We start from the raw sequence: 72089 nt of genomic DNA on the forward strand, positions 1-72089 counted from the left end.
CTCTTCATTTTCTGTGAGGCACTTAATGGTGACTGTTCCAAGAATTTCTGGAAAACATTATTTGCTCTGTAGATTTTGAATCTTCTCTCATGCTTGTTAAATTAGCAACATGCAGTCATTCACATCTGTGTTTTGTTTTTGTCACCACCTACTACACAGTATCTGAAATCTTAAATAAATCATGTCATGGGAGGAGATGGACAAGAAAGAAACTGGCTACCTTTCAGAGCCAGTAGGTGGCCACAACATGTGTTCAAAATTCAGCATTCTATAGATTTCATTTCCTGGTGAACAAAACACAGACTGCTTTGTCTTTAAGGATTCCATTTAACAATCTGCTGGTTGGTACCAATTACACTATATGCATGTAGGGTATTCCTCCTGTGACTATATGCATGTAGGCTATTCCTCCTATGGCTGTATGCATGTGGGCTATTTTTCCTGTGTCTACATGCACGTCGGGTATTCCTCCTGTGACTATATGTATGTAGGCTATACTTCCTGTGACTATATGTGTGTAGGCTATTCTTCCTGTGACTATATGCATGGAGGTTATTCCTCCTGTGACCGTATGCTTATATGCTATTCTTTCTGTGACTATATGCATGTATGCTAATCCTCCTGTGGCTATATGCATGTAGGGTATTCCTCCTGTGACTATATGTATGTAGGCTATACTTCCTGTGACTATATGTATGTAGGCTATACTTCCTATGACTATATGTGTGTAGGCTATTCTTCCTGTGACTATATGCATGTAGGCTATACTTCCTGTGACTATTAATAACTCAGTTAATTTACTGGAGCAAGATATAAATGTTGCAAGGAAGTAACATGTTTGTTTGATACACTATGCCCCCTACTGCAGAATAAAGTTCAAACAGGTTGCGGAAAAAAGTCAGTGGAATTACTTGGTTTTCTGAGTTCAAGCTCACTGCTTATCATGCCCGTGTTCTTACATGCTGTTACAAATGGTCATTGTTTTGTACCTGCACTTGCTGATTATTGAGTAGAATCATGATTTCAAAGAAATTGCTGTTCTGCTTAACATAACATCTTTAAAGCCCATAAATCTTTCTAATTTTCCCACATCTATTTACATGCAGTTACTCAACCATAATGGCTGAAATGTACTGTACTGGTTTAAGAAGGCAGCTCGTCATCACGATCTCAGGGACAGTTACAGGTGGAGTGTATGAGCCAGTGATGTCCACATCCCATGAATTTATTTTTTAAATTGTGATATACCACAATTTTGTCCAGCTTGTAGATAAAAGAATATGTTTGCAGATTTCTTTATTGATATGTAGTGATATTTCTTTTGTCACACAAGAAATAAAGGCAATTTGTGTCTTCAGCCACTGGGATCTTAGTTCAACATTATGATGGAGGAAGTCATCAAACAATTGTCTATACTTACCATGGTTGACAGACTATGCTTACTCACTGTCACTCTGGTGGCACAGTAGTAATATTGGTAATTACCACACTGGTAATCTAGAGCCCAGGTTAAAACTCTGGAGATAAGGGTTCAAATCTCCAAACAACAAGTGGTGAAATTATAGTCTAATTTGGGTACAGGAGTCGGGACATTAGGTTATATTGGCAAGGCCACATTTGGAGTAGCGCATACAATTCTGGTTGCCATGCTGGGAAGGATATTATTAAATTCGAAAGAGTCCAAAAAATGGTTGACAAGGATGTTACCAAGTCTGGAAGGTTTACATTATCAAGATAGGCTGGGACTTTTCTCCCTTGTGCTTAGGAGACTGGTGTGTGTGTGTGAGTGTGTGTGTGTGTATGTGTGTGTGTGTGTGTGTGTGGGGGGGGGGGCAGAGGGTGGGTGGGGGATGGGTTTGGTGGTGGTGACCCTATAGAGATTTATAAAATCGGGAGGGGCATAAATAACGTGAATAGCCAAGGCATTTTCCACAGGGTAGGGGACTCTAAATCTTTTTCCTCTCACCTTAAACCTATGCCCTGAAGTTTTAAAGGGAACCTGAGGGTCAACAGTTTCACACAGGGTGTGCTGTGTATATGGAATGAGCTGCCAGAGGAAGTGGTAGAGGGGGGTTCAGTCACATTTTCCTCTACGTATTATTTCTTTTGTCGTGTCATGTCTCACAGCAGATATATATTTAAGGGACATGTTTATGATGACATCACTATTATGGCATGTGACCTAACGGTATAAAGCTCTTAGTCTTTATCTTACTGTCCTCTTGCAGCATGATACACTGAAGAAAGCATGCAACATGACATCTGAATTGCTTAGCTTGAGCCTAGACACACAAGTACCTATATATATATATATATATATATATGTAACCACCAAGTGCTGTAATAAAAGTACAATGATTTCTTCAGTACGCTGTGACCCATTTCTTATATTTCTATTATGGGAACTAACATTAGTTTCACAGCATGATAGTTGCAGATCATTAGTATCTTGTCTTGGTGGCAGTACAGTAGCAAGCACCATAACTACTATTAACAGGGCAGCACAGTGGCTCAGTGGTTAGCACTGATGTCTTACAGTGCCAGAGATCTGGGTTCTACTCCACCCTCGGGCACCTGCCTGTGTCTTCATGGGTTTCCTCTCAGTGTCCAAGATATGCAGGTTAGATTAATTGGCCATGCTAAATTGCCCATAGTGTCCAGAGATGTGTAGGCTATGTCAATTAGTGGAGGGATATGGTAAGGGGTTAGGTCTTTGGTGGGCCTGTATCTACACTGGAGGGATTCTATGAAAATAATCCCCACTGAAAATCATGAACCCCTGGATTGTAAAGCATTTGGACAACCAACCACAATAAGTTTACATGAGAACAAATCTCTAATTTAATTAACCAGGAGAGAAATGTACCTTCTTTTGAAATAAAAGTTACAGACCAATCAAGTTGGAAACTCTACCTCTATAACAAAAATAAGCAGCCTGCTTTCTGATGCAAAATTTAAACTGTGCAATAAAAATATTTCTTAAAGATTCAAAAACAAAATTCACAGATAAACAGCTTCCTCCAGGCTTAAAACTAACATGAACAATGAAAGGATACTATCAGTTTAACTACACAGCCCTCCTGTTTGAAAAGTGGTGTTCTATGCACTAAAATGTGATTTTCTCATCTAGAGATGTTCACCTGTGTGCACAGGTTGATTCCAGAATTTTATTTTCTTCAATTCAGCACCTCAGCTGGTGTGACTTCATCACTCCTTATTTGATGTGAAATTTCTCTACTTCTTAATGGTGCAAACCCACACTCATCTAAGCATCCTAAAGTTTTCACAGCCATGAAAAATAAATTAGAAGCAATAAAAGCACCATAGTACATTTCAATAAATTAAAACCACAGACTTGAAATAAGAAATGTAAGGCAAACATTTGAATGAGGATTAGGCAGCAAGTGAAATTTTCATCAAACTACAGCTATTTAAGCAACCTGTGCAACTTTACTTCACAGATCATGTCTTAGATGATCCTGAGAGGAGATCCCTAAAGTTTTATTTGCAATCAGCAAGAAAGACTTCACAGTGGCTCAGTGGTTAGCCCTGCTGCCTCACAGCACCAGGGACCAAGGTTCGATTCCAGCCTGGGGCGACTGTCTGTGTGGAGTTTGCACGTTCTCCCTGTGTTTGCGTGGGTTTTGTCTGGGTGCTCTAGTTTCCTCTCACAGTCCAAAAATGTGCAGGTTATATGAATTGGCCATGTTAAATTGTCCATGGCATTAGGTGCATTAGTCAGAGGGAAATGGGTCTGGGTGGGTTGCTCTTCGGAGGGTTGGTGTGGACTTGTTGGGCCAAAGGGCCTGTTTCCACACTGTAGGGAATCTAATAAAAAAAACACAATGGATGCTCTAAATCAGAAACAAAAGCAGAAATTGCTGGAAAAGCTCAGCAGGTCAAGCAGCATCTGTGGAGAGAAATCAGAGTTAATGTTTTGGATCCAGTGACCGTTCCACAGCAGTGATGGTAGCTAGGAAAATGTCCAATTAAATGCAGAAAATAGGATATGGGGAGGGGCTAAGGACTAAATGATAGGTGAGGATAGAGTGCAAATAGAGAGCAAAAAGGAGTGGATAACAATGTGGGTTGGAGGGTGAATGGCTATTAATGGATACTGTTAGTGGCTCACAATAGGTTGTGTGTAATGACAGAGTATATGATAACAAAGGTGTGTGGGGGTTGGGGTATGAACATGGGAGAGCTCAAGCCCTAAAGTATTGAACTTGATATTGAGTCCAGAAGGCTGCAGGGTCCCCAAGTGGAAAATGAGGCACTGTTCTTCCAGTTCGCACTGAGCTTTGCTGGAGCACTGCAGCAAGCCTGAGACAGAGATGTTGGCCATGGAACAGGGCTGTGTGTTGAAGTGGCAGGCAACTGGAAGCTCAGGGTCTTTTCTACAGACAAAACATAGGTGTTCTGCAAAGCAGTCAATGAGTTTATGCTTTGCTTCTCCAATGTAGAGGAAACCATATTTTGAGCAGCAAATGCAGGATGTGTGATGTGCAGGTAAAGCACTGCGTCACCTGGAAGATGTGTTTGGGTCCTCTGAAATGGCCACCTTTTTTCTCAACTGAGGATTCCCTGGCACCATAGTTGACTGGGCCCTCAGCTGGTTCCAATCCATTTATTGGTAGATGTTAATAGCCCAGCAGAGGCAGAATTACCATTGTACACAGATCATAAAAGAGTAATCATTCATTAGATTTAAGCTAAACCAGAATCATGAGAATAAAAGAGCCACAGGACTTTCCTCATCAAAGACAGGGGAGAATGTAACAGACACACCACCAGCAAACAGATAGAAAACTACCACCAGCACATGCCGGTGAGAAGATGTGAGTCATAATTCCATTAAAGAGCACATGGATATCATCTAAGGTCTTTAAAATATCCAACTAGTCCAGGTCAAAGGAAATTGTTACTGGCATTACATTGCATAGGAACAAAAGCCAGCTCAGACCAATGTATGATACACCGATCATGCACATGGAGAGTCACAATAAAACACTAACAACAGTGATTGCATGATGATGCCGGGAGATAGCAACCAGGAGCAAGACCACCAAATGCAGGCAAAAATAACATGTATCTTTCCAGATTGGTACACAATCTCCAGAATATGGATAATATATCAAACTTCCAAATCATTAGAACATAGAACAATACAGCACAGAACAGGCCCTTCGGCCCACGATGTTGTGCCGAACATTTGTCCTAGCTTAAGCACCTATTCATGTACCTATCCAATTGCCGCTTAGAGGTTACCAATGATTCTGACTGTGCCACTCCCACAGGCAGCGCATTCCATGTCCCCACCACTCTCTGGGTAAAGAACCTACCCCTGACATCCCCCCTATACTTTCCATCCTTCACCTTAAATTTATGTCCCCTTGTAACACTCTGTTGTATCCGGGGAAAAAGTCTCTGACTGTCTACTCTATCTATTCCCCTGATCATCTTATAAACCTCTATCAAGTCACCCCTCATCCTTCGCCGTTCCAATGAGAAAAGGCCTAGCACTCTCAACCTATCCTCGTACGACCTATTCTCCATTCCAGGCAAGACCCTGGTAAATCTTCTCTGCACCCTCTCCAAAGCTTACATCTTTCCTAAAATGAGGCGACCAGAACTGCACACAGTACTCCAAATGTGGCCTTACCAAGGTCCTATACAGCTGCAACATCACCTCACGACTCTTGAATTCAATCCCTCTGCTAATGAACGCTAATACACCATAGACCTTCTTACAAGCTCTATCCACCTGAGTGGCAACTTTCAAAGATCAATGAACATAGACCCCAAGATCCCTCTGCTCCTTCACCTTACTAAGAACCCTACCGTTAACCCTGTATTCCGCATTCTTATTTGTCCTTCCAAAATGGACAACCTCACACTTGACAGGGTTGAACTCCATCTGCCACTCCTCAGCCCAGCTCTGCATCATATCTAAGTCCCTTTGCAGCCGACAACAGCCTCCTCACTATCCACAACTCCACCAATCTTCGTATCGTCTGCAAATTTACTGACTCACCCTTCAACTCCGTCTTCCAAGTCATTAATAAAAATTACAAACAGCAGAGGACCCAGAACTGATCCCTGCGGAACTCCACTTGTAAATGGGCTCCAGGCTGAATATTTACCATCTACCACCACTCTCTGACTTCGACCAGTTAGCCAGTTCTCTATCCAACTGGCCAAACTTCCCACTATCCCATGCCTCCTGACTTTCCACATAAGCCTACCATGGGGAACCTTATCAAATGCCTTACTAAAATCCATGTACACTACATCCACTGCTGTACCCTCATCCACGTGCTTGGTCACCTCCTCAAAGAATTCAATAAGACTTGTAAGGCAAGACCTACCCCTCACAAATCTGTGCTGGCTGTCCCTAATCAAGCAGTGTCTTTCCAGATACTCTTAAATCCTATCCCTCAGTACCCTTTCCATTACTTTGCCTACCACCAAAGTAAGACTAACTGGCCTGTAATTCCCGGGGTTATCCCTGCTCCCTTTTTTGAACAGGGGCACAACATCCACCACTCTCCAGTCCCCTGGCACCACCCCCATTGATAGTGAAGACGAAAAGATCATTGCCAATTTCAATTGTTTTGAAGTTTGAATTATTAATCTTCTTAAGTCTGTTTATGCAAGCCTGTATAGCTGTTGAACTTCCAACTCATGTCTATGTTTAATGATGTATATTTGATTCTTTTTTTTTGGAAAAAGCAGATATGTGATATACCTTTATGAGACTTGTGTTATGAAAGTGTAAGGGGTACTGTACCTTTAAGAGAGTTGAAAACTAGCAAGGACTTAAAGAAGCACACGGAGTACTGGAAAATTTAAAATGCAACATTTGGTCAAACAGCTAGATTAGCTGGATTGCCTAGAAATAAAAAAAAACCACCAAAAACATCAAATTTGGCCAATCAGTTTAAATTATGCCCCAAAATACCAAACTCCAATTAAGTTTGAATTTGGTATTTTGACAACATTAACACCAATGAAATGATCTGATGCTTTTGGGTATAAAGCCAAAAAAATTGAACAGTTGGAGGAGAACTTCCAAAACACCAGTAGATGTAGGCAGCTAGTAAGAACACTCTGAGAGGTACCTGTCTAGAGAAGGACTTTGCACAGAAAAAAAATGACGTCTACCTGGAGAGTAAATCTACAGAGGAAGATACAAAGAGAAGATATGACAGCTGGCTGCTCGTGAAATTTGAAGGTTTTGGTAATTCTTAATCAGGGGTTTTATCCAACTTGTATTTTAGAAGGGGAAGGTAAAAGGGAGGTTAGAGAAAGGAGTTGTAAATAATTGTTAATTAATTATTCTCTGTTAGACTTTAAAAATAAAGCTTCTACTGTGACTTTTGGGAATAGTTCCTTACCTCTTGAATTACACAGATTACTGCAAGGGATAAATCTTTTCTGTGTTGCAGGTTTAAAGTTGTGGAGGCCAGGGTGGGGGGTGGTGGTTTGTGTATACCCATGTCGTAACAGTTGGGGGGGGCTCATCATGAGAGTTGAACACTTTGGGTCTCAGATTCATGATTTGAACTAGCTTAGTCAGACTTGAATAGATTTGGGGTATGATAAAGCCCAGTAGATTTAAACACTTGCAGGTTAGTGTCCTAGATCTTTAAGTAAAACATAGGTGAGGCAATTTGTTTACTTTTGGTGTTTTGTAGTTGATTAAATTAAAAGTGAGAGAAATGGCTCTTAAAATTGCTAAAGTGGTTTTGGCATTTAACGATGATTCTCAAATTTGCCAAGAAAGTTTAGAAGGAAAGGAAAAGGCTATATTTTTAGAATTAGCAAATAAGATTTAGGTTTAACCAAGGACAAAAGTAGCTCAGTGGTTAGCACTGCTGCCTCACAGCGCCAGGGACCGGACTTCAATTCCTGCCTCGAGTGACTGTCTGTGTGGAGTTTGCGCATTCTCCTTGTGTGTGTGTGTGTGGGTTTCCTCCGGGTGCTCCGGTTTCCTCCCACAATCCAAAGATGTGCAGGTCAGGTGAATTGGCCATGATCAATTGTCCATAGTGTTAAGTTCATTAGTCAGGGGTAAATATAGGTAGGGGAATGGGTCTGGGTAGATTACTCTTCGGAAGGTCAGTGTGGGCCTGAAGCTGAAATTGTAAGGGAGTTACCCAAACACTTAGGTGTTTCAGAGAAACAGACAAGTGTGGTACAGGTAGAAAAACTTAAATTACAATGGAGTTAAAAGATAAACAAAGAGAGAGAAGGTTCTTAACTGACCAAAAAGAGAGAAAAGTTGAATTTGAGAAGTTGCGATTTAGTCAGCAAAGTCAAGTTAACAAGATAGAGATTCAAAGGAAAGGTTGTTACATACAAATATGTCAAAACTCTGCCACATGTTGATGAGAAAGATGTTGAAGCCTTCTTCATTTCATTTGAAAAATTTGCTAGGCAGATGGAGTGGCCCAAGGATTTATGGGTAATGCTAGTTCAGACTAAACTAGCAGGCAGAGCTCGTGAGATATTTGCCGCGCTGTCAGATGAGGGGTCAAGAGATTATGAAGAGGTTAAACTGGCTATTTTAAGTGCTTATGAATCTGAGAATGCAACTTTAAAAAAAAGCTTTGTGATTTACATATGAAAGAAGTGAAACCATCATGGTATTCGAACAGATGAAAGACTCAACAGACAATCAAGGTATTTTTCAATGTATAATTTCAGTTATATAACACTGTAAACTTTTGCTATAAATTCTGTGCCTTTCAAATTGTCCTCCACAACCACCTGTTTAAAAAGCGGCACTCCGAAAGCTAGTTTGCTTCCAATTAAACCTGTTGGACTCTAACCTGGCGTTGTGTGATTTTTAACTTTGTACACCCCAGTCCAACACCAGCATCTCCAAATCATATAGACAGCAGTTCAGAAATATAAAGAAGGAACCAGGTCCCGACTTATGTTGAGTTTGAAAGGATTAAAGGTAGTCATTTTGATAGATGGGTGCGTGTTTTAAAAATAGATAAGATTTTGAGGCTCTACAAGAGAATTATTCTGCTGGAGGAGTTTAAAAACTCACTTCCAGAGAAGGTAAAAATTCACATGGAGGAGCATAAAGTGAGAAGGGCAACAGAACTAGCAGATGAATATATACAGTCATGGAGATGTACTGCATGGAAACAGACCCTTCAGTCTAACCCGTCCATTCCGACCAGATATCCCAACCCAATCTAGTCCCATCTGCCAGAACCCGGCCCATATCCCTCCAAACCCTTCCTATTCATATACCCATCCAAATGCCTCTTAAATGTTGCAATTGTACCAGCCTCCACCACTTCCTCTGGTAGCTCATTTCATACACGTACCACCCTCTGTGTGAAAAAGCTGTCCTGTAGGTCTCTTTTATATTTTTCCCCTCTCATACTAAACCTATACCCTCTAGTTCTGGACTCCCTGACCCCAGGGAAAAGACTTTGCCTATTTACCCTGTACATGTCCCTCATAATTTTGTTAGCCTCTATAAGGTCACCTCTCAGCCTCCGACGCTCCAGAGAAAACAGTCCCAGCCTGTTCAGCCTCTCCTTATAGCTGAAATCCTCCAACCCTGGCAACATCCTTGTGAATCTTTTCTGAACAGTGCACAAGATAAGCTTCCAGCCAGAATTTTGTCCTGTGAGGAATAGAAGTTGGGAGAAGGGGAGATCCTACACTACCAAAACCAAAAGTAGAGAACATTGCCAAGAATTTACCACAAGATAAAAAAGTAGCCCAAGAGGGTGGGAAGGAGTTGAAAGGTCTCAGATGTTTCCTCTGTGATAAAGTGGGACACATAAGGTCACTAAAGAAAAGATGTGGTAAAACAAGCTAAGCCATGGCATTAGTAAAGGTAGTAAAGGTAACCCCAAGAAGAGCTGAGGAGCTGCAGGAGATGGCACAGCCTAGGCAGGGGCAAGGGTTGGAATTAGTACCTGATCTCTACAAAGTATTCACCTCTGTCGGTAAAGTTTAGTCAGAAAGAACAAGGAGGAGAAGGACAAGAAGTTACAATCTTGAGAGATACAGGATCTAACCTGTCGCTGATAGTTAAGGGGTAAACGAATATGCATTATTTCTGATCTGTTACCCTAGAGTGTGGTAATTTATGGGATACGGGCAGAAATTTAGTATTCCCTTATCTAAGGTCAGGTTGGAGTGCCAACTCAAGACTGGGGAAGTTAAAGTGGGAGTGATTGACAGAGTATCAGTTCCAGGAATTCAGTTTGTTCTTGGGAATGATTGACAGGATCCAAGGTGGGAGTGGTGCCCCTTGTTGTGGAGAAGCCCAAAGAAAACCAAGAAACTGAGAAGTTAAAACAGAAATATCCTGGTATTTTCCCAGACTGTGTAGTCATCAGACCCCACAATCATAAGTCACAGCACAAAGTGAAAAATAAAGATGAAGGAGTTGAGGTTCAGTTAACGAATACCTGGTTTGATGTAATACTGCAGGAGAAATCTGAACAGGCAAAGGGTCAGACAGAAGTGTTTAGTCCTGAAAAGCGAAGAGACTTGCAAAAGCAAGACAAGATGATAAAAGATATATATGCGGATATGTACTCTGGAAAGGAGGCAGAGAATATTCTGGAGTGTTATTATCTGAAAGATAGAATCCTCAGATGGAAATGAAGACCATGGCAGGTTAGTGCAGCGTAGAAATGGGCCGAAGTGCACCAGATTGTTTTGCCTGTTGCGTACACACAGGAGGTGTTATGGGTAGCACATGAACCACCTGCAGGAGGTCACCTAGGGGTACAAAACACTCAGGCAAAGGTACAAAAACATTTTTATTGCCCTGGAATGCACAACTATATGGTTAAGTTTTGCCATACGTGTCATACATGCCAAATGTTGGGTCAGCCACAGGCGATAATAAAAGCAACGCCTTTGTTGCCAATTCCCATATTTGAAGAACCTTTCACGCGAGTTATAATTGGTTGTGTAGGTCCTCTCCCGAGAAGTAAAAGTGGGAACCCATACTTGTTAACCATAATGGATGTGTCTACCAGATTTCTGGAGGCAATTCCATTACAGAGTATCAAGGCAAAAAGGGTAGTAGAGGAGTTAGTAGCTTTCTTCATATGGTATCGGCTACCCCGAGAGATTCAGTAGGACAAAGGGTCAAATTTTACTGCTAGGATGTTTAAAGAGGTTATGGATAGCTTAGGTATACAACACTTCAAATCAAGTGCGTATCACTCTGAATCCCAGGCAACTTTAAAAAGGTGGCATCAGACTTTGAAGACCATGTTGAGAGCATACTCTCAGGGTTGCCCAAATGATTGGGATAAAGGTATCCCATTCATATTGTTTGCCATTATAGATGCCCCAAATGGATCGACTCAGTTCATTCCTTTTGAGTTAATATTCGGTCATGAAGTGAGAGGTCCTTTGAAATTAATTAAAGAAAAATTGACAGGACTAAAGTAAGAGTAACACTTATATTATGTATCAGAGGTGAGGGAGAGAATAAATTGAGTAAGTGAGTTAGCTGAGCAGCACCTAAAGAGGGCACAGTATAGAATGAAGCAGGTGGCAGATAAAAGTTCAGACATTTTCCCGTGGGGATGACATGTTAGTACTGTTACCAGTGGGAGGTCCCTTCAAAGCCATGTTTAATGGTCCCTATCAAATTGAGAAAAAGGTGAGTCAGGTGAACTATTTAGGAAATATGCCATATGAACATGTTGAAACCATATTATACTAGACAGAAAACACTGGAGAAACAGGTGCTAGTTACTGCCCCACAGAGTGGGGAATCAAATCCAGATGATATGGATTTTGATGTGCCTCAAAATAGATTTTAAAATGAAGAGGTCTTTGAGGAGTGGGATAGGTTAATAAACTATCTGTCTTATGAGCATAGAAAGCAGTTAAAAGGTTTGTTACTGCAGTATAAGGACATATGTAAGAATCGGATGGGGAGGACGAATGCAATTGTACTTGAAGTAGAGGTAAAGAATACTGCTCCAATAAAACAACACCCCTATTGGTTTAATCCATTCAAAGCTGGACAGGTCCAGATGGAGGTGGACACCATGCTCGACGAGGATCTCATCGAACCAAGCCAAGAGCGAATGGAGTTCACAGATTGACTTAGTTCCCAAACCGGACGTGACTCAACGATTTTGTGTGGATTATTGGAAGGCCAAAATTGGACTGATATCCAATACTGAGATTGGAGGACTGTATCAAGAAAGTTGGACAAGCCAGTTACATCACCAAGTTGGACTTGCTGCATGGTTACTGGAAGGTACCTTTATTAGAGACAGTGAAAGAGATTTCTGTGTTTGTAACCCCAAATGGGCTCTATCAGTTTTAAGTGATGCCCTTTGGAATGAATAACACACCCACCACATTTGAAAGACTCATGAACAGAGATGTGCTGGGTTAACAAATTGTGCAGTCTATTTGGACGACGTCATGATCTTCAGTAAGTCCTGGAAAGATCACATGGTACAGTTGGCAGAGCTCCGTGAATGACTATGAGAAGCAAAACTGGTAATAAACTTAAACAAAGCTGAGTTTGCTAAAGCAAAAGTGATGTTCTTGGGACATAACATTGGTCATGGAAGGTTGATGGAATGCAAAGACAAAGGCCATTGATGAATTTCCATGACCAAGCTCGAAGAGGTACTTCGATTCTTAGGACTCAGCGGATTCTATTGGAAGTTTGTTCCAAGCTTCAGCAATGTAGTGGCACCATTAACTGATTTGTTGAAGAAGAACATAGTTTCACTGGACAGAGCAATGCCAGGAGGCATTTCACCATTTGAAATTGATGTTAACCATCAAACCAGTTTTAACTACACCAAACTTTTCAAAACCTTTTAAAGTTGCCATTGATGCTAGTGACATTGGAGTTGGAGCTGTACTCCTACAGGAAAATGAGGATGGGATTGAACTGCCAGTTGGTTACTTTTCAAAGAAGCTCAACTTCCACCAGAGGAAATACTCCACAATTGAAAAAGAACTATTGTATACAACATTTTAATGTGTATGTCATAAACCATGTGTCAGAGACAATTGTGTACATGGATCACAATCCTCTTACATTGTTAGAACACTTTAAAGACAAGAATATGAGGCTACCCCACTGGAGCCTTATGTTACAGACTTCTAATTTAAAGATCATACATGTTGTAGGTCATAAGAGTGTAATCGCAGGTGAGTTATCGCAGATTTAACTGATGAGGTTTAGATGAGATTTGTATTTATTTAATGTTTATATATAGACGTACAGGTTTATAGTAAGAAGTTAAGGTGAACTTAGATTAAAGTTATCCGAATGTAATGGTTATGTGTTCAAATAATAGAAAATAAACTGAAGCCACCTTTTCGTTATGATGATTAATTTCTTCTTAAGGGGGAGAGGGGTTATGAAGGTGTAAGGTGTACTGTAGCTATAAGAGAGTTGAAAGCTAGCAAGGACTTAGAGAAGCACACAGAGTACTGGAAATTTTAAAATGTAACATTTGGTCAAACAGCTAGATTAGCTGGGTTGCCTGGAGACAAAAAAACAAATTTGAATTCAGCCAATCAGTTTAAATTATGTCCCAAAATACCAAACTCCAATCAAGCTTAAATTTGGTATTTTGACAACATCAACACCAATGAAACAGTCTGATGCTTTGGGGTATAAAACCAAAAACAATTGAATAGCTGGGGAAGAACTGCCAAAAGACCAACAGATATCGGCTGATAGAACATAGAACATAGAAGAATACAGCGCAGTACAGGCCCTTTGGCCCTCGATGTTGCGCTGATCCAAGCCCACCTAACCTACACTAGCCCACTATCCTCCATATGCCTATCCTATGCCCGCTTAAATGCCCATAAAGAGGGAAAGTCCACCACTGCTACTGGCAGTGCATTCCATGAACTCACGACTCGCTGAGTAAAGAACCTACCCCTAACATCTGTCCTATACCTACCCCCCCCCTTAATTTAAAGCTATGCCCCCTCGTAATAGCTGACTCCATACGTGGAAAAAGGTTCTCACGGTCAACCCTATCTAAACCCCTAATCATCTTGTACACCTCTATCAAGTCACCCCTAAACCTTCTTTTCTCCAATGAAAACAACCCCAAGTGCCTCAGCCTTTCCTCATACGATCTTCCTACCATACCAGGCAACATCCTGGTAAACCTCCTCTGCACCCATTCCAGTGCCTCCACATCCTTCCTATAGTATGGCGACCAAAACTGCACACAATACTCCAGGTGCGGCCGCACCAGAGTCTTATACAACTGCAACATGATCTCAGGACTCCGGAACTCAATTCCTCTACCAATAAAAGCCAGTACGCCATATACCTTCTCCACTGCACTATTTACCTGGGTGGCAACTTTCAAAGATCTGTGTACATGGACACCAAGATCCCTCTGCTCATCCACACTACCAAGTATCCGACCATTAGCCCAGTACCCCATCTTTTTGTTACTCTTACCAAAGTGAATCACCTCACACTTAGCTACATTGAACTCCATTTGCCACCTTTCTGCCCAGTTCTGCAGCTTATCTACATCCCGCTGTAACCTGCCACATCCTTCCTCACTGTCAACAACTCCTCCGACTTTCATATCATCCACAAACTTGCTCACCCAACCTTCTAGCCCCTCCTCCAGGTCATTTATAAAAATGACAAACACCAATGGTCCCAAAACAGATCCTTGCGGAACACTGCTAGTAACGGCACTCCAAGATGAACCTTTACCATCAACTACTACCCTCTGTCTTCTTCCAGCCAGCCAATTCCTAATCCAAACCTCCAACTCACCCTCAATGCCATACCTCTGTTATTTTTTGAAGTAGCCTACCATGGGGAACCTTATCAAATGCCTTACTAAAATCCATATACACCACATCTACCGCTTTCCCCTCATCCACCTCCTTAGTCACCTTCTCAAAGAATTCAATAAGGTTTGTGAGGCACGACCTGCCCTTCACAAAACCATGCTGACTATCCTTGATCACATTATTCCTATCCAGATGTTCATAAATCCCATCCCTTACAATTCTCTCTAAGACTTTGCCCACAACAGAAGTGAGACTCACCGGCCTATAGTTACTAGGGTTATCCCTACTCCCCTTCTTGAACAAGGGAACCACATTTACTAGCCTCCAGTCTTCTGGCACTACTCCTGTAGACAACGAGGACATAAAAATCAAGGCCAATGGCTCTGCAATCTCCTCTCTTGCTTCCCAGAGAATCCTAGGATAAATGCCATCAGGCCCAGGGGACTTATCTATTTTCACCCTTTCCAGAATTTCCAACACCTCTTCCCTACATACCTCAAAGCCATTCATTCTACTTAATTGTGACTCAGTATTTACATCGGCAACAATGTCCTGTTCCTGAGTGAATACTGACGAAAAGTATTCATTCAGTGTCTCCCCAATCTCTTCAGCCTCCACATGCAACTTCCCACTACTATCCTTGACTGGACCTTTTCCTACCCTAGTCATTCTTTTATTCCTGACATACCTATAGAAAGCCTTAGGGTTTTCCCTAATCCTACCAACTAAGGACCTTTCATGTCCCCTCCTTGCTGCTCTTAGCTCTCTCTTCAGGTCCTTCCTGCCTACCTTATAACTCTCAATTGCCCCAATTGAACCTTCACACCTCATCTTTACATAGGCCGCGCTCTTCCATTTAACAAGGGATTCCAATTCCTTATTAAACCACGGCTCCCTCACACGACCCTTTCCTCCCTGCTTGACAGGTACATACTTATCAAGGACACTCAATAGTTGCTCCTTGAACAAGCTCCACATATCAATTACGCCCTTGCCTTGAAGCCTACTTTTCCAAGCCACGCATCCTAAGTCATGCCTCACCACATCATAATTTCCCTGCCCCCAGCTATAACTCTTGCCCTGCAGTGCACACTTATCCCTCTCTATCACTAGAGTAAAAGTCACCGAATTGTGGTCACTGTCCCCAAAGTGTTCACCTACCTCTAATTCTAACACCTGGCCTGGTTCGTTACTCAGAACCAAATCCAGTATGGCCTCACCTCTTGTTGGCCTATCTACATATTGTGTCACGAAACCCTCCTGCACACATTGGACAAACACCGACCCATCTAACGAACTAGAGCTATAGCTTTCCCAATCAATATCAAGAAAGTTAAAGTCCCCCATAACAACCACCCTATTACTTTCACTCTTCTCCTGAATCATCCTCGCAATCCTTTCTTCTACGTTTCTAGGACTATTAGGAGGGCTGTAAAAAACTCCTAACAGGGTGACCTCACCTTTCCTATTCCTAACCTCAGCCCAAACTACCTCAGATGGCGAGTCTTCATCCATCGTCCTTTCCACCACTGTAATACGATCTTTGACAAGCAATGCCACACCTCCCCCTCTTTTACCCCCACCTCTGACCCTACTAAAACATTTAAACCTTGGAACCTGCAACAGCCAATCCTGTCCCTGTTCCACCCATGTGTCCGTAATAGTCACAACATCGAAGTCCCAGGTACCAACCCACGCTGCAAGTTCACCTACCTTATTTCGTATACTTCTTGCATTGAAGTATACACACTTCAAGCCACTTTCCTGTTTACAGGCACCCTCCTTTGAGATTGATGCCATGTTCCTAACCTCCCTAAAGCTACAGTCTAGGTTCCCATGCCACTGCAGAATTAGTTTAAACCCCCTCCAAGAGCACTGGCAAACCTCCCGCCAAGGATACTGGTGCCCCTCAGGTTCAGGTGTAGACCATCCTGTTTATAGAGGTCCCACCTTCCCCAGAAAGAACCCCAGTTATCCTAATACCGGAATCCCTCCCTCCTGCACCATCCCTGTAGCCACGCATTTAACTGTTCTCTCTCTCTATTCCTTGACTCTCTATCATGTGGCACGGCTAACAAACCAGAGACAACAACTCTGTTCGTTCTAACTCTGAGCTTCCAATCTAGCTCCCTGAAAGCCTGTCTAACATCCTAATCCCTCCTCCTACCTATGTCATTGGTGCCAATGTGGACCACGACTTCGGGCTGCTCCCCCTCCCCCTTAAGGACCCGGAAAACACGATCAGAGACATCACGTACCCTTGCACCTGGGAGGTAACATACCAAACATGAGTCTCTCTCGCACCCACAAAACCGCCTATCTGTGCCCCGAACTATCGAGTCCCCAATAACTATTGCTCTGCTCTTCTCCACCCTTCCCTTCTGAGCAACGGGGCCAGGCTCCATGCCAGAGGCCTGAACCCCATTGCTTACCCCTGGTAAGTCATCCCCCCCACAAGTATCCAAAACGGTATACTTGTTCTTGAGGGGAACGGCCGCAGGGGGTCCCTGCACTGGCTGCTTCCTCCCAGTCCCCCTCACTGTCACCCATCTGTCTGCAATCTTTGGAGTTACTACTTCCCTAAAGCTCCGATCTATGACCCCCTCTGCCACCCGAATGATCCTAAGTTCATCCAACTCCAGCTCCAGTTCCCTAACATGGTCTTGGAGGAGCTGGAGATGGGTGCACTTCCTGCAAGTGTAATCAGCAAGGACGTCCATAGCATCCCTCACCTCAAACATGTTGCAAGAGGAACATTGCACTGCCTTCACTGCCATCCCTCTAAAAGTAACCTTTTTAAAAAAAAAACTGGGTCTAAAGAATAGAACAAGCAAAATGCAGCACTTACCTACTTACCACAATGGGTCTTATTATTAGGTTAGAGGAGGAGGGTGGGTGGGAGGCACTACCTCTGTAGTGCCTCGGGTTCTTCTCCTGCGTGCTTTTATAGGGAAAAAACCTACCCGGCTGCCCCTCTGGTCTTTGTCACTTCCCCCTGCTGCTCCCGCTCTTTCTGTGAAGAGAAAAAAAAACACCGCTGCCCGCTACCGGTAAGTAATTTTAAAACAAACTGTCTCACCTTAGCTGTAGCCTTCCGGGTTCCTTTACACTCTGCTGCTGCTCGCACTCAAAATGATAGTAACAATTCTCTGAGAGATATTGGTATAGAGAAGGAGTTTGCACAGAAAAAACATCATCAACATCGACCTGGAGAGCACATCTACAGAGGAAGATACAAAGAGAAATTCGACAGTTGGCTGGTTTTGAAATTTGAATTTTTTGGTAAATCTTAATCAGGGGTTTTATTGGACTAGTATTGTAGAGGGGAAGGTAAAATGTAGGTTAGAGAAATGAGTTGTAAATAGTTGTTGATTAATTATTCTCTGTTAGACTTTAAAAAATAAAGTTGCTCCTTTTTACTTTAAATAATGACTTTAGGGAATAGTTCTTTACCTCGAATTTTCACAGAGTCCTGCATGGGATAAATCTTTTGTGTGTTGCTGGTTTAAATTAGTGGGGGTGTTTACCCATGTCATAACACATGCTGAAAATGTCATCAACACATGTGACCTAGTGGTATAAATCTCTCAGCCTCTATCTTACTGATCTTGGTCATCTTGCAACAAGACATGTTTTGGAAGGTCTGCTACAGTAGATCTGAATTGTTTAGCTTGAGCGCAGACATGCAAGTGTCGGTGATTGTGGTATACATTTGTAATTACCTGGAGGTGTAATAAAAGTTAATTGAAGTCTTCAATACTATGTGACTCACTTTTCATATTTGTATTATAGGACAACTAACATAAATTATGTAGGATGATAGTTAGAGATCATCAGTACATCTGAAAGCATCATGTCATTTTTCATTTTTATCTCTTTCCCTCTCCATCTCTCCTAATTCATGTTTTCCATATTTTTCTTCTTCTATCTGCATTAACTGATTCACTCTTCCAATTTTTTGTCATTCTATTTTCTCTCCCCTCCTTAAGTTTCATTAGATAATGAGATAAAATATTAATCCTCAATTCAGTAAATTCATAAATGCCCTCTACCATTACTGTTAATATCAAATTGCATCTCTATCAATTTGTGTCACAATATTACTTGGACCTGTGAAATGAGAGAAAAAAAAATTAAGCTCACAACTCCATCCATGTGAAGTCCCGCAGTACATTCAGGACCTTTGTAATAATTGGTATTTATTATTTTCATACTTCAGCAAGATGTAAAATTGATTATAGTTTTAAGTACAATGCAAAGTTGCAGTCATGGAAGTGCTTTCTAATAGCAATAGCTTTTATTCATCCAACAGGCCTTTTTATTAGACAAAGATGGACAAGATGAGGAAAAGAGCCAGTTACTTTTTGGCACTGTCAGTTAAACCTTGTCATGTTTTAATGCAGCGTGTTTTGAAATTCCCTCACCACCTTCCAGTCTATCATCATGATGTGCAGCACTGGTGTTGTCCTCCATGAATAACAGCAGAGTTTCAAATCACATGTCCTAGCTATCACCAAGAACACTCGGTCTCGGCTTTGTCTAGACCTCATCTATTTTACACTTACACTTAAATTCCCTCTATCCTTGACTTCCCTGACACTGTTCTTGCTAGTTTGTCTCTGTAGTTAGTATTACTGACCCTAATATTGCCAAAATTCTTCCATTATATCCTCTTCCACATTGTGTCCTATTTGTATTCATTAGCCAACCACTTCAAAATCATCATCCTCATATGTAAGATCTCACTTGGCGTAACCCTCAATTTAATTCTGATGCCTCTTGCATTAACCTTCTACCCTATCTTTAATGTTGCATTCATATACTTTTCTCAGTATTCAGCATCCTACCAATTACGTTAGTGTCTATTCTCTAGAATTCCAATTACTTCCTAAACTTCTTCATTTTGATCCATCTTATTCTCTGTTGTTAAATCTTTCAAACGCTTTCTATTCAACAATGCCTTTGATTGTTTCTCCTTATTTTCCACTCGTGTATAATATCCACTTTAACTGCTCTTACTTTCAGGCACTTTTCTAAATATATTGACTGCTTTAGTCCCAGCTGTTTTGCAGTGTGATCAGAAAAAGTCTGTTTTACAGTCGAGTTCTTGATGAGTGTTGAAATACAAAATAGGACAGGAAGGTTCTGATGAGGGTAACATAAATAATGTCAACAGAGAAACATCTTATTATTTCACAAACAATATTGTTACGACTAAGGAAAGGAAACCACTGTACTCTTCTCACTACCTATTTACAAATCTTAATGAACCAAATATTAAACATTTAGTAATGTGAAAGGAAAATGGCTTATTCATTAGTTTGCATCAATGGAATATGTTTATCACAGTAAAAGAAATTAACAAGATACCAAATGAATCTATAATATGTATCATATAGAAAATACATGACAATCTAGAAGATTATTAAACAGAAAACAACAGTCCCTACAAAACTGACAGCTCAGCAAAAATTTTAACTATCGGACTTCTGGCTTTGGTAGGTGAGGAATGCACTGAAGGTGTAGGGGCATATTGGTTTGTCTGAACTTAACCAATCATTTTACACAACAGTCAAGCACTTTTATTGCATTTTTTAAACAAAAATAATGGAATGAAACAATTGTGAATTTAGAACCAACTGAAGACAGATGTGACTGCTTGAGATCATAATATTTACTTTCTCAGACAATCAAAGTGTAATCCTGTCCTCAAAAAGGTTGCTTTTAAGACTTGCATTTTGTTATATTTTAGAACCTGCTATGATTCTGTCTTTCAGTCTAAAAATAATTTCTCTTGAAAGGATCAGAGATCTCTGGCTTGATTTTCAATAACCTCCATTGGGATTTTGGCAGAATGTCGTTGAGAATTGGGCGGCATGGTGGCTCAGTAGTTAGCACTGCTGCCTCACAGCACCAGAGTCCCAGCCTCAGGCGACTGTCTGTGTGGAGTTTGCACATTCTCCCTGTGTCTGCATGGGTTTTCTCCCACAATCCAAAGATGTGCAGGTCAGGAGAATTGGCCATGCTAAATTGCCCATAGTGTCAGGTGCATTAGTCAGAGGGAAATGGGTCTGTGTGGTATACTCTTTGGAGGGTTGGTGTGGACTTGCTGGGCTGAAGGGCCTGTTTCCACACGTAGGGAATCTTATCTAAGCAATTGGTGTTAATATTTCAAAATAGTGGATTGTACATTGTCTTTATGGGTTTTTATGGATTATCCATTGAATTTCTGATAGGAGACTTGGCAAAAGACACAGAAATTCTCTCTATGTCAAGTATTAAAATCATTCCAAGGACTTCAGTCATAGTTTCAGCTCTAGTCCTTCAGATATTATGGAGGCAATGGACAGCACTTTTTTGCCAAAGTTCTCAATTCCTCTCAATCTCTTTTCTCCTAGCCCAGGCAATATGATGCTCTTGAAGGTCCTCCCTAACCCAGGTCTTTTTGGCTGGCCAGCCTTCTATTCCCATTTGGTGGTGACCATCCTACTGTGAATTGTCCAGGAGACAAAATACATGCCCTGCTAGACTGAGTTGTATCCCTATCATGCTGTCCTGCAGTTGCCTCTGACCAATCATCTTGATTGATGATGTTGTCAAGCCAAGTAATGTCACTCCAGTGTGCCATACTTCCAATAAATATTACTAGAAGACTTCATAAAAGTAATAAATTTGATAGAAAATATTCTAGGATCTGTTCCATGATGAGCTCAAGTGTAAAAATACACATCTTACAGCATTATCTACCAGCTGGAATCACGTTAACTTTTCACAAATACTACCTATGTTTCTGATTTCAATCTGTTGAGGAACACCATGTAGAAGACATTATGATGGACTAACAGCAGTGTTATGTCCCTGGCTGAAGTTTCCTTTCTTTTGCAAGTCATCTGGGTAGTCCAGGTCGAGTTGAATAAATCTGTACCTCTGTTAAGTGTTTACTTCTCTGCTGATATTGCACTGATCCCATACGCCTTGTCATTTTATAGGCTCCTGCAACCTTTAACCAGTTCGTTTCTCCCAGGTTACCCATCAGTTGCTGAGTTTAAATATGGTCATTGAATTTGAATGGAAGGCATGCCTGGGCTAATTGAGAATTTCCTGAAGATCTTCTGTTATTTGTTCCTTGTTCCTCAATAGCATGCTACCGTCTTTGCCCGTGATTGTTTATACAAGGAGAAGGGTTGGCAAAAGCACAGAAAGACCAAGAAATAACTATTTGGGCAAATCCTGGAAAACTGTGTCACAGAAAACAGCAAATCTGAGTATGTACGTACGATAGAATTGGTTGAAAGCTGAAAGGATGCCTGATCTCTGACAAACCAATTTTCAACATCAACACCACAAGCAGAATCAGCACTTGGAGCATCCGCAAATTATTTCAGTATGGAAAGCTGTACCAGGTGTTGCAAGAGATGCAAACCTGTTGACTTGGCATCTTAGGTGTCAATGTGATATGATGCACTGGCCAAGAACAACTCAGCAGTCAGTGCTTGAGTGCATCCTGTACACTGAACAAGAACACTGAAATCATAGGGTTAGCCTTTCCTCAGCTCAATCATGAGTTGGGTGGATGCCAGTAAATCATCACTGATCCGCCCAGGCTAAAGTGTCTGTCATGCAACCAGCAGAGGATACACAGAAAGGAGAAAGACAAATTCCATCACCAGGGCACACTGGATGAGGTCATTGACGTTGACATCAAGCTACTGATCAGTGATTTCAACAGCAATTAATGAGGACTGAACATTAAAATTGGTTCCCTGGGTTGTAAGCATGCTGAATAGAAATGGTGAACATCTGTTCACCTTTTGCAATATCAATGCTTTCAGCATTGGGAACACCTTGAACAAGCTCAACGTCAACCATTTAAATGATAATAAGGCCCCTAAATGATAATACCTTGAACAAGAATGATGATATATGCATCAATAGCAAATTAAATTATTTGATAACAAAGCTCTGAAAGCTAGCAGTGCACCAGTAGAGGGCAGCAGTATTCCCAGCCCTCCTCTATGGGTTGGAGACTTGGACAATGTACAACAGATACTTGAAATCCCTTGAGAAATACCACCAGTGATGCTTCCACAAAATCCTGCAAATCCACTGCAAGGATAGTCATTCCAATATTTCCAGTATCCAGGCATTAGTCACTGTTAAAGAGCTGTGTTGAGTGTACCAGACCATCCATATGCCAGACACATGGTTTCCAAAACAAACTGTCTATTCTCTGTTTTGATACAGCAAGTGGTCATCATGAAAACATTAAAAAAATGCTTCAAGGACATTCTCAAAGCCTCCTGAAAATTTTCAATATCTCCATCACCTCATAGGTAATTTTTTTCCCCAAGTCTGACCAAAGTCATCAGGAAGCATCCACAAAGAAACCAATTACTTTTCACATTTCTGATAGACCCAGGTGGAGGCCAAGTCCAAACAGTGGAAGAAACATTCAAAAACCCAAACATCCTACTCTCCCACTTCAGAAATCACAGCTTGTCCCACTTGTGATATTTAATCACCTCAGGACAATCATACAAGAATGGAAGAAAGTCGTCCTTAGTCTCAGGACTGTCTCAGAAGCAGATAGAGGACATCTTAATGAGATGTCTGGACTTATTGAAGAGATGATGAAGGAACAAACCATCACCTTCAGTTAGGCAAGATTCACCTGAAGTTGAAAAAAAAGCAACGGCCACCAAGTCATAATGACCATTTGCAAGGGAAATGTTGAATAACAAGATATTTCCAGATGACTGTCACCAACTGGTTTGAAGCAATAATGTCATTGTAAAACATCAAGAAACAACAGGAAATATTCAAAAGGAGGGTTATTGAGAGTGCTGAAGACAGATGAAGGAGAGGAACCAATGAAGAACAATGGATCACTGACCTAACCTGGAATCTAACTGATGAAACAAAGCTAATGGAGAGTAACAAGAACCAAGAATATTGAGCTAGACAAAAAGGCAATGTGGAGTACAGGAGATGGGATAAAGTAATGAAGAAGAGCTTCGCTATGGACATATTTGAAAGACACAAAGGCAGATAAAACTGCAAACTAAAAAGACTTCAGAATGCTGCACAGAATATATGGGAACTGACTGGCACACGAAGCAATAGCAATGAACCAATCAAGGACTTTAGCTTTACAATGTGCAAATCTTTCTAAAGATTTCTGTGAATCATTTCAGGATCATGAAACAACAACCAGAAGATTTGTAGCTCGGGTGCTCATTGCTGTGGTTCTGTTCGCCGAGCTGGAAGTTTTTGTTGCAAACATTTCGTTCCCTGTCTAGGTGACATCCTCAGTGCTTGGGAGCCTCCTGTGAAGCGCTTCTGTGGTGTTTCCTCCGGCATTTATAGTGACCTGTCCCTGCCGCTTCCGGTTGTCAGTTTTAGCTGTCCGCTGTAGTGGCCGGTATATTGGGTCCAGGTCTATGTGTTTGTTGATGGATTCGCCAAAAACGGATATCCTCGCATTTTTCATCAACAGATGCCTAAGGGAAAGACAACAGAACGAGGACATGCCGCAACCCAAAGGACTAGCCACACTACCATACATCAAGAACATCTCTGAACTGACAGCCAGACTACTGCGACCACTAGGACTTATAACAGCACACAAACCAACAGCCACTCTCAGACAACAACTCACCAGAACGAAGGACCCGATACCCAGCATGAGCAAAACTATTGTAGTGTACAAAATCCCATGCAAGGACTGCACAAAACACTATATAGGACAAACAGGAAGACAGCTAACGATCCGCATCCACGAACATCAACTAGCCACGAAACGACACGACCAGCTATCCCTAGTAGCCGCACACGCAGACGACAAGCAACATGAATTTGACTGGGACAACACTACCATTATAGGGCAAGCGAAACAAAGAACAGCCAGGGAATTCCTAGAAGCATGGCACTCATCCACAAACTCCATCAACAAACACATAGACCTGGACCCAATATACCGGCCACTACAGCGGACAGCTGAAACTGACAACCGGAAGCGGCACGGACAGGCCACTATAAATGCCGGAGGAAACACCACAGAAGCGCTTCACAGGAGGCTCCCAAGCAATGAGGATGCCACCTAGACAGGGGACGAAACGTTTGCAACAAAAACTTCCAGCTTGGCGAACAGAACCACAGCAACAACCAGAAGAAATAAAGACTGTGCCTTTCAGTGCCTTACAAGGTCTCAGGGAACTTAGAGCTAATGAGTTACTTTTCAAAGTATTATCATAGTTGTAGCAAAAGCAGTGACAAGTATTATTGTCCAGATAAGTATTAAAAACTGCAATGTCATGAATACCAGATAAGCTGTATATAGTTTGTTAAAGGACAGATGTTGAATTTAGGGCACATGGGAGAAATCTCTTACTTTTCTTCAAAACGTGCCAAGAAAACTTTTATGTTCATCTGAATAAGTCCAAAAGGACTCTGTCAGTACTGATCTGAATCATCACCCTAGACAGCACCATCACGTGGATTCTGAATCTTCTGCCAGCATTTGTTGCTTATCTTAAATTACTACTGAATGGTCACTTCAGAGTCAACCACATTGCTCTGGATTTGGTGTCACCCGTAGTCCAGACTACGTAAAAATGACAGATTTCCTTCTTCAAAAAAAAGTTAGTGAACCAGATGGGTTTTTAGGATAATCAAAAATAATTTAATGGTCACCAATACTAAGACTAGCTTTATATTCCAGTTTTTAACAGCTGCACTTAAATTTCAAAAGTTACCATGTTGAAATTACATGGAGTGTTAGGTGGAGCTGCTTGATTACTAGGCACTATGCTGATTTCCAGCATCTGTGAGGACTGCAGATGCTGGAAATCAGAATCTACATTAGAGTGGTGCTGGAAAAGCACAGCTGGTCAGGCAGCATCCCGATGAAGGGCTTTTGCCCAAAATGTCGATTTTCCTGCTCCTCGGATGCTGCCTGACCAACTGTGCTTTTCCAGCACCACTCTAATGTAGATGCTGCTTGAGTACTAGTCTAGTAACATTATGACTGTGCTTCTGTCACCACAAAATTAGCACTCAAGGAGCAGTAAAAAAAAACTGACATTATCACTGTCAACAGTAAGCCCAGGCCTAAAAATATGGCATTTGGAAATCAAAACAAAATTGAACAGAATCAATGGCCACAAAATGACCACAAAATTGGTCAGAATCTGAAAATGGCCACTGATAAGACCATGATGTGAGACTGCCCTACTCATTCTCTTTGCATTCTCATTCAGGGGATGTAGGTGTCACTGGCCTATCCCTAGTTGCCCTCAATATTTCTGTTTATGAGGAGACACCACACAAAGTTTCTTCAATCTACGACGAGGCTTCCTCTTCCTGTTTTTGTAAAGCAATAAAAAACTAGTTAGGTTTTGTGCTCTCAGGGGCAACTGAACTAATGACTCAAGTCTGAGTTTCTAATCTATTTTACTCATTGATTATTAATGTCAGTCTTCACATTACCCTTTGGAGGACCACTCTAATGCACATAGCGTAGTTCTTCCTCATTACTGCATGCTAACAAAATTACTTCAAATAAACAATTTTCTAAATCACGGAACATAATCAGGTTTTATATCTTATATAACCCATATAATTTTATAACTCAACAAACTAATAGCTAACATCAGAGTGGGATGGTACAGTGAAACCTTAAACATAGAAACACAGAAAATAGGAACAATTTGGCCATTTGAGCTGGATCTACCATTCAGCATGATCATGGCTGATCATCTAACTTAGTACTCCACTCTTGCTTTTACCCTATATCTTTTATCCTTTTAATTTTAAAATCTATGTCTATCTCCTTCCTGAAAACATTCAAAGATATGGCCTCATTTGCTTTCTGTGGCAGGGAGTTCCACAGGGTCACTGTTCCATGGTTTAAGAAATTTCTCCTAAATCTGAATATTAAATAGCCTATCCTATAATCTTAAATTGTGACTCTAGCTCTGGCCACCCAAGTCATACATCCTTCCTGTAGTCACCCTGTCTAGTCCTATTAGAATGTTATAGTCTTCAATGACATTTCCCCTCATTCTTCCAAATTCCAGAGAATCCAGTCCTTACTGATTCAGTATCTCTTCACATGTCAGAGCTGCTAGCCCAGGAATCAGTCTGGTAAACATTTGTTGCACCTGCTTCATAGCCAGAATATCCTACCTCAGATAGACATCAAAATTGCTGTACTCCAGTTGTGGTCTCAGCAAGGCCCTGTACAAATGCAGTCCCTGCTCCTGCACTCAATTTGATCATTATGAAGGCTAACATACCAATTCCCTTCTTTACTATCTGTTGCACCTGTTTACCTTCAGTGACCTATGTATGAGGATAGCCAAGTTTCATTGCACATCCACCTTCCCCAGTCTACCACCATTCAGTTAATAATCTCCCTTCCTAGTTTTGTTACCAAAGTGGATAGCCTCCCACTTATCCACATTATACTTTGCCATGCATTTGCCCGCTCACTCATCTTGTCCAAATCTCATCAAAGCATCTGTACATCCTCTCCTAGTTCAGTCTCCCAGCCAGCTTTGTGTCATTTGCAAACATGGGAATGTTATATTTAGTTTCCTCATTTAAATTCTTAATTCAGATTGTGAATGACTGGAGCCTTAGCACTGATCCTGAAGTACGCTAATGTGCACTGGCTTCCACTTGGAAAAAGACCCATTTATTTCTATTCTTTGTTTCCTTCTACCAGCTTGTCCTCTATTCATGTCAGTATACAACCCCAATCCCATACACTTCAATTCTATATGCTAATCTCTAATGTAGGACCTTATCAGAAGCCTTTTGAAAGTCTAAATAAATCACATCAACACTACTAGTTACAGCCTTAGAAAATTCAAGATTTGTCAAACATGACTTCCCTTTCATGAAGGAGGAGAAAGTGAGGACTGCAGATGCTGAAGACCAGAGTCGAAGAGTGCGGTGCTGGAAAAGCACAGCTGGTCAGGCAGCATCCAAGGGGCAGGAGAATCAACGTTTCGAGCATAAGCTCTTCATCAGGAATGAGGTTTCTGGCTCAAGGGGGCTGACAGATAAATGGAAGAGGAGTGGTGCTGGGGGGAAGGTATCTGGGAATGCGATAGGTAGACGAAGATGGGGGTAAAGGTTATAGGTCGGAGAGGAGGGTGGACCAAATAGGTGGGAAGGAAGATGGACAAAAGGACAATTCAAGAGGGTGGTGCCAAGTTGGAAGGTTGGATTTGCAATAAGGTGGGGGGAGGGGAAATGTGGAAACTGGTGAAATCCTTCCCACCTATCTGCTCCCCTTGGGCAACAAGCTTCACTCCTGATGAAGGGCTTATGCTTGAAACGTCGATTCTCTTGCTCCTCAGATGCACCCTGACCAGCTGTGCTTTTCCAGCATTACATTCTTTGACTCTGCCCAATCTTACCACTGTTTGACAAGTGTTCTGCTATTAAACCATGTTTAATGGACTCCAGCATTTTCTATACGATCAATGTCAAGCTAACTGGTGTATAATTACCAATTTTCTCTCGACCTCTTTATTTTAAATTAGTGGACTTACTTATCTATGCTCCAATATGGAGGAACTGTTTCAGAATCCACAGCATCTTGAATGATGGCCCTCAACTAAAAATAGAAGACTCCATGTTTAAGTTAATTAAGAATAATTAATGTTAGTTGCTCTCCCCATTCTGTCCAAATCTTGGTAATATCACAAATACAGAGAAAGGAGCATTCTAAATAAAACAGCAAATGTATTAATTGAGCAGAAAGCGTCCTTTCAAACTATCAACCAATCTTCCAATATTTGTGCTTTAAGTTTGTGAAATTTTGGAGGTGAAGATGTTTTTGCAGCCTTTAATTCAATGGATGGGATTGAGTGAAATTAACAACGTCCAAACCTCATTGCTAACACGTGCTGAAATGATGTTATTTAAAAAAACTAATGGTTATTTGAAGCAAATAGTTATGCTTCATAGCACAGTGGATTTCAAACCATTTTAGCTATGACATATATTAGTTTGATATCATTATATAGAATCCTGATTCTGTACATTGTGATTTTGCAATTTAACATTTACTTTTGCCTCTACTACATTTGGCTCTTATTTGTCTACTCCTAATGTGTTTGATCTAAGGTTTACAAGTTAAAGTGCTTGAAGTTAAATGCCACATAGATAGTGATACTTTCTGTGATAGGATTGCAGTGAAAATGTATTTTCAATATTCAGCTTTAACACCTGAGAAATTTTGTCCAATAAAAATGGTTTTAAAAAGGAATCTGTTGACCTAAAATGGCTGCTGTGACTATTTGACAAACCCAGACAAATGGAATAAAGAAAACTGGCTGCCTTAGAATCACTATTTGAATCAAGAGATGCTGAAATACGAAGAGGAGTTTGAAAAATTGTATGTGTTGTTTTACTCACACTCCCCCCCCCCCCCTCTTCTCTCTCATTCTCAGAAAGCAATACTGGTGAAAAAGCAACTTGAAAAACTACTGTTAAACAAGACATCAGGTTATCTGCAAGTTTCTCCACTCCAGAGAAAATGGAACAACTAAAACTGAACTATTGGGACTCCGGTTTCACTCTCGCAGCTCAAGGACTCTAAAACTGCAACTGCTTTTACCTTCCTGTCTCCGCAAATACAATTTGTGACATAGAACTCTGGGCTCTATGGCCTATATGGCTGTGCTTTTCCAGCACTACACTCTTTGACTCTGCCCAATCTTGCCACTGTTTTACAAGTGTTCTGCTATTAAACCTTTTCTAATGGACTCTAGCATTTTCCATACTATCAATGTCAATCTAACTGGTTTATAATTACCAATTTTCTCTCAACCTCTTTATTCTAAACTGGTGGACTTAGACTAGCTATGCTCCAATCCAGAGGAACTGTTTCAGAGTCCATAGAATCTTGAAGGATGACCCTCAACTAATTGTCAAATTGTTCATTTGTAAGTTGCAGGTCAGAAGAATTATAAGGATTATAATCAGGAACTCCAGTACTTAATGGCAATCTGATACTGAGCTGTCACATTAGTTGTGGTGTCTATATTCTGAGAGGTAACTAGGTAGTGAAAGCCAACACATATGCTCATCAACACTGCCACAATACCAGTCTCTGAAGACTATTCCTCGATAGTGGTCAGCGCAACATTAATTGTCAGTCCACAGCTGACTTCCACCAGTTTATACAAATGTGAACCCTCAGGTCCTGCAAAGAGAGAGAAAAAAAGTATGAATATGAGAGATGGAGTGTATAAAGAAATTAGAACATTTGTGAAGAGTGACAATGAGGGATGAGAAAAACCACATGACAACACCCAGTGCAAGCAGATCAACTGCAATAATTGATCATCACTTTTACACTTGTGATATGTAAATGGTTTCAATGTGGGATATAGTACTGGCTCAAAGGTAGGACACAGAGGGTGATGGTGAGGGGTTGCTTTTCAAACTGGAGGCCTATGTCCAGTGGTGTGCCACAAGGATCGGTGCTAGGTCCACTGCTTTTCATCTTTTAGATACATGGTTTGGATGTAAACATAGGAGGCATGGTTAGTAAGTTTGCAGATGACACCAAAATTGGAGGTGTAATGGACAGCGAAGAAGGTTACCTCAGAGTACAACGGGATCTTGATCATATGGACCAAGGAGTGGCAGATGGAGTTTAATTTAGATAAATGTGACTTGCTACATTTTGGAAGGGCAAGTCAAGGCAGGACTTATACACTTAATGGTAACATCATGGGGAGTGTTGCTGAACAAAGAGACATTGGAGTGCAGGTTCATAGTTCCTTGAAAGTGGAATTGCAGGTAGACAGGATAGAGTAGAAGGCGTTTGGTGTGCTTGCCTTTATTGGTCAGTGCATTGAGTATAGAAGTTGGGAGGTCATGTTGCGGCTGTACAGGATATTGGTTAGGCCACATTTGGAATACTGCATTAAGTTCTGGTCTGTCTGCTATAGGGAAGATGTTGTGAAACTTGCAATGGTCTAGAAAAGATTTACAAGGATATTGCCAGGGTTAGAGGGTTGAGCTATAGGGAGGGGATGAAAAGGCTGGGGCTATTTTCCCTGGAGCATCAGAGGCTGAAGGATGAACTTATTTCTAGAGGTTTCTAAAATCATTAGGCGCATGGATAGGGTGAATAGATAAGACTTTTCTCTGGTGTGGGCAAGTCCAACCCGAGACAGCATAAGTTTAAGGTAAGAGGGTAAAGATTTAAAATGGGCCTGAGGGGCAACCGTTTCACGCAGGGTGTGGTTCGTGTGTGGAATGAGCTGCCAGAGGAAGTGATGGAGGCTGGGATTATAACATTTAAAAGGCATCTGTATGAGTATATGAATAGGAAGAGTTTAGAGGGATATGGGCCAAATGCTGTCAAATGGAACTAGCATTATTTGGGCTATCTGGTCTGCATGGATGAGTTGGACCAAAGGGTCTGTGTCCATGCTGTACAGATCTATGACTATATGAATGTAATTGTTGTATCTGGAATACATTTTCTAAAATGAGTTCAAAGAGGTTTTGAGGGTGAGAAAATGTGTGCACATTAATAAAAAAAATTAAGTGTTTCAGAAGTTTTAAATTCAGATTATAAGAGTGGAGAGTGAAAGTGTATGGGAGCCTGAAAATACATGAGATCAGGTGTGAGTGGGCATGAGATTGAATGCATATGGGTAGGATCAGTTGTGCTTGCTTGGGGATGCAGTGAATATCTGTGTGAGACGGTGTGAGTTTGAACATGTGTGGGACAATGTCAGAGTGCAGGGGTCAGATGCCGTTTCAGCATGTGTGGGACAGTGTGGGAGTTTGTGGGGGACAGTCTGTGCAGAACAAAGTCAAGACAAGTCTGGTAAGATTCCTGCTCGCTTACAGTTTGAAGCTACCTAATTTTCAAATGAGAGATCAGAAACTGATGTCACAATAGAACTATAGGGTTAGCTGTGGGTGGCTACATGTAAGCTGTAAATATCATTGTAGATTATCCATATAAAAAGACAGCAAAAGGATTTGAAATAGTCTTAAGGAGAAACTATCTGTTAAAACAATAATGTTTATAAATTTTAAAATTGGTTTATTTTTCTATGTATTCCACACTAGGGTTTCCAGATGAAACTGAACCAAATTTATCAAATTTACATGTCATGTCCTCTTTGTCTATGAAATGCCAGCAGCTAGGAGTCCTTATTCCCTACGCATGACTTGCATGGTGTTCAATGGAGTCAGCACTACATTTATCATAGACAATTTTGTTTATATCTTTGTTACTCGTTGCTTCATTTCTAAAATGCACTATAATGCTAACAGATAGAGTGGACATGCACATCTCAACAACGTGGTACAGACATGATGCAAATGAAAATAATAACAGCATAAACTCAATTCTCAATGTCAGTCCACATCCTGCGGCCTGCTCCACCACTGCAGACATTGAACAAACATAAAATGACGATTGGATTATAGTGATAACACATCAACCACAACCTCGTTTTCTGCAATGCTTTGACTGTAGTAAAACAGTCCGAGGAATTTCACAGGAAAATTATCGAGTAAAATTTGACACCCATACAAACACGTAAAGAGATATTAGGGCAGATGATCAAATGTTGGCACGTAGAAAAGAGAGGAAAGAAGGGTCTGTGTGAGTCAGGTCCTTAACAGCTGAGGCACCGCCATCCAGCGGGGATCCACGAAAAGAGGCAATGTACACAAAGACCAGAATTGGAGGTGTGAGGTGGATACAGGATCACAAAGTTACAGAGGACTGCACAGGATATTATAGCTCGCTGTGCGTTTGCGTGATAGTTATCACTGTGTCAACTTTTCAACTCACATTTCTGGCCGCCGTAAGTACGATAACTTTTGCGCACGGTGAGAAGTTATTACCGCCTGTGTTTCAAAATAAAGAAACTAAAACTCAGTGGGAAATAGGACCCTGAGCGGTGACCATCCCTGAATCCAGATTTTTTAAGGTTCCTCCTGTCGGAACGTCAGCAAAGTCAAATACTGTAGTTGTGGAGTTTTGTGTCCTTCTTTATTTCTGTCACCCTGCACTGCCATCTATTGGCCATCAGCTACAATCAGTTCATTTCTCTCTGTGTGTGTCTGTGTGTGTGTGTGCGCTGTTCACCCCCGCTGCGTATTTGCCTGCTGTTTGGGAAATGGCTAGAATGACAAACAACCACGCTGAGTACAGTAAATACTGACGCTCCTACAAATGGTTTGTTAGCGCTGATTTATCACCCTCTTAAAAAATATGGACTGGATCGGCCTTGGTGGAATGAATAGAAATTACAGCGTTCAGAGAAAAAAAATAATCGGAGGAAGAGCGCTGTCCGAAACTCGCAAAAGACTCGGGTGCATTTTCCAGACATACTACGTGCTACTCGATTTTGTGTTTCATTTCACTGAATGGCCATTTGAAACTGAAGATTTCGTTTTTCCGACCTCCCCTGCCAACTAATAGCTTGGATTAACCTGACTGTTGACAGCACGGTAATAATCGTCCCAAGGCAATGGATAAATGGAAAGGGAAAGTCGACAAGGAGAGAGGACCCACAGCGAAAGTCCTTCCGCATTCCCCGGGGCTCGAATGGATTCGAGGTTGACACCGCGGTGAATTTCTCCAGACGGCCACGCTTCCCGGCTTCCACATCCGACTTTCCTCTTTAAGGCAAAAAGCCAAGAGACGGACGAGTTCGCTCCAGCCATATTCTACAGTCGGTGACTGCGAGGCATCTTGTAACATAGTCGGGCTGGCGGAGGAGTGGTGCTGCTGCTGCTTTTGGACTGTGGTGGGGGAGTGTGGGCTGCAGCGGTGGTAAACCAGAGGATGTGCTTCTGTGAGCAAGGGGCTGGGGACCGGGCGGAGGGGCTGCTGCCGACCCGGCTTGTCTTGTTCACTGTCTGCTAAAGTTGGTGGAAGTGCAAGTGGGGGAGAAGTGGAGCGTCCGTCCGTCCGTTCGGCGGGCGGTCGCGCAGCGAACGTCGTGAGCAGGAGCTCGTCCACAAAATCTCTCTATCTCGAGTGCGACCGCGATTACCCCTAAACAACAGCCACTTGGAAGGATTACTAATCACCTTCCAAAAGCGCCAGTTCCACTCGGATCGCGGCCGGAAACGGACCCCCACCCTCCGAACCCCTGCAATGTTGTGAGATTTCAGGAGACGAGCTGGGTAGGTGAATCCTAATTTCATTAGAACTGAATGTACGGGGATCTAAATCGGCCACCACTGTGTCTTGGTGCTGAAGTAAGCGGGTTTAATGTGTTGTGTGTATGTGTGCCAGATGCAGTAGTCAGAAGTATTGAGCGCTGAGCAAAAACAATGTTAAAACAAAACCTCCTTTGATACTAAAATGAGACATATATGAGAATCCGGAAAAGTAAATTGCGCTGGGCATTGTTTTAATCAGTGTTGAGATCAAATGCGTGAAGTTTCGTGTTTCTTGCTATATTTCCCGTTAGTATGTTTGATTAAATAGTAAAACTTTTTCTTTTGGGTGGGGGCCTGGGAAGAAGGTTGATCAAAGTACCCCAGCAGATATCGCAGAGATCAGAATAAGGTAAAGGGATATTAAAATGGGGGGGTGGGGGGGAACAGCGTCCTCACACCTCCATAATGCGAAGGGGATTCCGACTGGAAATAATAATTGTGTTGAAGTGTTGTGCTTAAACGTTGCACCTTGTGTATTGGACAGCCTGGAGTTGCACAGTGGGGACACACAAATCGCGGTCAGGATGAAGTGATTTCCAGCATTAATGGGTCGAAATATGCATCTCCTTTTTTTTTATTGCGGAGTGATGCAGTGCCTGAATGAAAACAAAAAGCGCCAGGAAATCGGATTTGTTCGAGCGAAATGAAATTTGGGTATTAAATCACTGACGTAGATCATTTGTTTGCCTTTAATCAACTTGAATGTATCTTTTTACCCGGAAGGATGAAGGGCTGCGACAGTTACCGCCGAATCTGACCAGCATTTCCTACGCTGGCACATTGGTGACTGGCTTTATCTAATTACAAATGTTGTAATCTAGCGACTTGCATCAAGGTTTGCATTTTGCCAAATTCCGAATGGAAGTCAGATATGACAGAATATGTCGAGCTCTCCTTCAAAGCCGCTAGTGTTTGGGGACAAGGGGTAAGTTGGTTCGTGGGGTGAGGGTGGGGAGACCAGCATTCTGTCCGAATTGAGCGAAAAACAATAAAGCCATTTGTAGCCTGTTTATTATAATTGTTATTTCCCGAATCACTTTACTGTGCTTGAAGTGAAGCCTATGAGCCGCATTGCTCTGTCAGAGCGCTCAGTCGCTTCTGAAGCCTTTTGTCCCCCTCCTTGTTGGGCAAGAGGGGTTTTGGAAGAGAACAGTTGATCTGGAATTAGCTGCAGAGAGAATGTGTGCGTTTGGTCAGCGCTGGTATTATATTATTTTCCAAAACACAAAGATGCTTTTGAAAATGGCCGTGATTTCTTTTGAATCGGGGGCTCCTGGCTCATCTCATCAACGAATAGATTTGAAATGTGGTCAAATGCATGTTGATGCTGGAGTGACGTTAACGCAGTGGGTGATAAGTGACGCTCACACTAAAATGCAACTTCCTATCTCAACTCGGAGGAGCCTCCTAGCTTTGCCTTTAGCCAGGCGGCACAGTGCAGTACGTCTCTCTCTCTGCCCAGTTACAGCCTGCGAGGAACTTGCACCGGAGAAGCAATCAGAGATCCTGGGAGTCATCATCGGGGAATGTCGTTTTCTTTAAACTTTGGATGACCTCAATCTTATTGGGGAAGGGGCGGGGATGCGATAACAATTTGAGTGCATTGCCCGCCCACCCCATTTCAAATTGGATGGGGTGGGGGGGACTGTGTGTGAGCGGGTGCTCTGTGCGTTGTTATATATGTTTGTGGTGATGGTCGTCGATGGTTCACGATGGCAAGTATTCACACTTTGCTTTCTTTCTCTCTCTGTCTTGTCGAAGGTGAGCAGCCGCGGCTGGGAGTGAGCACCGGGAGCCCCGCCGAGATGTCCGTGTGGCTAACGCGGGCCGTCGCCTTGGCTTCGTTGGTGGGCGGCTGGTGGTGGCGGCTGGAGGCGGTGGCCGGCGGAGCCGCCCCCGAGAGCTACGGCGAGGCGTGCGAGAGCCTGTGCTCCTGCCAGGAGAAGGACGGCGTGTTGGTGCTGGGCTGCGAGGACAGCCGGATCGTCAGCGTGCTGCAGCTCAGCCCGCCCCGCTGGCCCGTCTACCACCTGTTCCTGAGCGGCAACCTGCTGAGCCGCCTGCAGACCGACGAGTTCCTCAACTTCAGCGGCGCCGCCGTGCTCCACCTGGGCGGCAACCGGATCGAGGAGATCGAGGCAGGCGCCTTCCGCGGCTTGCACGCCACCCGGCGCCTGCACCTCAACAACAACCGGCTGGAGGGCCTGCGGAGGGACGCCTTCGCCGGCCTGGAGCGCCTCGAGTACCTGCAGCTGGACTACAACTACCTCCGGCGGCTGGAGGGCGACACCCTGGACCGGCTGCCCCGCCTGCAGGTGCTCATCCTCAACGACAACCTGCTGGCCGGCCTGCCCGCCGACCTCTTCCGCCACGTCCCCCTCACCCACCTGGACCTGAGGGGCAACCGGCTCCGGTCGCTGCCTCACGCCGGCCTCCTGGAGCACCTGGGCGGCCTGGCCGAGCTGCAGCTGGAGGACAACCCCTGGGAGTGCGGCTGCCCGCTGCTGGCGCTCAAGGCCTGGCTGGAGAGCATCTCGTACACGGCGCTGGTCGGCGAGGTGGTCTGCGAGACCCCGTTCCGCCTGCACGGCCGCGACCTGGGCGAGGTCTCCCGCCAGGAGCTGTGCCCGCGCCGCGCCCCGGCCCCCGTCCCCGCCGCTGCCGCCGCCGCCGCCGGGGTGGGCCTGGACTCGGACTGGAGGCCGCCTCCGCCTGCCCTGAGCACCCGGGGGTACTTCCACAGCAGCAGCAGCAGCCCGGTCCCCCCGCCCGCGGCCACAGCCCAGCACCACCACCCCACCCCCGTCACCTCGTCCCCCTCCAGGTCCCAGGCCAAAGGCACCCGCCTGCCCAAGGCGCCCTCGTCCCGGGTTAGGGTGACCACCTCCCGCAGCCCGTCCCTCAAGGTGGACGGGGACGGGGACGGGGGGGAGGAGGGGCAGGGCTACCCTTACGGCCCCATCTTCGCCTACCAGACCAAGCCGCCGGTGCCCCTGGTGTGCCCCCGGCAGTGCAGCTGCCAGCTGCAGATCTCCGAGCTCGGCCTCAACGTGAACTGCCAGGAGCGGCGGATCGAGCGGCTCTCCGAGCTGCAGCCCAGGCCCTACAACCCCCGCAAGCTGTACCTGAGCGGCAACCGGCTGGCGGCGGTGCGCCGCGGCGACTTCGACGAGGCGGCCGGCCTCGAGCTGCTGCACCTGGGCCACAACCGGATCGCGGCGGTGCAGGACGGCGCGTTCGCCAACCTGACCCAGCTGCGGCGCCTCTACCTGAACGGCAACTGCCTGGAGGCGCTGGGCGCGGGCACCTTCCGCGGGCTGCGCAGCCTGCGCTACCTCTACCTGGAGTACAACGCGCTGCGGCGGCTCGGGCCCGGCACCCTGTCCCCGGCGCCCGGCCTGCAGCTGCTCTTCCTGCACCACAACCTGCTGAGGGCCCTGCCGCCCCGCCTGTTCGCCGGGCTCAACCTGACCCGGCTCAGCCTGCGGGGCAACCGCTTCGCCTCGCTGCCGGTGGCCGGCCTCCTGGAGCAGCTCGCCTCCCTGATCCAGATCGAGCTGGACGAGAACCCCTGGGAGTGCGGCTGCCCGCTGCTGGGCATGAAGCGCTGGCTGGAGCGCCTGGGCCCCGGCGCCCTGGTGCGCCGCCTCGCCTGCCACTCCCCCAAGCACTTGGCCGGCCACGACCTGGCCTCGCTGCGCGCCGACCTCATCTGCCCGGACCACTCGGACGAGGTGGCGCTCTCGACGCCGTCGCTGCCGCAGCCCGCCCCGCCGGGGGCGGCCGCTCGGCCCCTCGCCACTGCCGGCGCGGCCACCCCGTTCCCGGCGGACGGGGGCTCGGTGGTGCCCCTGTCGGTGCTCATCCTCAGCCTGCTGCTGGTCTTCCTGGCGTCGGTGTTCGTGGCGGCCGGCCTCTTCGTGGTGGTGATGAAGCGGCGCAAGCGGGCGCAGAGCGAGCGCACCAGCACCAACAACTCGGACGTGAGCTCCTTCAACCTGCAGTACAGCGTCTACAGCCACGGCCCGGCGCCCAAAGCCAAGAGCCCCGCCGGGCACGTCTACGAGTACATACCCCACCCTCTGGGCCACATGTGCAAGAACCCCATCTACAGGTCCCGCGAGGGCAACTCGGTGGACGATTACAGGGACCTACACGAGCTCAAGGTCACCTACCGAAACCCGGTGGAGGACGAGCGAGAGAACCAGTTGAGGAGCCCCTCGTACAGCATCAGCACCATCGAGCCCCACGAGCAGGTCTCCCCAGTTCAAGACATGGACCATTTCTACCGTGGCATCTTAGAGCCGGGCAAACAATCGCCCACTGGCAACAGTGTTGAATATAAATTTAGTAGCCCACCAAACTATAATTACTCACCGAACTATGAAGTTAGACGCCAGTATTTGCATCCGGAGAGGATGAGGGAGACGGTGCTCTACGGGGCACCCAGTAATGTATATGCCGAGCAAATTAGAAATGATTACCTGGAACTGAAAGCAAAGCTTCACATCGAGCCGGACTACCTCGAAGTTCTCGAAAAACAGACAACGTGCAGTCAGTTCTAAGCCACAGAGTTGTTTATATACAGTATTTATTTCTAATTATCTGAAATTCGGTTTTATTTTTATTGTTTCCTTTTCATTTCACATACTTGTTTGAGGAGAAAGTGTCTTGGCCACCAGATAATCACCTTGAAAGGAGATTTCAGCCAGGGGTGTGCACCGCAACTCACGGCACCATTGAAACACTGGAGTTTGCTAGGATCAGAGGACCCTAAACTGAAGATTTTCCTCGTGATATACTGACAATAGGCATAAGTAAACGTATTGGGTTTCATTGCCCCAGACGGGAACCTTACAGTCTTTCTTACATTAACTTGCCCATCTGGAAGCAGTTTTTTAAAAAAAAATTACTTAACTAAATTAGCATCACATTGTGTTAGTAAATTGCAGTTTCTTCATGTGTACAACAAGCCAGGTATTTTAGTTACAAAGTAGACCGATACAATACTTTATAGTCACATACACAAAAAAATCACCTGGTAGTTACCTCTCCAACCAAAATATTTTGCTTATTCCTAGATGACATCAGAAATATCGCATGTTGTACAAAAATGCTCCAGTTCATTTTTGCAGTTTTGCAACATGACTCAACATACCTGATGAGTGGATCAAAGTGTGTCATAGGTGATGTCAGTGCACAATTTGGATTTGGTTCTAGCTTCAGCTGTCTTTATAATTAGTCAAAATGGTCATTCATTGAACTTCACGAGGCTAGCACATCCCTAATTTTAGTATGAAGCTCTTATTCTTAAAGTGGATGTCTTTGTATGCATTCTGCACTTTTAAATTAGAAAGAAACCTGAGGTCTTTAATATTCATCTCAGAATTGCACAATTGAGTGTGTGCACTGGGGCCACGCAGGGCTATCTGTTGGATTGTACAAATCTGTATGTAGTGTCTGTACCCTTGTAAAAAAAACTGAACGGGGTAGTTATATTACACCACCAGGTGTTAAAACTGGCTATTGGTGTGACTTTTTTAAAGACCATATATAGTTTTAACAAAAAATAAATTATAACAGGCAGTTGAACTTCAAAACAATGGCAGATTGCTTTGCATTGGCTACACATTAAAGCCAAATAAAGAGAGATGACAGTGCAGTGAGAATCTCTTGTCAGGAAGCAGCATTTTAATTGGATTTACTGTTGTCATTTTAAATATTTGTTGACATGGAATTGTATTTATTTGTCAAACTGGATTTTCAATATGAGCCAGCAGCAAGCTTAGTAATCTTAAGTTAAGGGTTAAAGTGATCTGTTGATGAAGGAATTCTAGTTAAAGAAGCATCCAGAGGTAGACCTGGAAATTTGACTCTACAGACTGCATTAGCATCCCCAGTAGAGGTCTCCACAGCAATCATCAGCAGTATTTTAAATCCAAACCCTTAAATTGTTAAATATGATATTTGTACCACATCCTCTAATACTATAATTAACATATATACATGAGAAGGTCAATATTAAATTAGTAATTTTTTTCACATTAATTGGTTCCTAAATAAAGTCATGTTTTCACATGTCAAGGGATTTACAAGTGTTCAAATGGCCAGGCCTTCTTCCCTACACAGTATTCATTTAAATAATTTGTAAACTCCAAAAAGGTTTTTTAAATACTGCTGTAAAGTGTTTTTTTTACCAGCATTTATCATTATTTTCACACAAACATATCAGTAAGACGATTTAGTTCATTAGGTAATGTGAAGGAAACCATCCAGACATGATTTTCTACTGTAGGTCTTTATTGTGGAACATTGTAGATTTATTTTATGATGCAATACTTTTCTGTGGTACTGCAAACATAATTCAGATCTAATTGTCACAGAACAAAAATTGATGCATTGCCCTCTGAAACCTGTTAAGTAATTTAATTTAATTACATTGGATTTTCTGGAAGTTTTGATGTAAAATACAAATTGGTACTATCAAAAGTTATACTGATTTCCCAAAGGATTTTAACTTGTGGACATATTTTCATTATTATAGCAAATTAGAAAGCACCATCTTTACTATTTTCACCTGATTACATTATACTGAAGACTCAGTAAACCCTTTTCACTCTTGCTTCTTGTAATATGTAACCATCATGGCCAGTCTTAAGATGGGGCTGGTTCTAGTTTTGTGGAATTTAACAGTGCATTATAAGTATAGTGGGAATATACTGTTACTTATCATGAATGTACCTATTTTCATTTTGTTTTTTTCTCATAGTGCATACATGTTAAGGTAGGCAGGCATATCTGGGAAAAGACAGTTGGAGTGTAGATTATCAGATGCATTCTATCTTCTTTGCTTGGCCCAAGTGTAATGCAGCAGCATACCAATAAAGGAAATCCAGTCTTTCTCCTTTCCTTGCTGAAGATGTTGCCACTGTATGCCACATGCACTAAGTTTATTTCATACACCGCTGTCTAATTTTCTCCATTGCTGATTTAAACTGCATGGTACAACAAAATACATCCTGACTGACTGGGTTATTGAGATTAGTTTATCACCATGCAAATTTGTTAAAAGGGAAAAGATTTTGGACAATCTTCATTATTTAATTCAATGCAGCTTGAGATAGTTATGCCAGTGCCATTCATTGAAGTGTTCATGCATAAACCAAATATCTATATAACTCAGATTGAGTTAGCTGTTGAATTATTGTTCCCAGAAAAAAAGAAACAATGCTTAACTCTTTGAATTCCAAGTCAAATCCAATCTCATATCTATTTAGTTTTTATGAGCGAAGTAATTATTTGTATTCTTCATAAATACGTTAAAAATAATCCATTTAAAGTACAATGGCCAAATCTTGCTGGAATAGGGCATCATTATTGTTTAGATGCTTTTTTTTTTCACCTGAGAGTTAAAACGCTTTTTTTGCGTTGGAGCTTGTTGCCAGTAAAAGCTGATAACAATGGGTGACAGCAACAGGATAACTGGGACCTGGGTGAGTAATAGGACCATCGTTAAAACTCACTAATAAAGCAGGTTTAAGGCTTGAGAGAGAAGAACAGGAAAAATAGAAAATAAGGATAAATTAGAAACAAATCCGGTCTGGAAATTGAAAAGATAAGAAAGCAAGATTGGATTGGAAAAAAAGAAAGTGTGCAAGTATTTACATTTAAAATGTGCAAAATATTTGCTAACTTTATTACATGCAGGAAAGAGGCTCAGCAGTTTAAATTATTGCAGTTCTGAACCAGATTAATCGGCACTGCATTATTAGTTTTATTTGATTAAAATATTTGTATTGTATGCTGTTAATTTTAAGCACTAATGTTTTCCTAAGTATTGTGCAAACTTAACGCATTATTAAAATTAATGGAAGGATAAAAAAGAGATGCCTTTTATGGGAAGAAAGTGCAGAGTGGCAAAAATCAAGTAGCTAATTCTGGAGATTCACAATTCATGAACTATCTCTTCATGTCTTGATTGTCCTGCCAAATTTGTCTATTAATAATGGTATGTCTAAGAAAGATTTTTACTTTTTCAGCAAGGTATGGCCACTTCAAGGTAATAAAACTGTGACTACCTGGATGGTTAAAATCATCATAATTTCTATTTATTAAGTGATGGTTTGGGAAGTTTATTGTTTGAACTCATATATAATTTCAGAAAATCTAAGTTGCAGTGACGTATTTTTGAGCAATGATTGATCAAATTATTGCATAAGATTAAATAACATCTATTACAACTTACCAAATTACATCAAGTAAATGTTCAAAGAAATGCATTATGTTCATTTAGTTATAATTGATAAAGTAGCACGCCTCCTATCTACAAACCTTACCAATCCAAATTATTTCAACAACAATATTCCCTGGAATATTAAACTGTAATTTACAAGTATAGAAACAGACAAGCATTCAAATTGTCTTCCCACAAAAATTTTAAATTTGATAATTATTTTTAAACCACTGACTGATAAGATTTAAAATCCTTGGTAGATTTTTTTTTTGTCTGGGATACTGAAGTTTTGTGTAGTGAATTTTTACACAGGTGTGAATGAAGTAAAAAACAAAATGGTGCTCAACAGTACAATCTGACACTTTCTCATTAGGATGAAAGAATACTTATATTGATTTATGCAGTATTTATTTATTTTATCTTTTCATCAACAGAAAATTTAGATGAAATCTTAATTTTTAATGCAATCGGAGTGTGACTAAAACTTTGAATATGTGACCCAAAATGTAAGAATCATGCTCAAAATACATAATATATGGAGTACAGAGAAATGGATCTTGTTAGATGTTCATCTCAATACTATTTCACATGAATCCAGGTAAACATTATCATCCATTTATGCTGGTTATTAGCCACTTCAGAGAAGGCACCTTAAAATAGCATTGAAGAAATAAGTCAGTTGTAAAGTTAATAGCTGAAGGTGTAAATTAAACATGCTGCACAAAAGATGGAATGAACACCTCTGATTTTGAGGTGTTCTCTGATAGAGTATTACTTTTTTTTTACATTGTACATCCCTATAAATAATGTTTCACTAAAAATGAATCGTTTGTTTAAATTTGAAAGGCTCTCAATGCACTACAATTACTATTGATTCCCATAAGATTCAGTTTTGTGACATCACCTGAATTTCTGCTGGTCCCTGCAGAAACTGGTTTGCTGTGTCAGTGTTCAAGTATCATATACTGCAACACAAAGTCACAAGGTATTAACAATAAATTCATAAGCAGATCCGTACTACAGTATTGCTACAAAAGTTGTTGATGGATAATTACAAACAGAATAGGAAGAAGGTAATTAAGATTTGTTTTAAATAAATAATTTATTTTGTGCTCAGGAGGAGTAAAACAATCTTTTATTGTTTTATTGTATTGTATTGAATATAATAACTATAGTTTTATCTTTGAAAAGTTAAAATTATTGAGTGAATTATGGCAACAAAGCAACTCAAGCGAACCTGTGCTCAGGACTGATTTGTAGAATAGTTGACTGTTTCCGTGACATGCTTATGATTTGTTGTGTCTTATTTTAAAAAGAATATATATTATATTAGTCTGCTACATTTTTATGATTAAAGAGAAAACCTGACATTAATTTACAGCAAATTAAATTGACATATGATTTATTGTTTTATTAATTACCTAGGGAGTTTCCTGACTTTGGTGTTTTCTTTTCAATCCAATTTTATTTTAGTGGTCTGCAAGGTAAAAGTAAAACAACACTTGGCTCTATAGGGATTGGAAATTCAATACATACATTCGAGCCATCACACAAAGTGATACAAACATTCCTGTGAATCACAAAGACTCCTGTCATCCCCCTGGAATATGAAACATAGAAAATAGGAGCATGGGTAGGCTAACCAACCATTTGATCATGCTTCCACATTCATTGTGATCCAACTCACTACTCTAATCCTTTAGTCCCAAGTGCTATATCAAACTTCTTGAAATCATACAATGTTTTGTTCTTGACTGTTCTGTGGTAGCAAATTCCATAGGCTAACTACTCTCTGGGTGGAGAAATGTCTCCTTATCCCAGTCTTAAATCATTTACCTGGTGTACTTGAACTGTGATCCCTGATTGAGGACTAACCTCCATCATTAGGAATTTTCTGCATCTACACTGCCTAGTCCTTTAAACATTTATCCAATTCATGCGATCCCCCTTAGTTCTTACAAACTGCAGCAATACTAACTGATTCAACCTCTCCTCATTCATCTGTTCTACTGTTCCAGAAATCAGTCTGGTAAATCATAGCTGTTTTCCCTCTATAGCAAGAACATTTTTCCTCTGATAAGGAAACCAAAACTGTGCACAACATTCCAGATATGGTCCCACTCAGGCCCTGTATAATTGCAGCATGATATCACTGCTCTCGCACTTGAATTCTTTGGCTATGATGGCAAAATTTAATTTTGCTTCTTTACCACGTGCTGCATCTGCATATTTACCTCCAGTAACCAGTTCAAAGCCCAGGTTTCATTGCACATTTTGTGCTCTCAGATATAGCCATTCCGTTAATAAGCTATTTTCCTGTTTTTTTTTTTGCTCTCAAGAGTGGATAACCTCACATGTATCCACATCGTACAGCACACACCATGCATTTGCAAATTCATTTAGTTTACCCAAATCACAGCAAATAATTTGTATTTTCCCCACAACTCATCACCAACACAGCTTGTGTCATCTGCAAATTTAAAGATATTACATTGAGTTCCCTGTTCCAAATCACTGATATATTTTAGCAAGAGTTGGGGTCCTAACAGTGATCCTTGTGGTACCCTACTATTCGCTGCCTGTTTTCTTTGTTTTTCCTCTTTCTTTCCTATCTGCAAACCAGCTTTCTATTCATCTCAATACACCACCTCCAACCCTTTGCACTTTAATATTGCTCATTAATCTCATGTAAAACTTTGTTGAAAGCCTTCTGAAAGTACAATAAAACATGTTCCTGACTACCTCTCATCCACTTTACTCGTTATCCTTGAAGAAACTCAGTAGATCTGTCAAACATGATTTTGGAAATCAATGCTGTCTGTCTTGTCCTGCCACTTTTTTCCCCAAATGCTCAGCTATTGTATGGCAATTAAAAAAAAACATTCTGCACACCATTGCGCACAATATCGCAACATAATCCCTGACACACTTATTTAATTATTCTTCAGTTAGAGAACATTTGAGCCCTATCCGTATTTTTTTCTTTGTAACAGGAAAGTCAGATCAGCAAAAACACTCATTGCTATTTCAACCTAGCTAAATAGAATTATTCAACAGAAGAAATAATTCCAATGTATCTTGTTAAGGAAAACAAAATGACAATTTAAGGAAACTTTTAGTTTTTGTTTTCAATTTGCAAACCTTAAGTACCAAATTAAAGTAGCTGGACTTTGCTCTCAGTATTTCAGTTTCATTAGTGTTATTGAAATGACCCCTGAAAATGTTATTTTTGAATGGGAATAATACCAGTTTAATTGACTTAAACGTAACAATCTAGTCTACATGCAGTTTGCTGATCTGTTCACATTCACAGTGAATCTTTACAGCATCCTCACAGCTCTTTGACTTCATCTTAATTGTAATTTTTTGGTCTGTTATCAATTTGACATTTCTCTGTGCATTATTTTTAGCTCATTGGTTCAGATCTACTTGTGCGCACAATTTTAACGGAATCCTTAACCCATTTATTTTATACAGGCTAATGCATTTTTAAAGTAGCACACTGACAATTGTTGCCTGTAAACAGTTCATACACATATTTAGGTAAGAATAAAAATTGAGCTTTTTTTCCCCTATGACTTGCACCAGTATAATATATAATCTATAATTTTGGCCTGTTGGAGAAGGCTACATGTGAAATCTCATGTGCATTTGTCAGTCATTGAAATGCTGCAAGATATTCAGACTTTGTATAACTCATCCGGATACATAAAAACTGCATTGGAATATGAGAAAGCAATGAAATTTCAGAAATCTGTACAGTAGAAATCAGAAAGCAGCTGTTGTTTAATACTGAAAGTCAGACTGCTTGGATACAAAAAGATTTAGAAATTCCCCTTAGCAACAGAAGTGTGGATGAGAATGTGAAACTTATTGGAAATGTTATTCACCCAGATTAGTATAAAGAAATGCCCTGCTGATGTATCAAAGATCCAGCATATTTGTGAAAGACTGATTGGCTCCTTCTACATCATAGGTTTCTATGAATACAATGGTTTTCTGGAGGAAACGTGCATATTATAAGGAATCAAAAACATGGTTCCAAACAGCAAGACACATTTGTCTTACGGGTTAACGTGGAAATCATACGATTTATAATAGACAGAATAAAAATAGAACTATTGCAATGTCATCTTTGATGCATTAGTAATACGAAATGAACAAAATTCACAAGTACCAACCCATGCTCAAGCCTGGCTCTCCAGGTTCTAGTATTTAAATTAAGTGTACAATACTTGTATTTCCCCTTCTTTTCTCTTTACATTGCAAACCAATGACATTGAATGAATTTTACTACTGGGGTTCACAATCTGAATAAATAATGCTGATCATAAGCTTGTTACAGTTAAAGAGAAAATAAGACTTGTATTTATACAGCACTCTTCATGAATTCAAGATAAGATTACATATTTTATTTGCAAAAATATACTGTTTTGAAGGGTTATCACTTGCAATGCAGGAAACACACCAGTCAATTTACTCACAAGTTCCCACAAATGTAAACATCATAATGAGATGATAACTTGGTTTTATTGGCATTGACTTCAATAAATATTGCTTAGGACATCAAGAATAACTCCCATGATTTTTCTTTCCAAAATAGCGTCATGGAAACTTATGAGAAGGCAGTCGGGACTTCATTTTCACTGACACTCCTAAACCGGCAACATTTCCCCAGCACTGAATGTCAGCATGACATAGACATTCTAATTAGTACAGTGGAAGTTGAACCCACAACCTGAAAACTCAGAGTGGTTCTTGCAATCCATTTAGCCAAAGCTGACTTCTGAAATTGAAGCAATTGAGATAATTTCACTTGAAAAATGTAGTGTAATAAAATGGATCACAGCTTTAAAGCACAATGAGTAATGCTTATTTCCATTGAGTTAAAACTGATTGGCCAATATTACATTTATCAATTTTGTAGAATCCCTTTTGATTAGATCATTTTGCTCATATTTATTGTACGTTTTACCTGTTTTAACATGTCTCAATTTTATTTCTACATATTTTATTTCCTGTTCATTCTCAGCACTGCATTTTCTTCCCATATGATATAATGTATAACCATCTTCAACATTGAAAGTTCTCCAATTGTCTGTTAGCCAGACAATGTGCTCCACCAAAACAACCCTATGTTCCTACCCAAGCTCATCAAATAAACAAAGTGGTTCACCACAGGAGAAAGTGAGGACTGCAGATGCTAGAGATCAGAGCTGAAAATGTGTTGCTGGAAAAGCACAGCAGGTCAGGCAGCATCCAAAGAGCTGGTTATTATTTTGCCTCCATTGGCTAAAGGAAAAGGCAGGCTCTGATGCCTACCCCTATGTGCAATAACAGAGTATTGCTGCAATGTTAGGTGGAAATTTGAAATTTTCTCTTTGATACTAAAATGCACTTTTCAAGATTCACAAGGATTTTTTTCTTCGTTAGGTCAGCAGAGTAGGGGATAAGGAACAAATAAAAAAAATAGGCAAGGATCAAAGAAGGGCTCATGCCCGAAACGTCGATTCTCCTGCTCCTTAGATGCTGCCTGACCTGTTGTGCTTTTCCAGCAACACATTTTCAGCTCTCATTCATCACAGGATCCACATCTGAAGCACAGCTACCCTGGGCTCTCTCCTGGAAATGTACCTGCAAATTGTATGATTTAAGTGAAATATGACTCAGATACTGCTATGTTATTTTCTACACACTATAAACTTTTAATTTTACATTTATCAAGTAAACCTAAACTGAGTTAACATTGTTCTGTGTAAACCAAATTTTATTTTTCAGCCAATTTATTATTTAATGTTCTCGTTACTTGGATATATTATTGATGTGCAACTGGGCATACTCATGAGAAACCTTTCAGGCTTAGGTACAAATGTTTTGAAGGATGGAATATAGTACAAATCTTTGTAAAATGATGAGAGACAAATTACATTTTTCTCTTAAAGAGAGGTATTGTGATACACTGAATGTCTATTTATTGACAACAAAGTTCTGTTATTAATACTTACAAGATTTGAACATGTCAGAAAACAAGTTTTCCAATTGTTATGTCATAATCCTGAAAGTATGTTTTTGTCTGTTTCTGCAGAATTTTAATTGCATTTTTGCAATTTTCCAATATTTGTTTTGGTAAAATCTGTATACACTGCCTTGCTGGATATTAAGGAGGGATTACACAAATGATAAATTTGATTGAGAATTGTAGTGGGCATGCTAGTTTCAGCTAGCCAGTTTTCACCTCCAAAACTGCCACTGACATCTCAACACCTGTTCTATCTTTTACTGTTTCCTCAACTGTCAGCTTGTTGTGACACATCCATTCTAGTATTTCTGTGTTCCACAGAATAGTTTTTGTATTTTAATTCTATTTAATGAATGTGCATTCACTAAAATTAGGTCAAAGAATAATGGTGCATTATCCCAGGTTGTTATTGGACATTAACATGGATAACTGAGTGACCAGCAATGAACTAACAACAGAGTCTGCTGGCAACCCTTCCATCATCAAATCTTCAGTCAAACTGTGTACTCCATTTGTCCACATGGGAACAGAAGATCATTTATCCCTACAGACCTGTTCCATCATTCAGTCAGATCTGGGCCGATCCTTTCCTAATTTTTTTATTTGTTCCTTATCCCTTGCTCCGCTGACCTAACGAAGAAAAAATCCATGTGAATCTTGAAAAGTGCAATTTAGTATCAAAGAGAGAATTTCAAGTTTCCACCTAACATTGCAGCAATACTCTGTTATTGCACATAGGGGTAGGTATCAGAGCCTGCCTTTTCCTTTAGCCAATGGAGGCAAAATAATAACCAGCTGTGACAATGGATGCATTGAGCGATGCGTACAGGGATGAGAAAGCCACCAAGTAGACATTGTTCCCAATGGTGATCACTTCCCCCAACAGCAATCACTACCCCAATTACCCCAACTCAGCCTTGTGAGTGCAGTATCCTGAACCCCTCACTTGGACATTCTTTACAAGCTATGATGAAAACACAATGACTCAGCATATAACGTGGCCTCCATCATTGTTCTTCAGGGTAGAATATTGTTATACCAGCACTGGTTAGGCGGCACTTCTAGGATAAAAGAACAATTGACCATCTGATTGTCTGGCATCCCTTGGAGTCATTCTTTTCTCTGAGATGGAGGCAGAAGCCACAAACTAAGTCATATAACACCCAGATCACCAAAAAAATCTGTTATTGGGCCTCCTGGCCTGTAGACTTGGGCTCACCCTGACTTTTTACCCAGACCCACATTCCCATGAAAAATTCCAGCTGGTGCCTAGGTCCTGCTACACACTGTTAGCAATGCACAAATCAATGAGTAACTATTGAGGAAGAAGAAATGCACAGTGAAATGTCAATCTCCAGAAAGTGCTGGTGAATTATTACCACTCTGCTCTGACATGGTGACTATGCAATCCTTGGCTACCTTTCATCTTGTTCAGTTACTAGCTATTAGTCATTGTTAAGGAATTATGTGCAATGGTTTCACTTAGTCCTCCCATACGGTTAGTTCTGGAGACCCACCCACCACCCCCACTTAGATCCATTCTTAGCCCTTTCTCATTTCTCATCTATAAGCAGCTTCACAGTCACATCAACTGAACACAACTTTAGGTTCCACATTGAAAGCACTAAACTGTACCTCACCACAACATCTCTCAACTGCTGTCACACAGTTCATCCAACATGCAGTATTGGATGGCTAGACATTTCCTCCAATTAATTGAGCATCACTAGGGTTCAGTTGGCTGTTATTGTTGCCATGTAATAAGATTCTGAATTTAAATCCAACTTGAGGATCTGAGTATGAAAGTCAAGACTGACGCTCCGAAGACATATTGAAGGAGTGTGGCATTGCTGTCTTTCAGATGATATGTTGAACCAATTAAGGTTCTGCCTATCCTCTAAGATGAATATAAAGACATAAGTATCACCACAGTCTTCTGGAGAAAAGCAGAAAATCTGTCCCCAAGTTTGTGGTCAATCTTTATCCCTCAATAAACATCACATAATCAAATTACCTCGTGGTCTGTGCTTTAGACACTTTGACCAGTTTATTCATAAAATATTTACTCTTTATCTGGCTCTATCTCTCTGAGAAACAAAATTAACCAAAATGATCCATGTGTTTGATTTGGGTCACTGGAACCCCCTTCCTCTCTGACATGGGGCTGTCTTTCTATCATGAAGGTATGTATTGCAGGTCAGGGCAGATCTTATCCTGTGTCCTCTTTGGTTGCTGCATGGTCTTCTGGCATGAGTGGATATCTATCTTCACTATGGAGATGTCTTCGAGATGAGTGTTTTTATCTCCATCACCCTGGGTCTTTCAGAATGTTCTGTGACCATTGGCCAACCGGCTCATGAGCAAGGTTCGAATCATCCAGGAACTGGCTGGAAGTCAAGGTACTGGAAAGTCTGTTCAATACTTCTCCAATCCACAACACCTGGTCTTGTTGTAGCTGGTTCCCCCTGAACCTTTATAACCTTGTTGACCTTGGTTTCCACTGTTCTCTGCAGCCAATCACTGCTGGCTCTTGTTTACAGTTTGGACAATTTTCTGTCAGGCCCGATTTCCAGCTGTGGATTAGTTTAGAATGGCCAATCTAGTGAAAATGAGATCCCTAGTACAGACCATGCTCCTGTGCAGGGACTTATCAAGTCTCAGATGGATAGCCTAATTCCCCGAGTCTCTGGCCTCCCTATTGAATATAGACAATAATACCCTACATACCATCTTCCTTATGCAATAAGCTCAGCAGTGCCATATGTAAAATATCTTCATATAGAAATTGAGAATCAGTCTTTATTTACATATGTTGGTTCACCCTCAAGCCTGTTTTGGGATTAGCAGCACTTGGACAGTGTAAAATTTATACCACGCAACAATTTACATAATCCTTTCACGATACATTACGGTTCATTAATTCCTTGGCTCACTTTTTCAAGCAGATAAATTTAACTGTGAGGACAGTGAAGTAAATCAAAGTAAACAGGATAAGCAATGCAGCCAAGCGTGATGGGAGATGTATCCATTGGTGTATCTGCATGTTTGAGCCCTAGGCCCAGAAGTCATCCCACCAATGAGTCACTTTAATTTCACTGATACCCTTTTGAATTTGTTCTGTCTGTTGAATAACATAGGATTCTGCAGGATAAGTCCACAGAAAAGAAGTTTCATTGATTAGGGACTTCCTCGGACTCAATCAAAAATCACATGAACTAATTATTCCCAATTGTAACTTCTTTTCTTTCTTCCTTATATGTTTGGGGGTGTTGTGACAATAATCTCCCAATTTTGAATGCACAAATGAGCCATACTTTTCTTTAACGATAAGAAGAGTTTTGTAGTGGGTCATTTAAAAACTAGATTTCACAATCAGGGTTTGTGGGGTACAGACCTCAACCTATTTCAAAAGGGAGAAGAAAAATAAAAACTAAGGGAACATAAGATTACAGACTGGGAAGGAGAAAAACAAAATAATTCACTTCATCTCTCCTTCCTACATAATAAAAGCAAAGTGTTGGAGAAACTCTGCAGGTTTGGCAGCATCTGTGGAGAAAGAAGCAGAGTTGACATTGTCAGTCTAAGTCAAGAATGTTTTGCTGGAAAAGCATAGCAGGTCAGGCAGCATCTGAGGAGCAGGAGAATTGACATTCCTGATGAAGGGCTCCAGCCTGTAACATTGATTCTCCTGCTCCTCAGATGCTACCTGACCTGCTGTGCTTTTCCAGTAACACACTCTCGACTCTGATCTCCAGCATCTGCAGACCTCACTTTCTCCTAGTTGATTATAAGTCTAGTATTTAAATGTGTGAGATGATTCATTCTGGGAGGCCAAACAAGACAAAGGAGTATACACTGAATGGTTGGACCCCAGGAAGTACAGAAAATCAGACAGATCTTAGTATACAAGTCCATAGATCCTGATCACAACAGGATAGCTGAATAAGTGGTTCAGAAGGTATATAAATGATATTTGCCTTTATTAGTCAAAGTATTGAACACAAGAGCAGGGAATTTATAACAGAACTGTATATAAACTTAGTTAAGCCACAGCTGCAGTTCTGGTTGCCAGACAATGAGGTGGGGTGAGGAAGGAGTGGTCCTGAACATATTGTACTTGACAAAGAATTCAGCTTCATACCCTTATACCCCCACATTAATGAATTTCAGGCTCATCATCAAGCTGAACTGTTTTTCCACTGCCTCTGTCATCATGCTCACTTCTGCAGGCAAGAATCCTCTGCAACCCCACCATTCGACTGACTTTTTTACCTATCTCTAATATTGACCCTCCACTTGGACCCCTTCCTCTGGCCTCTTACCTGCCCTTGAATGCTTCATTGAAAACTGTCGCGTGACATCAGCCATTTCAATTTCTTTGCTCCTCTCATTCACTCTAACCAGTCCCTTTCTGAAATTGCCGCACTTCGCTCTCTCAGACCAACCTTGACTTTGTTATCAAACCGACTGACAAAGGTGATGCTGTTCTGGGCTGGCACATTGATCCTTATCTTGCGGAGGCCCATTGTCAACTCTCAAACAATTCTTCCTCCCTCCCTGTGGACCATGACCCCACATCTGAACATCAAGCAATTGTTGCTAGTACTGTCACTGACCTCATTACCTTTGGAGATCTTCCCCCAACTGCCTCCAACCTTATAGTCTCCCAACCCCAAACAAACAGCTACTACCTCCTTCCCAAAATCCACAAAGCAGACTGTCCTGGTAGGCCTATCTTATCAGCCTATTCCTGCCCCACTGAGCTTCCTTCCTCCTACCTTGACTTCATCCTCTCTCCAGACCCTGCTTCCCCTATATCTGTGATTTCTCTGTTGCCCTCGGCCATATTGACAATTTCCACTTCCCTGGCCCTAACTGCCTTCTGTTCGCCATGGACGTCCAATACCTTTACACCTCTATCCCGTACCAGGATGGGCTGAGAGCTCTTGGCTTCTTTCTGGACCAGAGACCTAAACAATTCCCATCCACCGCCACTCTTCTCTGTTTGGCTAAAGTTATTCTCTCACTGAACATTTTTTCTTTAATTCATCTCACTTCTGCCAAGTCAAAGGAGTGGCTATGGGCACCTGCCTGGGTCCCAGTTATGCCCTGCCTGTTTATGAGAATAATCCTTGTTCCGGTCCTACACTGGTCACCCCCAACAATTCATTTTTCTATACATTGACAACTGTTTTGGTGATGCTTCACGCTCCCGCCAAGACTTTGAAAAATTTGTTCATTTTGCCTCCAATTTCCACTCAGCTATAACTTTCATTTCATCCATTTCTAACACTTCGCTTCCTTTCCTTGATCTCACCATCTCCATTTTGGGGAATGAACTGTCCATTGCCATCCATGACAAAGTCTCTCGCTCCCATAGCTACCTTCACTACAGCTCTTCCCACCCCATGTGTTACAAGGATTCCATCCCATTCTCCCAGTTCCTTTACTGATGTCATATCTGTTTGGATGATGTCGCCTTCCAAATCAACTCTGCTAACATGGCTTCCTTCTGCCAAATATATGTGATTTCCCGCTCAATGTGGTTGACAGGGCCATCAACTGCATCTGACCCATCACCAGTGCTTTCACTCTTGCCCCTTTCCATCACTCACAACTTGTTCTCATTTTTCATTTCACCAGCATCTGCATTCAAAAGATCATTGTCTGCCATTTCAGATAACTCCATCAGAACACCAACACCAAACACAACTTCCATTCATTCCCCCGTCCGCATTTCACAGGAATTATTCTCTCCAGGACATTCTAGCCCATTCTTTAACCACCAACACCACACCTTCCCATGGCACCTTCCCATGTAACAGCAGAATGTGCAACACCTGCCCCTTTACCTCCTCCCTGCTCGACATCCAAGGGAGTAAACAGTCTTTCCAGGTAAAGCAACGTTTCACCTGTACCTCCTCCAATCTTGTGTATTATATTCACTGCACCCAATGTGGCCTACTCTACATTGTAGAAACCAAATGCAGACTGGGTAACCACTTTGCAGATTACCTCCGGCCTGTGTGCAAGCATGACCCCGACCTATCTGTAGCCAGTCATTTTATCATAGTGTCCTGCTGGCGAGCCTACTTGTCTGTCCTCAGCATGCTGCAATGCTCCAATGAATCACAGCAAAAAACTGAGGAGCAACATCTCACCTTCAGACTAGGTACCTTATAACCTTCTGGGCTCAATATTGAGTTCAACACCTTCAAATTGTGAATGCATTTCGTCCCTTTCTTTTTTTAATGTATTTTTTATTGAAAAATAGATTTTTTTAATATTACAATAAATACAAAACAATATAATTCAAAACAATACAAAGAAAGAACACCAAAAAATGCTAAAAACCCAAACCGCCCTCATGTACAAATGTATAAATATGTATAGAAAAATACATATAAAAAACTTCAACTCACTACTTAATTAAATTAATAATAACTAACAACAAAGTAATAAATAATAATAACATAGCTCAGCAAACCAAACACTTACTCTTGAATATCAAGAGCATTAGTTTTCACGTATTCATATGTTCACAGTTCCCCCTCTCTGGATATCGGACTCATAAAGCACAATCGTTACGGCTATATAAAGGCCCTTATTAGTGTGGCAGACAAATCTGTGTCCAGGTATTCCAAAAAGGGCTGTCATGTCTTATAGAAATTCTCAGTTTTGTGGTGTACCATACTTATGAGAAAATCCAAGGGGATATGCTCCATATCAATCTTGCGCCAACCCAAAAGGCCCGGGGGATTTTCGGACACCCAATCTAACAAGATATTCTTACTTGCACAGAAAGTGAGGATGTTGAAAAGTTTTTTTTTATGCTCAACTACAGGGAACACACTAAGCAGGCCAAGAAGAAGAGAGATTGGGTCCTTCTCCTCCCTTTCACCCAAAATCCCTTCCATTGCACTCACCACAGTGCTCAGTATGTTTGAAGCCTACCACAGGACCAGAAGCAATGGGTAAGAGTGCTCGTGCAGGCCTTGCACTTGCGACATGTGGAAGATAGTCCTAGTTTAAATTTTGACAAACAATCCAGAGCCAAGTGGACCCTGTGGAGAATCTTCAACTGTAAAGCATGGGTCCTATTGCAGATTGCTATCTCTCTTGCATTTTCCCAAATATCTTCCCATGCCTCTGAGGAAACCTCTACACCAAGCTCTCTCTCCTACACCCTACAGAGCCAATCAAACTCATCTGATGGGGGTGCCCCCCCCGCCAACTGATGATATAAAGTGCTGACAGAAAGTATACTCTCAGCACTGATGACCCTCCTCTCTACGTCAGATTTGTAGGGATCAGTCAAAAGTGTAGTCTTTTTTTGAATAAAATCACTAACTTGAGAAAAACAAAAGAGGTCTCTGTTAGATAGCTCATATTTCCGTGCTAACTCATCAAAGGACATAATTGTGTCTCCCTCAAATAAATCGCCCATGCAAGACACACCTCTTGCTGCCCAATGTTTGAATCATGAATCTATCATCCCCGTTTGAAAACACAGCATACCCGCAATAGGTGTAAGAGAAGATGTTTTGCCAATATTGCCTTCCCTCTGTTGAATTTCCCTCCCTGCTTTTACAATATTGATAACTACTGGGTTATGGCAGTACTCCCTAACTGTCCCCATTTTGTCCAAAAACAGCAAGCTAGTAAGAGGGGATCCTACCTGAGAGGTTTCGAAAACTAACCATATTAAAAGAGGGTCCCCACAAGTCCAATCACTCATGTAAGATAAAAGCGAGCTGAGTTGATACTTTTTGATGTCCGGGAGATCCACTCCCCCAGTCTGTGCGGGAGTGGATATTGAAAATCAGGGGGAGCATCTGTGCAGGTTACAATAAATGGGGGAGAATATTCATCTCAATAAGTGTATTCAACTTAACCATGAGACCGGAAGCGCCTCCCATCTTTGAAGGTCTTGTTTGATTTTGTTGAGTAATTGAACAAAATTAGCTTTAAATAACCAATCAAGAACAGGAATGATGAATATGCCCAAATACACAAACCTCACTTGTGACCAATCAAATGGGAATCGATATTTGCCCTCAAGACCTAGCACCTTTGTAAGACCACCCATAGGTATAGCCTCTGATTTTGCAAAATTAATCTTGTACCCTGAAAAGTTGCCAAACATGCTGATGCAACCAAAATTGCTGGATTTGACCAAAAAAAAGACATCGTCCGCATACAATGAAATCTTACGTAATTTTGACCCCACTTCTGGAGCCGATATATTAGGATCCCTACAAATGGCCTCCACCAATAGTTCAATTACCAATGTTAAAAGCAATAGCAGAAGGAGACAGCCCTGCCGGCTGCCCCTAAAAATGTTAAAATTGCTGGATCGTACCCTATTGGTGATGGTCGCGTCAAGAGGGTCATGTAGAGAACCTTTACCCATCTTATAAAGGCTTCACCCAAGCCAAACCGCTCCAGAGTATAAAAATGGTAAGGCCACTCAACTTGGTCAAATACCTTCTCTGTATCTAAAGAAACTAACAATCCCCATATTGACTGTTGTTGACACGCTTGAATTACATTAAGCAGTGTCTTAACACTATTGGAAGATCTGCAGCCATTTATGAAGCCCATCTGATCCTCTTTAACAATAGAAGATAATACAGACTCCAGCCTTAATGCAAGAGTCTTAGAGAGGATTTTGAAGTCCACATTCAAGAGTGAAATGAGCCTGTATGAAGCATAGTCCTCTGGGGCCTTCCCTTTTTTTAAGAATAAGTGAAATATTGGCTTCTCTTAGAGATAGTGGGAGACGATTATGACTGTATGAGTCATTGAACATGTTGAGCATTGGGCCTGACAATATGTTTATAAATTCCTTAAATAATTCACTGGGAAGTCCATCAGGACAGGGTGCCTTTCCACTCTGAAGCTGCTTCACAGCGTCCTGCACCTCTTTCTCTGATAAGGGAGCATTAAGAAAAGACTCTTTCGGGGGTCACGCCTGGGAGCTCCAGAACCTTAAAAAAGGACTCAATTTTGGTCTGCCCCTCCTCACAACCCTCAGATTGGTATAACTTAGAGTAAAGTCTCTGGAATGCCACATTAATCTTTTTGGAATCACATGTTAGGTTCCCAGATCCATCCCTAATCGATGCAATGGCTTGAGGGGCACTCCTTTTCCTGGCGAGCTATACTAGGTACTTACCTGACTTGTCACTATGATCATATCATCTTTGCTTTGTGAACGCAAGCTCCTTCTTTGCTGTCTGCGTGAGCATGGAATTAAATGCAGACCACAGTGCTGTAATCCTCTGCAGTTTGGTCAACAAGGGCCTCTCAATGTAAGCTTTCTAGGCTGTCTTCGACCATGCTTCAAGGAAACATTGATGTTTGCCGTTCTGCTGCTTAACCCCCTGGCAGAGGCTTTGGCAGTTTCCCAAAGGATGGACGGGCTACTAATTGAGCCTGAGTTAATGTCTAGGAACACCCTAAATTCCCGAGAGGAGTGCTCCACAAACTTATTATTCTTAAGGATAAATGGATCTATTCACCAGTGCCTTGGGCCCACTGTAACGTCCTTGATCTTAACCAACAGATACATTGGAGCGTGATCAGAGATGGTAATATTCCCAATCATACAAGATACCACCAAGTCTGAGTTGCTCAGAAGAAAATTAACCCTGGTGTGACATCTGCATGATTGGAACAAATGTAAAATCCCTGCCTATAGGTTGGAGATGCCTCCTGGCGTCCACCAACCCTAACTCCACACACAGATCCACTAATTGTTAAGTTTGTACAAAGGTTAATGGGGGACTTTGGATAACCTTTCTTCTGTGGGATCCATGGGACAGTTAAAATCTTCCTGTGTAATGATATGCCGGGATTCGAGACTGATCAATTTAGAGAATGCATCTATCAGAAATTTGAGGGGATGGGCCTGAGGGCAATAAACATTTAAAACATCATATTCTTCACCATTTATCAAGGCTTTGAGAATTGCAAACCTCCCATGTGTGCCTTTTACACGCTCTAGTAACTTAAATTGGAGATTCCTCCTAACCAACATAGCCACTCCCCAACTTCTGGTATTAAAAGATGAAAAGTCAACCTGATCAAAGCCATTCTGCTGTCATTTGAAATGCTCCCTATCATCCAAGTGGGTCTCCTGTAACAAAGCAATATCTACCTTTTCCTTTCTAAGACTCAAAAGTACCTTCTTCCTCTTAATTGGTGAGAGACTCCCCTTGATGTTCCAGGTACACCATTTAATCAAGTCAATAGCCATAGCCTTCTGCAGTAACATTTAGATTCCAGAGAGGAGGAAATCAAACTACAAATCGCCAAGCTTTAGTGTTTCAAGATACATCAAACATAAAAACTACATAAACTAAAACCGCAGCAGTTAACAAACCTACAAAGCTATCAGCGACTATATACAACAAAAACCAAAAACAAACAAACATATAAAGCACCAAAGCCACTGAATAGGGAACTCACCCCCTGCCTAAAGGTGGCAACTACACATTCCAAAACTTAACTTCCCATCCCGCTGCCAATACTGCAGCCAGGGCATTTATATACCTGAACCGGGTTTAAACTGTCTCTAAGTAGGCATAAGACCATAAGACATAAGACATAGGAGCGGAAGTAAGGCCATTCAGCCCATCGAGTCCACTCCACCATTCAATCATGGCTGATGGGCATTTCAACTCCACTTACCTGCATTCTCCCCATAGCCCTTAATTCCTTGTGACATCAAGTATTTATCAATTTCTGCCTTGAAGACATTTAGCGTTCCAGCCTCCACTGCACTCTGTGGCAATGAATTCCACAGGCCCACCACTCTCTGGCTGAAGAAATGTCTCCACATTTCTGTTCTGAATTTACCCCCTCTAATTCTAAGGCTGTGTCCACGGGGTCCTAGTCTCCTCGCCTAACGGAAACAATTTCCTAGCGTCCACCCTCTCCAAGCCATGTATTATCTTGTAAATTTCTATTAGATCTCCCCTTAATCTTCTAAACTCCAATGAATACAATCCCAGGATCCTCAGCCGTTCCTCATATGTTAGACCTACCATTCCAGGGATCATCCGTGTGAATCTCCGCTGGACACGCTCCAGTGCCAGTGTGTCCTTCCTGAGAAGGTATGGGGACCAAAACTGGACACAGTACTCCAAATGGTGCCTAACCAGAGCTTTATAAAGTCTCAGTAGCACAACAGTGCTTTTATATTCCAACCCTCTTGAGATAATTGACAACATTGCATTCGCTTTCTTAACCACGGACTCAACCTGCATGTTTACCTTTAGAGAATCCTCAACTAGCACTCCCAGATCCCTCTGTACTTTGGCTTTACGAATTTTCTCACCATTTAGAAAGTAATCCATGCTTCTATTCTTTTTCCCAAAGTGCAAGACCTCGCATTTGCTCACATTGAATTCCATCAACCATTTCTTGGACCACTCCTCCAAACTGTCTAGATCCTTCTGCAGCCTCCCCACTTCCTCAGTACTACCTGCCTGTCCACCTAACTTTGTATCATCTGCAAACTTCGCTAGAATGCCCCCAGTCCCTTCATCCAGATCATTAATATATAATGTGAACAGCTGCGGCCCCAACACTGAATCCTGCGGGACACTGCTTGTCACCAGCTGCCATTCTGAAAAAGAACCTTTTATCCCAACTCTCTGCCTTCTGTCAGACAGCCAATCCTCAATCCATACCAGTAGTTCACCTCGAACACCATGGGCCCTCACCTTGCTCAGCAGCCTCCCGTGTGGCACCTTATCAAAGGCCTTTTGGAAGTCTAGGTAGACCACATCCACTGGGTTTCCCCGGTCTAACCTACTTGTCACCTCTTCAAAGAACTCCAACAGGTTTGTCAGGCACGACCTCCCCTTACTAAATCCATGTTGAATTGTTCTAATCCGACCCTGCTCTTCCAAGAATTTAGAAACCTCATCCTTAATGATGGATTCTAGAATTTTACCAACAACCGAGGTTAGGATAATTGACCTATAATTTTCCATCTTTTGCCTTGATCCTTTCTTGAACAAGGGGGTTACAACAGCGATCTTCAAATCATCCGGGACTTTCCCTGACTCCAGTGACTTTTGAAAGATCTCAACCAACGCCTCCGCTATTTCCTCAGCCACCTCCCTCAGAACTCTAGGATGTAACCCATCAGGGCCAGGAGATTTATCAATTTTAAGACCTTTTAGCTTTTCTAGCACTTTCTCTTTTGTAATGGCAACCATACTCAACTCAGCCCCCTGACTCCCTTTAATTGTTGGGATATTTCACATGTCTTCCACTGTGAAGACTGACGCAAAATACTTATTAAGTTCTCCTGCTATTTCCTTATCTCCCATCACTAGGCTTCCAGCATCAGTTTGAAGTGGCCCAATGTCTACTCTTGCCTGTCGTTTGTTTCTTATGTATTGAAAGAAACTTTTACTAGCATTTACTAGCATTACCTTCATATTTGATCCTCTCCTTCCTTATTTCTCTCTTTGTTATCCTCTGTTTGTTTTTGTCGCCTTCCCAATCTTCTGATTTCCCAGTGCTCTTGGCCACTTTATAGGCTCTCTCTTTTTCTTTGATAGATTTCCTGACTTCCTTTGTCAGCCATGGCTATCTAATCCCTCCCCGGATAATTTTTCTCTTCTTGGGGATGAACCTCTGTACAGTGTCCTCAATTTTACCCACAAACCCCTGCCATTTTTGCTCTACTGTCTTCCCTGCTAGGCTCTGCTTCCAGTCTATTTTCGTCAGTTCCTCTCTCATGCCCTCATAATTACCTTTATTTAACGGTAACACCATTAAATCCGATTTTGCCTTCTCTCTTTCAAACTACAGACTGAACTCTACCATATTATGATCGCTGCTTCCTAAGTGTTCCCTTACTTTAAGATTTTTTATAAAGTCTGGTTCATTACATAGCACTAGGTCCAGAATAGCCTGCTCCCTTGTGGGCTCCATGACAAGCTGTTCCAAAATGCCATCCTGTAAGCATTCCATGAATTTCCTTTCTTTGGATCCACTGGCAACATTATTTACCCAGTCCACCTGCATATTGAAGTCTCCCATGATCACTGTGACCTTGCCTTTCTGACATGCCTTCTCTATTTCCCGGTACATGTTGCGCCCCTGGTCCTGGCCATTGTTAGGAAGTCTGTACATAACTCCCACTATGGTTTTTTTGCCTTTGTGGTTCCTCAATTCCACCCACACAGACTCCACATCATCCGACGCTATGTCATTCAGCATCATAGATTTAATTTTGTTATTAACTAACAAGGCAACCCCGCCCCCTCTGCCCAACCTCCCTGTCTTTTCGATAAGTTGGAAACCCTTGGATGTTTAACTGCCAGTCCTGACCCCCCCTGCAACCATGTCTCTGTGATGCCTACCACATCATAATCATTCACGATGATCTGTGCCATTAGTTTGTCTGCTTTGTTATGAATGCTACGAGCATTCAGGTAAAGTGCCTTAATGTTATCTTTCTTATCATTAGAGATATTGGAAGTCATAAGATGTCCTAAGTTATCCTTCCTTTTTGCTGCATTCCCAGTCTGTCTCAAGTTTAAATCTGCCTGCACATATGCTATCCTGCCGCTTATCTTTAGATTTAACTCCATACTCCCTATCGCTTTCACTTTCCCTTCCCCCTAACTCAGAAGTTTAAAGTCCTACTGACCACCCTCTTTATCCTCTTTGCTGGAACATCCAGCAACCATTCCTTCCCCTGAGAAACCCAACTTGAAGGAATTATAAAGAAATGTTAAGCAAGTTAGTCTAATGCTCATTGGAATTTTGAAGAATGAGAACTGATTGTGTTGAAATATATCAGGTTCTTGATAAGGTAGATCCTGAAAGGATATTGCTCAACCTGGAGAAATTTTGAACTGGCGGCTAGGTCTTCAAATAGGCCTAGGGGTGAGGGTTACATTAAGAATCTCTCAGGAATTGTTCAATTTTGGAATTCTCTACCTCAGAGATCAATGGACAAGAGTCATGGAACAAGTTCAAGGCTGAGTTACATAGACTTTTGAATGAGAAAAGAATCAAAAGTTATAGAGGGGCAGGCAGGGAAATGAGTTAAGGCCACAGTCAGATCAGTGATGATCTCTTTGAGCAGCAGAGCAATCCAAAGGGATCCGATTTACCTTGCCTGGTCTCTATGTGATTCCAGATCCACAGCAATATGATTGACTCTTAACTGCTCTTTGGGCAATTTGTCATGGGCAATAAATATGGTCTAGCCAATGACATACACAACCTATGAATGAATTTTAAAAATGCAAAAGGTGGTGTTTTGGATGTTACTTCTGAAGGTCCCATACTGGTAGTGTTTTGGGGAAGTTGTGTTGCAGTATTCTTCCTTTCTGCTATAGGCTATCCTGGTGATGTCTGTGTTCAGGCTCCAGATCTGTACAGATTTGTACAGTACAATTTAGAACTGCATTTGTTTGAAAATGACACAAGGCACATTCATTTAAATACAGTTTACAGGGTTGGGACACATATTTCTTGTTGCTGATATTTATCCAGAGTTGTACCTATGAACTTTCCATCTTTTTCAACAGTATACAGAAGGGTGGTGTTGTATTCTAACTGTACTCCCTCTCAAATAATGCCAACGTTCTCCACCTTCAAGATTTAAAACCCATTTTGATTTGGTGTTTTGGTCAGGAGCCTTAACACAATCCTCATGGCCTTTCCTTGGGTTCCCTTGCAATTGTCATTAAACTAGACTTTGGTCAGTTGCTGTAATTGACACATTGAAATATTGTAATGTCTCTTCCCGCGCAACACCCCGGAGGCTCCATGCCTCATTCCTGATGAAGGGCTTTTGCCCGAAACGTCGATTTTCCTGCTCCTCGGATGCAGCTTGACCTGCTGTGCTTTTCCAGCACTAATCTAATCTTGACACTGATCTCCAGCATCTGCAGTCCTCACTTTTGCCTCTTCACAGATCCTGCCTATCCTGCTCAAGGTTCTCCATTAACTGTTCGATCATCCACTTGCCATAGACGTGGTCATCCACTGGCCAACAGGATCCTATTCTGCTGCATAATGTCATCATCTAACTTTCCCCAGATGATCTTGTTTATGGTCTGACGTGCCTTTCTGGCACCCGTTACCAGGTGTTGGTCTGCCTGATTTTCTTTTATTCTCCCCTTGGCATCTTGTCCAGATTAATATTATTCATGTTCTGTTTAACTTGCTTAGTTCAAAGTCTGAACTTATTATCTAAATCAGCTAAATTGAGGGTATTGACTATCAACACATCTGCTCCCTAAGCTGTTGTCAGATCATACAACATACTTCTTTCAGGACATCCTGCTGGCCTGAGTTTAGCTTCCCATGTGTAAAACACTGTATTTTGTTCTAATGGCTGAAGGTCAAATACAGTTTCTTTTTTCTCTGAACTTGGGAAGGGTACTACTCGAGCAGCTGGGTTCCAGATATCTCGAACACAACTGACAGCAATTTGTATCCTGTATGGTTTTTGTCTGTGCATTTTAAAACCACCCATTTTGAGTCCCTGGTCAGTCCACAGAGAAACATGTAAAGGTGCGTTTCTGACTAATTTTAACCCATTTCTAATTTGGTTCAGGACAACGATCCACACTCTACCCCCCACCCCACCATGACCAACCCAGGGCATCATCGCCCAAATTCTAGCCCTTTCTCCAGACCAGTAGTCAAACAGCCCATTTCTGTACATCTGTTCATGGAAAGACTCCTCCAGTCACCCATGGTGTCTGAGCTCAAGGAGCAATAACCTGAGCTTCCATTTGTCTTCCTATACACTACCTGCTGATTGCTACACCCAAACATCATTGATTTATTGGAATGGATCCATACAATACCATCCTCACATTCACCTTCACCTGACTCCAGTGGGACAAACCACATAGAGCCAGGATATTTAGATTAGATTAGATTACATTACTCATATGTATACTCTTAACCAATTAACGCTTTCAACAATCACATCCTAGCAATCCAGCCAATGATGTAGGCCAACAGGCTGTATGTTGCCATCCTGGAGAGGGAATCAAAGTAACATCTGTTATTATCTAATATCTGACCAAGCTTAGATACCTCACCATGCTTCTCCACCTGTGCAGATTGTTTTTCTGTCTAGTCTTGACCCACATTCAACCAAATTCTGCCCAAAAATGTTTTTCACATTTTTTTTCCCAATTCCCATTATATCAGTCAGTTGTCTATGAGTTAGACTTCAGCTGAGGGCTGACATTGTTAATCCAAAATGGTGGGGGGAGGGACATCAGAAGCAGGTTGGTGCATAGTCATCTCAGCAGTTCAAACGTTGAGAAATGACCAATGGTTGAAGATGACCCAAAAGATGAAAACGATGGTAATGGCTATCTATCATAATATACGGTGCTGTAGCCCTGTATGACCAGAATGCATTGGCAAAGGGGGTTTCTCTGTCTCTGGGCTACAGCGTTGCAGAGGATCATTTCTTGACAGTCTAAAACCATCCTTTTCACTACAGGACTGCTGTATACCAAGGACTGCCTCTTCTACCTTGAATTAATGGAGCCAAGCGTGGTTCCATTTTTGAGATTGAGGCCTCAGGAGGGCCAGTGTCTGCAGCTGGACCAGGAGCTTGACCTGGATCCGTAACAGGGGCTGGTCCTGGGCCAGGAATTTGGATTGTGTCTGCTTCAATGACTGGTCTGGGATTTGAAACTGGAATTGGGTTAGGGTCCCACATCCTCCGTTCCTCTAGAAGCATGCAAAGTTGGTGGCTGTTGCTTTGGACTCCATAGGCCTTTAATTGATTAATATAGTACCACCCAGTTTTTCCCGTATCTAGAAAGATTCTGTACATGTACAAGCTAGACCTGTCCACCATTGAGTGGTGAAAGAGCAAGAAAGAGAGTCAGGACAGAAATGTTCCTGGCCGAAAAGTTTGTAACATCACCCACGGCCCTACCTTGTACTCCACCAGGTTTATCTTCCCATCAAGTATGCCTTGCTACACCTCTTCCTTTTTGCCATTCCGATGGCCGCTGCTTTGTGGGCAGCCTATACATTTTCTCGTAGAATTTTCAGTTTTCTCTTGGCAGAGAACTTCAACCTTGGGTTCTGTCATATTCAGTCCTTTTAAAGGTTTGATATCTCTCATGGGTCGTCTGGTCATTAGAATGTGGGGAATGAATCCAATTGAACTGGAGGGTTAGTTCCTTGTGAGCATGACAGAAAGTAAAAGTTTGTGAGAAGATTTGTAGCTCTGGTGCTGTTTGCTGTGGTTCTGTTCGCCGAGCTGGAAGTTTTTGTTGCAAATGTTTCGTCCCCTATCTAGGTGACATCCTCAGTGCTTGGGAGCCTCCTGTGAAGCACTTCTGTGGTGTTTCCTCCGGCATTTATAGTGGCTTAGTGTTGACTGGGACAGCACTACCATTATAGGGAAAGCGAAACAAAGAACAGCCAGGGAATTCCTAGAAGCTTGGCACTCATCCACAAACTCCATCAATAAACACAGAGACCTGGACCCAATATACCGACCACTACAGCGGACAGCTGAAACTGACAACCGGAAGCGGCAGGGACAGGCCACTATAAATGCCTCAAGTGTGGAGAGATAAGCTAGAGGGAGTGGGGGTGGGGAGAAAGTAGCATAGAGTACAATAGGTGAGTGGGGGAGGGAATGAAGGTGATAGGTCGGGGGCGGGGGAGTGTGGAGTGGATAGGTGGAAAAGAACATAGGCAGGTAGGACAAGTCATGGGGACAGTGCTGAGTTGGAAGTTTGGAACTAGGGTGAGGTGGGGGAAGGGGAAATGAGGAAACTGTTGAAGTCCGCATTGATGCCCTGGGGTTGAAGTGTTCCGAGGCGGAAGATGAGGCGTTCTTCCTCCAGGCGTCTGGTGGTGAGGGAGCGGCAGTGAAGGAGGCCCAGGACCTCCATGTTCTTGGCAGAGTGGGAGGGGGAGTTGAAATGTTGGGCCACAGGGCGGTGTGGTTGATTGCACAGTGCTGTTTAGTCCATTCCTATGGGGAATTGCTTTTAAGGAGGTCAACGATTGGGGTGTATGAGTGGTGAAACCATCAATGTATCTCTGACTGTATCTCATGAAGCTCATAAAAGAGCACAGCAAGTTCATATCCCTGGTGAGGGGCAAATGGGTTAGAACTGATGAAGGGGTTTTACCCGAAACGGCAATTTTACTGCTCCTCGGATGCTGCCTGAACTGCTGTGTTTTTCCAACACCATTCTAATCTAGACAAATGTTTAAGTACTCATCTCTGTCTGCAGGAGGAGATTGTCCACGTACAGTACCAAGTAGTCCGGTCAGGAAAACCTCTCTACTCCTTTAGTCAGTCTCTGATGAAATATTGGCAGAGAATTTTGAAAGCCCTGAGGCAATCACATCCATGTGTATAACTGGTTCTGAAATATGAAGGTAAATTTATATTGGCAGTATCAGACGAGGGGCTGGACCAAAGGCCATCACTAATGTCCAGGACAGTGAAATATTTTACTCGTGGGTCTTGCCTCATCATGGTTTCGGGGTTAGTCACTATTGACAATGTCATGATTGGGAGGTCCAAAGCAGCAGGGTAAGGCAGAATGGATTGCAGGGCTCAGACAAATCAACATTAATTTTACCTCCTTGACACTATCAAGCCCTTACAGAACTCTCTGTTGGTGAGTGCTGTCGAAAAATATATGGATATCAGCTTTGGGCTCAAAAAATGGCGATTTTCTTGCTATCTCTACCAATTATGCCACCAGGGTTAAATAAAACATTGGATTATCGTTCTGGTCATCTTGACAGGTTGTGGTCATTGGGTTCATCAGGCTATGGCAGGACTCTGGGCTTTTTTTATCCATCGCTCTCTGACTTTCCTGAATGATCACTGGCCTTTGACCAATGGGTGTAAAATGCCTGCTTCAGACATTGGCTGGAGGTCAAGGTGCAAGAAAGTCTGATTGAAACTCCTCCTCAGGCTGGTTGTAACTGGTTCCCCTTGAATCTTTGTGAATTCTTTGGTCTTGGTTTCCACTGTTCTTTGTAGTCAAAAACTGTTGGCTGCAGTTTAGTTTAGTTCAGGTCATTAGAATGTGGGGAATGAATCCAGTTGAACCGGAGGATGAGTTCCTTGTGACATGAAGATAGAAGATAAAACTATGTTCAGGTCGAGTTGCTTTGCTGGATGACCTATATCACTGTATCCCTTTGAGGGTGTGATTTATCCTCTCGACATTCCCACTGGATTGATGATGGTAGGCAATGTTGAACCTATAGCTAATGCCAAATAATTTAATCATTGCCCCCATTACCTGAGCTGTGAAGTAGGTTCCTTGTCTGAATATATACTGCGGGGAAGTGAAAATATAATGAATTAAGATGGAGAGGCATCGACTCTCCTGCTCCTCAGATGCTGCCTGACCGGCTGTGCTTTTCCAGCATCATACCTTTTGGTCCTGAATTAAAAATGTCTGCTGAAACTTTATCAGTGTTCATTTGAGTGGTTCTTCATATATATACCTACCAGGTTCACTTGAGTCTTCCCCTATTTTGTTTTGGCACAAATGGTCTCTTCAAGATGTTTGTTACTGTCTGTGAGGCCCAATATATCTGGCTATGGGTCAGTTTAGAATGTCCAATTTTGTGCCGGTGATTGCTTGACCATTCTGGTCATTGTCACAATGCTCTTTTCAATGTGTCTCTCTGAGCAAATTTACTATGGAGTTTCTACCATTATAAAAGTGGCTTCATTTCAAAAGTACTTATTTGGAAGTGAAGTACTTTTGAGACATGGAAAGTAACGGAGAGAGTTAAATAAATGCAAGTCTTTCTGAGAGAAAATTAAAGGCTGGTTCTTCAGACCCCACCAAAACTTCTGCTCCCTAAATACCAATTCCATCACCTGTCTGGCCACTGAATCAAAAACAAACCATTGCATCAATTTGTCCCTTTGCTGAGTATACAACTGAAATTATATTTGATATAGAACAGCTACAATTTTAATTACAATACACGGTGTATTCAAGACAGTTTCGTGGAACAATATGTTCGGAATTAACAAGAGAATGGACTTTGTTAGATTGAGAGTTGGGTAATGTTCACAACCAAATCATTTATGTAAATGACAAAAAGTAGTGGACCCAGCACCAACTCTTGCGGCACTCCACTGGTCACAGGCCTCCAGTCTGAAAAACAACCCTCTACCACCACCCTCTGTCTTCGACCTTTGAGCCAGTTCTGTATCCAAATGGCTAGTTCTCCCTGTATTCCATGAGATCTAACCTTGCTAATCAGTCTCCCATGGGGAACCTTGTCAAACGCCTTACTAAAGTCCATATAGATCATATCTACTGCTTTGCCCTCATCAATCTTCTTTGTTACTTCTTCAAAAAACTCAATCAAGTTTGTGAGACATGATTTCCCACGACAAAGCCATGTTGACTATCCCGAATCAGTCCTTGCCTTTCCAAATACATGTACATCCTGTCCCTCAGGATTCCCTCCAACAACTTGCCCGCCACCAACGTCAGGCTCATTGGTCTATAGTTCCCTGGCTTGTCCTTACCACCCTTCTTAAAGAGTGGCACCATGTTTTGCCAACCTCAAATCTTCCGGCACCTTCACCTGTTACTATCAATGATACAAATAACTCAGCAAGAGGTCCAACAATCACGTCTCTAGCTTCCCACAGAGTTCTCAGGTACACCTGATCAGGTCCTGGGGATTTATCCATCTTTATGCGTTTCAAGACATCCAGCACTTCCTCCTCTGTAATATAGACATTTTGGAAGGTGTCACATCTATTTCCCTACATTCTATATCTTCCATATCCTTTTCCACAGTAAATACTGATGCAAAATACTCATTTAGTCTCTCCCCCATTTTCTGCGGCTCCACACAAAGGCTGCCTTGCTGATCTTTGAGGGGCCCTATTCTCTCCCTATTTACCCTTTTGTCCTTAATGTATTTGTAAAAACCCTTTGGATTCTCCCTAAACTATTTGCCAAAGCTATCTCATGTCCCCTTTTTGCACTCCTGATTTACCTCTTAAGTGTACTCCTACTGCCTTTATACTCTTCTAAGGATTCACTCGATCTATCCTGTCTATACCTTACATATGCTTCCTTTTTTTCTTAACCAAACCCTCAATTTCTTTAGTCATCCAGCATTCCCTATACCTACCAGCCTTTCCTTTCACCCTGACAGGAATATACTTTCTCTGGATTCTCGTTATCTCATTTCTGAAGGCTTCCCATTTTCCAGCTGTCCCTTTACCTGCGAACATCTGCCCCCAATCAGCCTTTGAAAGTTCTTGCCTAATACCATCAAAATTGGCCTTTCTCCAATTTAGAACTTTAACTTTTAGATCTGGTCTATCCTTTTGCATACTATTTTAAATCTAATAGAATTATGGTTGCTGGCCCCAAAGTGCTCCCCCACTGACACCTCAGTCACCTGCCATGCCTTATTTCCCAAGAGTAGGTCAAGTTTTGCACCTTCTCTTGTAAGTACATCCACATACTGACTCCGAACATTTTCTTGTACACACTTAATAAAATTCTTCTCCATCTAAACCCTTAACACTATGGCAGTCCCAGTCTATGTTTGGAAAGTTAAAATCCCCTACCATACCCACCCTATTATTCTCACAATTAGCTGAAACCTCCTGACAAGTTTGTTTCTCAATTTTCCTCTGACAATTGGGGGGTCCATAATACAATCCCAATAAGGTGATCACTGTTTTCTTATTTCTCAGTTCCACCCGAATAACTTCCCTGGATGTATTTCCAGGAATATCCTCCCTCAGCACAGCTGTAATGCTATCCCTTATCAAAAATGCCACTCCCCCTCCTCTCTTGCCTCCCTTCCTATCCTTCCTGTACATTAAGCTGACAGTCCTGCCCATCCCTGAGCTGTGTTTCTGTAATTGCTATGATATCCCAGTCCCATGTTCCTAACCAAGCCCTGAGTTCATCTGCCTTCCCTGTTAGGCTCGTTGCATTGAAATAAATGCAGATTAATTTATTAGTTCTACATTGTCCCTGCCTGCCCTGACTGTTTGACTCTCTTCTGTTCTCAACTGTACCAGTCTTAGATTGATCTCTTTCCCCATTATCTCGCTGGGTCCCACCTTATTAGTTTAAATCCTTCTGAGCACCTCTACCAAATCTCCCTGCCAGTATTTTTGTCCCCTTCCAATTTAGGTGCAATCTGTCCTTCTTGTACAGGTCACCTCTACCCCTAAAGAGATTCCAATGATCCAAAAATGTGAATCCTTCTCCCATACACCATCTCCTCAGCTATGCATTCATCTGCTCTATCCTCCTATTCCTGCCCTCAATAGCTCGTAGCACCGGGAGTTTTCCAGATATTACTACTCTCGAAGACCACCTTTTAAAATTCCTGCCCAACTCTCTGTAATCACCCTTCAGAAACTCAACCTTTTCCTTTCCTATGTCTTTGGTTCCAATGTGTATTATGACCTCTTGCTGTTCTTTCTTCCCCTTGAGAACATTCTGTACCCTCTCTGAGACATCCTTGATCCTGGCAGCAGGGAAGCAACACACCATTCTGATTTTTTTGCTGCTGGCCACAGAAACGTCTGTCTGTACCTTGGACTACAGTATTTCCTAACACAATTGATCTCTTGGAACCCGACATACCCCTTGTTGCATTAGAGCCAGTCTCAATACCAGAAACTTGGCTGTTTGTGCTACATGGAGGAGAAAGTGAGATCTGCAGATGCTGGAGATCAGAGCTGAAAATGTGTTGCTGGAAAAGCGCAGCAGGTCAGGCAGCATCCAGGGAACAGGAGAATCGATGTTTCGGGCATAAGCCCTTCTTCAGGAAAGAAGAAGGTTTGTGCTACATTCCCAGAGAATCCATCACCCACTATACTTTCCAAAACAGCATACTTGTTTGAAATGGGTGTAGCCATGAACACACCTGCACTGGATGCCTACCTCTCTTACGTTTCCTGGAGTTAACCCATCTATGTGACTGTATCTGAGACATTGCCACCGTGTTATAACTGCTATCCATCACATACTGTTGCTGTTGCAAATTCCTCATTGCTTCTAACTGTCTCTCCAACCGATCCATTCAATCTGATAAGATTCGCAACCAACAGCATTTATTGCAGATATAATCCGCAGTAACCCTTAAACACTCTTTAAACTCCCACATCTGACAAGAAGCACATAAAGGCCATTTTTGCTCCTTCACAATCTACAGATCTTGATTTAGTCAGTTCACTTACAGAACCACTAGCTAACTTGTAATACCATTGAATTTGATTTTAATATTGAGAGGGAAGGAATGAATCATGAATTTGAATAGGGTTGCTTTGGAGGGTTGCTGTAGAAATTAATGACAATAAATCTTGGCAGAACTATTAATGAATACAATTACAGATGAACAACGGCAAATTTAAAAAGTGCATGGTGAACCATTGGACTTGTATGAACCCACACAGTTCAAATATGTGTAAATAAGCAACCATGGTCAACAAGAGATGTGAAAAGTAATGTAAAGTGTTAAGAAAAGAGCTTACACAAAGGCAAAGAACAGTGGGGATTACAGACTTGGAGAGATGCAATAAACTACAAAGGAAATGCAAAGAATTATATAAATGAAATACAAGATAAACCTTTCGGGGGATATCAAGCGCAGCTCTAACAATTTTTACTTAAACATTAAGAGAAGAACAACAAGAATAGTATGAGTCCTCTAATGTCAGATTCAAGAGATATTATAATTGGTTTTATCAGATGGACCAATGGCTACATTATACAAATTTAT

General features: G+C 42.0%; 1 protein-coding gene and 1 long non-coding RNA gene across 5 annotated transcripts; one reads left to right on the plus strand and one right to left on the minus strand.

Annotated features, from left to right (window-relative positions):
* Positions 1-2819: 2819 nt before the first annotated feature.
* LOC148149753 (uncharacterized) lies at positions 2820-32797 on the minus strand. 2 transcript variants are annotated; one of them, XR_015757349.1, is made up of 3 exons: positions 32663-32797; positions 17897-18037; positions 2820-3828 (listed from the first exon to the last, which is right to left on the minus strand). It is a non-coding gene; the product is annotated as an uncharacterized LOC148149753 (long non-coding RNA). The 2 variants fall into 2 exon arrangements; XR_015757350.1 differs by lacking the exon at positions 32663-32797 and adding an exon at positions 29939-29975.
* Positions 32798-32964: 167 nt separating this feature from the next.
* On the plus strand, positions 32965-48908 carry slitrk5 (SLIT and NTRK like family member 5). Of its 3 annotated transcripts, none has more exons than XM_043691447.2 (2): positions 32965-34005; positions 35806-48908. In XM_043691447.2, the coding sequence occupies exon 2, from the start codon at positions 35850-35852 to the stop codon at positions 38607-38609; it is 2760 nt and encodes a 919-aa protein (XP_043547382.2). In that variant the 5' UTR covers positions 32965-34005; positions 35806-35849; the 3' UTR covers positions 38610-48908. The 3 variants fall into 3 exon arrangements, with proteins under 3 accessions (XP_043547382.2, XP_043547383.2, XP_043547381.2); XM_043691448.2 differs by lacking the exon at positions 32965-34005 and adding an exon at positions 34606-34969; XM_043691446.2 differs by lacking the exon at positions 32965-34005 and having other exon boundaries at positions 35002-48908.
* Positions 48909-72089: the final 23181 nt, after the last annotated feature.

Source organism: Chiloscyllium plagiosum, unplaced genomic scaffold (assembly GCF_037043375.1).
Source record: "Chiloscyllium plagiosum isolate Xiang-an unplaced genomic scaffold, Cpla_swu_hap1 HiC_scaffold_6, whole genome shotgun sequence".
Classification (NCBI taxonomy): domain Eukaryota; kingdom Metazoa; phylum Chordata; class Chondrichthyes; order Orectolobiformes; family Hemiscylliidae; genus Chiloscyllium; species Chiloscyllium plagiosum.

Bases quoted from the DNA above. Each gene is read 5' to 3' on its own strand.
- slitrk5 (XM_043691446.2), top strand. From the start codon at position 35,757: ATGGCAAGTATTCACACTTTGCTTTCTTTCTCTCTCTGTCTTGTCGAA.